This window comes from Rhinolophus sinicus, chromosome 8 (assembly GCF_057876585.1).
Source record: "Rhinolophus sinicus isolate RSI-liver-muscle chromosome 8, RSI-T2T, whole genome shotgun sequence".
Taxonomy (NCBI): domain Eukaryota; kingdom Metazoa; phylum Chordata; class Mammalia; order Chiroptera; family Rhinolophidae; genus Rhinolophus; species Rhinolophus sinicus.
The window spans coordinates 32,442,218-32,513,915 of NC_142508.1; the positions used below are offsets into that span (position 1 = coordinate 32,442,218).

General features: G+C 43.0%; 2 protein-coding genes and 1 pseudogene across 8 annotated transcripts; 2 read left to right on the plus strand and 1 right to left on the minus strand.

Moving 5' to 3' along the window:
* Window positions 1-10,581: 10,581 nt before the first annotated feature.
* LOC109437563 (developmental pluripotency-associated protein 2 pseudogene) lies at window positions 10,582-15,547 on the minus strand (annotated as a pseudogene). The gene has a single exon (XR_016022164.1). The product of XR_016022164.1 is annotated as a developmental pluripotency-associated protein 2 pseudogene (transcript).
* Window positions 15,548-17,260: 1,713 nt separating this feature from the next.
* LOC148757474 (zinc finger protein interacting with ribonucleoprotein K-like) lies at window positions 17,261-33,139 on the plus strand. Of its 2 annotated transcripts, none has more exons than XM_019716914.3 (4): window positions 17,261-17,534; window positions 18,069-18,107; window positions 20,134-20,260; window positions 24,175-28,295. In XM_019716914.3, the coding sequence occupies exons 1-4, from the start codon at window positions 17,502-17,504 to the stop codon at window positions 25,746-25,748; spliced, it is 1,773 nt and encodes a 590-aa protein (XP_019572473.3). In that variant the 5' UTR covers window positions 17,261-17,501; the 3' UTR covers window positions 25,749-28,295. The 2 variants fall into 2 exon arrangements, with proteins under 2 accessions (XP_019572473.3, XP_088656584.1); XM_088800458.1 differs by lacking the exon at window positions 24,175-28,295 and adding an exon at window positions 33,004-33,139 and having other exon boundaries at window positions 17,271-17,534.
* LOC109437583 (uncharacterized) lies at window positions 31,737-45,050 on the plus strand. 5 transcript variants are annotated; one of them, XM_088800460.1, is made up of 6 exons: window positions 31,737-33,174; window positions 33,259-33,484; window positions 34,016-34,472; window positions 36,833-36,959; window positions 39,160-39,402; window positions 43,318-45,050. In XM_088800460.1, the coding sequence occupies exons 3-6, from the start codon at window positions 34,248-34,250 to the stop codon at window positions 44,400-44,402; spliced, it is 1,680 nt and encodes a 559-aa protein (XP_088656586.1). In that variant the 5' UTR covers window positions 31,737-33,174; window positions 33,259-33,484; window positions 34,016-34,247; the 3' UTR covers window positions 44,403-45,050. The 5 variants fall into 5 exon arrangements, with proteins under 5 accessions (XP_088656586.1, XP_088656587.1, XP_074171483.2 ...); XM_088800461.1 differs by having other exon boundaries at window positions 34,116-34,472; XM_074315382.2 differs by having other exon boundaries at window positions 33,259-34,472.
* The last annotated feature ends 26,648 nt before the right edge of the window (window positions 45,051-71,698 follow it).

Here is a 71,698-nt window from a genome sequence, read left to right on the forward strand (position 1 = left end):
TCAATGTGTATGTGTCACTGCAGTGTCTATTGATCATAAACTCTTCCAGGACCAAACAAGAAATAATTTCATTCTTGCTGTGTTTCTCTGGCTGCAGCCATGAGTGAAATGACTTTGCAGTTCCTGTGTTGGACACAGTTATTGCAGTTTGGAAATTAGTTGTGCTGAATGTTCTGGAACCCAGAAATCCCTTTTGCCTTTTGCAGAGTGGGTCTTTGGTGGGGTTTATGGTCTATATTTTCTGACCCACAGTCATCCCTGTCTGGTCCACATAGAAATGAGGTTCTGAGATCTAAATCCATTCTTAACAATATTTCTCAGGATTCATTTCTTGGAGTCCTGTGTTGATAGTGGTGGATGCTTAAAGACTGTAAGCTAGGAAAAGAACAGATATTTAATTCTGTCACTGGCATACTTAAAAAAATAAAACATAAATTTCAGAACCAGATTACTTCATATGTAAATTTTATAAGACATTTACAACAGAAATAACTCGAATCTTACCAAAATTCTCCCAGAGTACAGAAAGAGGAGATGCTCCTCTGTTAATTAATGAGGTTAATAAATTAATTAATCTTCCTGATAACAAAACCTTAAGTCCATTAAGGAAAGGAACACTTCTGGCCAGTACTCATGACCATAGATTTGGAAATTCAAAACTAAATATTTGCAAATCAAACCCAGTGATATGTAAGGAAAATAATACCACATGAGTAGTGGATTTTATCTTCTATATGCAAGTTGGGTTAAATTTCAAAAGGCAGTGTGATTTACCACACAGATTTGAAAGAACATGCTATCATTTTAGTAGATACATTGAACATGCTCAATAAAGTCAGTACTCAATCGTGAGAAAGACATTTAGTAAACTAGAAACAGAATAACTACAGAAAAAATCATTCTTAAAAGTTTTGTCCTTGAGACTCAGAGATGGAAGCCCATTGTCAACTCTACACAACATTAAACTGGAACCTAACCAGCGAAATAAGATCAGAAAATATGTCAACTATTATTTATAAATGGCCTGATTTTGTTTGAAGAAAAATTCAAAATATTTTACGAATATTAGACTAGATGCCTGATACAGGTCAATATTCCAAAATCAATTTCTATAATAAGACAAGCAGATAAATTAAAGTAAAAAAGTTATCACTTCTATTACTAACACCAAATGTCTAGGAACAAATCTAATGAAAGATATGCAAGATGTCAACTCATACACAACACAAAATATTGACATGGAAAGAAATGCCATGTTTATGGATTGATTGAAAGACTCAATATTGTAGAAAGTATCAGTTCTCTGCAAAGTGATTTATATATTCAATGTAATTTCAAGGAAAATCCAGTAAATTTGTATGTATGTGTAAAAATTGACAAAGTGATTCCAAAATGACATGGATATCTAAAGGCCAAAAAATAGACAAGATATTTCTGAAGAAAAAAATTGGAGGATTTACACAGCCAGATAATAAAATTTTATTATTCAACTACTGCTAACAATTAAGATAGTGTCATGGTGGCTTAAAGATAGACAAACAGAGCAACAGAATGATGTCCCAATACAGAGCGATATATACAGAATCACTTGATTTATGAAAAATAGGACACTAAGGATGCAATTAAATGAAGGCAATAATCTCATCTAATGTATGTTATTTTAATTATTGTAGGAAAGTCAAGTATTATAAAAAGTACAGAAAAGTGAGTATAATAGAAAAGATAGCCCAGAATCCACACAAATGAGTCCTCTATGCTGAAAAGTCCTACTCGGGCACAGACATCTGTCTGGCCACTCTAGCTATACCATCTGGTCAGTCCAGCGACGTATTTCTTAGGAGACTTCCCCTCATCACTTTTTGCATTTTTTTCTCCATAAAGTTACTCTTCCTTGTGAGCAACATTGGTTTCTGCTTCAAGCAAATCACATTACATGGGCAACTGCACACATAACACTTGGAAGATCAAATTGATAAAAAATGATTAAATCCATTTTCTATATAACTTACTATTTTTATGTACTTTTCCATTTTATGTATGGTTAGTAACTCAAGGATTTGCATTTTTAAAAGAATTTTATACCAGAAAACAAAGGATTAGGGATTGGTGGGAGTACAGGAGCCCAGAAAACTGATTTCACATTTTGTGTTAATCTCATCTAGCTGTCTGATCAGATTAACCACCTTTATCTGATCAATAACAGGCAAAGGTGAATCCAAAACTCCAGGAGAAAACTGAATACATTCTTCCCTTTTTCTAATCCATTTGTTACAAGCTACCAGATACCTTAATATAATGATAATTTTCTCAGGTTACATACATGTCACTCTCCCTTGTTCTGAGGAAAAAGCCTAATACTAAGTGTGGGGGCGGAGCCCCAGAGAGTAGTTTCCAGGCTCTCGGCCTCACATAGACAGGTGCTGGCTCAGGTAGTAAATGGCCAACTGTGATTGCATGGCCATCAGCTGTGGCTAGTTGGCCGTCAGCTGTAACCAGTGAGCCATTGGCCACAATATAACTGCTGTGGCTACGCTAGCAGAGAGAGGGAGAGAGGAGGAAGAATGGGGGCTAGCAAGAAGATGGCGGCTGGGCTGGCAAGCGTGGATGGCGGTTTGCGGACAGTGTGTATCCAGCCTCCAGTGAGAGTATAGTGCCGCCAGAGAGAATAAAGTGGTATGACTCCCCTACCTATGGCTCCGTGGGTGTTCCTTTTTGGCCTCACCATATCCTGCGTTCTTGTATGGGGAGCGGGAGCAGAGACCCCGCAGGCCGCCCTGCACGACAAATGGTGCAGCGAGCAGGGTCTCCCGCATGACAAATGGCGCAGCGAGCAGGGTCTCCAGCACGACAAATGGCGCAGCGAGCAGGGTATGGTGCCGGCCAAAGTTCTCCGAAGAGTGGTGGAGCAGTTTGTGCGTGTGAACACTCAGTCTGAGGAAGACCAGGAGGAGCAGCTGCCGGAGAGCTGGACCCCCGTGGAGGGGTGGGAGGACGTGGACGGTTCTCCCACCAGCACAGGAAAAGCCATGCAGCTGCTGGAGAGATGGAGCCCCGTGGAGAGGTGGAAAGATGTGGACGGTTCCCCAACCAGCACAGGCCGGAGAAAGCGAAGGTCATTGCGGCCCTGTGGGCCGGGAGGTTCCTGCTCGGGCAGCCGGGATGCAGGACTTATAGTCCCAGGAGGTAACGCTTGCTGAGTCCTCCATGGGAGATGAGGGTGAGGTCAAGGTCGTCCCTCACCCCCAGGACAGCCCTGGTGAATGACTATGGACTATGGGGAATTGCCTTCCATCCCTAATTTAATGGACCGCTTGACTGTTTGTTTGGGAACTGTTGTTAGTGGAACTGGGGGATATTTGCTTTTGTCTCTTGACTGGCCGCCATTGAGAATATGTAAGCACCTTGATTGTGAGTCGCTGTTGTTCCAGCAGGGTACCCTGAGAGGCACAGAGAGAGTGGCAGTGCCCTGAGAGCCCTGGCTGAGTCCAGGAAGTCTGGCTGAGCCCTGAAGGTACCCTGGCTGTGCCCAGGAAGTCGGGCTGTTCCCAGAGAGAGTGGCAGTGCCCTGAGAGCCCTGGCTGTGTCCAGGAAGTGTGGCTGTGCCCACAGAGAGTGGCAGTGCCCTGAAAGCCCTGGCTGTGTCCAGGAAGTGTGGCTGTTCCCAGAGAAAGTGGCAGTGCCCTGAGAAATCCTAGCTGTGCCCGGGGAAACTAGTGGTACCCTAAGAAGTCCAGGAAGTCTGGCCGTGCCCAGGAGTACTGGTGGTGCCTTGAGAAACCCTGGCTGTGTCCGGGAAGACAGGTGGTACCCTAAGAAGTCCAGGAAGTCTGGCCGTGCCCAGGAGTACTGGTGGTGCCCTGAGAAACCCTGGCTGTGTCCGGGAAGACAGGTGGTACCCTAAGAAGTCCAGGAAGTCTGGCCGTGCCCAGAAGCACTGGTGGTGCCCTGAGAAACCCTGGCTGTGCCCAGAGAGCCTGGCTGTGTCCAGGATATTGCATTCACCCCCCAGGCTCCTCGCACAGGTCCCCTCGCGGAAGACGCTTGTCGCGTAGATTGTGAGGCGAGAGCCTGTAGGGGTGGAGTGTGGGGGCGGAGCCCCAGAGAGTAGTTTCCAGGCTCTCGGCCTCACATAGACAGGTGCTGGCTCAGGTAGTAAATGGCCAACTGTGATTGCATGGCCATCAGCTGTGGCTAGTTGGCCGTCAGCTGTAACCAGTGAGCCATTGGCCACAATATAACTGCTGTGGCTACGCTAGCAGAGAGAGGGAGAGAGGAGGAAGAATGGGGGCTAGCAAGAAGATGGCGGCTGGGCTGGCAAGCGTGGATGGCGGTTTGCGGACAGTGTGTATCCAGCCTCCAGTGAGAGTATAGTGCCGCCAGAGAGAATAAAGTGGTATGACTCCCCTACCTATGGCTCCGTGGGTGTTCCTTTTTGGCCTCACCATATCCTGCGTTCTTGTATGGGGAGCGGGAGCAGAGACCCCGCAGGCCGCCCTGCACGACAAATGGTGCAGCGAGCAGGGTCTCCCGCATGACACTAAGTCTTTTCTATTACTAGGGGGCCTTGCCAGGGCCTGCTCTCACACCTCCACACCCATCTTAGGTGTTGTGGCTGGTTCCCTATATCCAGGGACACTGTAGATCCCAGGCCCTCTACTTCTTCTGGGTCTCCCCACAAATTCTTTTCTTCAGGACTAACTCAGACACACATGGTCACCCTTGCAGACATGCACTTCATCTCACAGGGACCCAGCTGTGGAACATTGTGGTTAAGAGCTTGGAATTCAAAAACAGACTGCCAGGGTCCAATGTGGAACCAGCTGCTTGACTCAGGCAAGGTACCCATGAGGTCCCCATCTGTGTCACAGGACTCTAAAAGCACCTAGCTTTCAGAGTTGTCACTGAAGCTCAATGAGTAAGGCTCTAAATATCTGATATTTACAATTTAAATTTTAGCCTCCACTCTCACCCCAAAGACCAACTGTGGGGGCAGAGCCAGGAGTGCAGTTTCCAGACTCTTGGCCTCACGTGGAAAGCTGCTGGCTCAGGTAGTAAATGGCCATCAACTGTGATTGGATGGCCATCAGCTGTGGGTAGTTGGCCGTCAGCTGTAACCAGTGAGCCATTGGCCACTAATATAACTTCTGTGGCTATGCTAGCAGAAAATGGGGGCTAGCAAGAAGATGATGGCTGAACTAGCAAGAGCGGATTACAGAGAGGTGGATGCCGCCAACGAGAATATAGTGGTATGACTCCCCTACCTATGGCTCTGTGGGTGTTCCTTTTTGGCTTCACCATATCCTGCATTCTTATGTGGGGAGTGGGCCCAGAGACCCTGCATGACTCCCTGCATGACAAATGGCGCAGCGAGCAGGGTATGGTGCCGGCCAAAGCTCTCCAAAGGGCGGTGGAGCAGTTTGTGCGTATGAACACTCAGTCCCAGGAAGACCAGGAGGAGCAGCTGCCAGAGAGCTGGACCCCCGTGGAGGGGTGGAAAGACATGGATGGTTCCCCAACCAGCACAGGCCAGAGAAAGCGAAGGTCGTTGTGGCTCTGTGGGCTGGTAAGTGCTTGCTGAAGCAGCCTGGATGCAGGACTTGTAGTCCGAGGAGGAAACGCTTGCTGAGTCCTCCGTGGGAGCTGAGGGTGAGGTCAAGGTCTTCCCTCACTCCCAGGACAGCCCTGGTGAATGACTATGGACTATGGTGAATTGCCTTCTATCCCTAATTTAATGGACAGCTTGACTTTTTGCTTGAGAACGTACCACCATGTGGTGGAACTGGCAGATGTTTGCTTTTGTGTCTCGACCAGCCGCCGTGGAGAATATGTGAGAAAGACTAGCGGGGCACTGAGAACCCTGGCTGTGCCCAGAGAGAGTGGCAGTGCCCTGAGAGCCCTGGCTGAGTCCAGGAAGTCTGGCTGAGCCCAGAGAGAGTGGCAGTGCCCTGAGAGCCCTGGCTGAATCCAGGAAGTCTGGCAGTGCCCAGAGAGAGTGGCAGTGCTCTGAGACCCCTGGCTGAGTTCAGGAAGTCTGGCTATGCCCAGAAGGACTGGTGGTGCCCTGAGAAAACCTGGCTGTGTCCAGGATATTGCATTCACCTTGAGGCTCCTCGCACAGAGCCCCTCGCGGAAGATGCTTGTCACGTAGATTGTGAGGCGAGACCCTGTAGGGGTGGAGTGTGGGGACAGAGCCAGGAGTGCAGTTTCCAGGCTCTCGGCCTCATGTGGAAAGTTGCTGGCTCAGGTAGTAAATGGCCATCAACTGTGATTGGATGGCCATCAGCTGTGGCTAGTTGACCGTCAGCTTAACCAGTGAGCCATTGGCCACTAATATAACGGCTGTGGCTATGCTAGCAGAAAATGGGGGCTAGCAAGAAGATGATGGCTGAGCTAGCAAGAGCGGATTGCAGAGAGGCGGACGCTGCCAGCGAGAATATAGTGGTATGACTCCTCCATCTATGGCTCCGTGCGTGTTCCTTTTTGGCCTCACTATATCCTGATTTCTTATGTGGGGAGCGGGACCAGAGACTCCGTATGCTGCCCTGCATGACACCAACTGTGGGGACAGAGCCAGGAGAGTAGTTTCCAGGCTCTCGACCTCATGTGGAAAGGTGCTGGCTCGGGTAGTAGGTGGCCATCATCTGTGACTGATTGGCCATCAGCTGTAACCAGTTAGCCATTAGCCACTACTATAACTGCCATTACGCTAGGGTGTTGGTTAGTTGGTAGAGAAGCAGATGGCAGATTGCAGATCGTGTGGATCCTGCTTCCTGTTTCTCCAACCCAGCCACCAGCTAGAACAGTGGTATGAACCCCCTATCCATGGCTCCATTGGTGTTCCTTTTTGGCCTCACCATATCCTGTGTTCTTGTGCAGGGAGTGGGACCCGGGTCCCTGCATGACACCAACACTTTCAAAAGATGCCATAAAAATGAATTACTAGAAATATAAAATTAACAAGGCAACAGAGTCATACAAAGATTTGCAGGAAAACTCTTTCAATCAGGCCAGGCTTTACAGAATCTACAACAGCAAGTTTTTAAGGTCACAGCAGCTATCAAAAAAACTTATATCCACTTCCTGAAAAAGCCCCATATCTTTTTACCTAGGAATCCCCCCAAAAAAGAAAATTACATCCACATGCACATGCACAAAACATGAACACACAATTAGAAAGTTTTCTTTCATTCAAGAAACTCATCTCCTGGAGAACACACAACTTCAAACTGGGTAATCCTGAACCCAAGGCTGAGCTGCTGTGTGACTGCCTTTCTGCAGTGGGTTCATCTGAAGTGACTTCCCAAGGCTCCTCCCTTTTATGGGGCATGGGTCAGTGATGCAATTACTTGTAAAGATGTGGTTGGATAAAATCTGCCTGTTGATGAATCCCTGATGTCATTTTCATCCTGCTCCAACTCCAGCTCTAATACCTAGTATATAACCCCCTGGGCCTGGGGCAAGAGGCCATCATCAAACACACTCCCATTTCTGCAGTGAGATGTACCAACATTCACACTAATTGGGAATGCAGAGATGAGCATCAGTCTCACATAAATTCCGGTCAAGTGAGTCGTCTACAAACTTGCTAACCCTTTTAATTTTCTGAGACTGGTGATTGCAAGTGTAGCAGAGAACGAGGTGCATGTTCTCTCCTCCTCTGCCAATCCCAGGCTGGTGAGTCAGAGGGGCCCCAGGAACACAGACGAGGGGTTCCTAGTCAAGCAAAGAGACCACAGGGGATGGAACTAAGATTGTTTCAGTGGGAAGGGAGAGATCAGTGCTTATTTATGTTGAGAAACACATGATGTTTGACAGACTTGTAAGGACTGAGGGTGAAGATAAAGTTACAATGGTGACAGCCTCCTGGTTTGAAAAGGTGGCTGGGAGGGGCATCCTTTACTGAGTAGGAAAAAAGGCAACAGAAAGAGATTCTATGAAACTCAGCACTTCTACTTCCTGACTCATGTGGGTGAGAGACCACCCCGCAGAAGCTGCGGGAGTTTGGGGAGCAAAGGAATTGTATTGGACAAGGAAGGGACCTGTACAGCAACCTAATCTGTCTGTCTTCTATTTTCAAGTTATATCCAGAGTCAAACCACTTTTCACCCCTCCACAGCCAGGACCCTCAGCAGAGTAACCTCTCTCTCCCCTAGATTATTGAGGTCAGCTAGGGACTGGCCTCCTCACCTCCTGCCAGTCTTCAGTCTATTCTCAAAGATACCACAAGAGGGACCTTGTTACAACCAAGTCTGACCATGTCCCCCATCATTGTGGAAGTCCTAGGTGATTTTACAGTCACTCAGGGCAGAACTTCCCAACTGCTTCTGGTGAAGCACTTGCCCATCCCCACACCACCCACTCCTTCCCATCTATCATGGACACACTCTCACAAGATGCAATGCCAATGACTTATTAGAAATAGAAAACTAACCAGAAAAGAAAGCCATACATAATGGAAGTCCTTTGATATCATTAGATTTAACAGACTCTCAACTTGTTGTGGTTTCTAAATGATTGTGAAACCAGAGGCAAACTGAATCCAGGGCTTGTGCTGCCTGTGCCCCTCAGCCAGTAGACCAACACAGGAGTTGGGCAATAGGATAAGTATTTATTGTCTGAGCACCATTGATCTGAGAAGGCAGCAGGTTAACACCTTCAAAAACTGCCTTAACATTCTCAGACCTGCAGAGGGTATTTAAGGGAAAATCTGGGCGTCACTCCAGAGGTCACATGAGGCTTCCAGGGATCTACCTGGAGCCTTCCCTCTGGCAACATGGTTGTCTGGTGGCATCAGCAACCCAGGAACAATGATGGATAAGCCTAATGGTATTGCTCATAAATTTCAGGGTAATTTTCTAAAACAGGGAACTGAGTGTGATGGGACATTGCAAGCTCAAGCTGCAGAGGGATGGATGATCTATTGTTAAGCTATAGGTAGGTCAAGAAAAGGTGAGGCTAGGGTAGATGTGATGAGGCATCTACTATAGGGGTCCCAACCAGGCTCTGCTTCAATTGTTCTCAGTTTCCACTCTAACCTCACAGAGGGGAGAGTGAGGATGGGCATGTTCTACTGACCACACTCTAAGCAGCACTGACTTGGGGTAGAAGCCAGATGCCTAACAGTGGCCTAGAGACCCTGTTTGCCTGGCCTCCATGTCCTGTCCACCTCAGCTCCTCCTCTCCCCACTTTTGTTTGCTCTGTTCCAGCCTCACAGACCACCCAGAGTGTCTGGAACTCAGCAGCTTCACTGCCATCCCTTTATCATCTCCTCCCTTTGCATGGTACACCATCCCCAGTTACCCACACAGCTCCCCCTATATTCCCTTCAGGTCTTTGTTCAAACATCTCCTTTGTGACAACTACACTGGACATGCTTCCGAAAGTTTCAAACCGTACCCCAAAGTCCCTATGCAACCTATCTGCTAATTTTTCTCCTTATTCCTATCACCATAAGGCAATCTTAACATTCTGCCTACATATCTTTGTTTTCTGTTGATTGCTCCTCTTCCCCACACCATGGAATTTAGCCAAATGGAGGGCAGGGATTTTCATCTGTTATGCTGCCCACCATATTATTCATCAGTGGCCTACACAGAACCCAGCACTTGGAAGGTCTCATTCAGTATGTGTCCAATTGAAATGATATTCCAGCAAGAAAAGGTAAAGCCCCCAAAATGGTGTGGCAGCAATGGGGTGGGGATCAGATTAGAGGGAATTACGGAGAGTCTAATTCAACACAGCCTCGAGGAACAGACAGATGGGCAGCTAGCTATGTCCCCAAATCACCAGAGAAAAATCAGAAGTTAGAAAGGGAAACTCAGATGTCAGAAACTAGCAAAGTCCTGTGAGAAAACCCTGGGGAAATCGAGGCTTCCTTCAGGCTTTCTGGATGAGAGCCAAAGGCTACACGGAAGAGAGGAGTTGAGAAAGCACTTTAATTTGTCACCTATGTCATGTTGGGGCAGTTGCTGCTTTCCTTCACTGCTCCAGTCTTCAATGGCAAGAGGATATGAGAAAGTCAAACTGATCAGTGACCCTGTGGCCCCTGGGCTATCAAATCGTCTCCTTATCCTACAGAACTGGGGGACTACGACTTGGGATGGACACACCTCTGCCCAGTGCCGCTTCTCCCTGGCCATGTAAAGTTGAAAACTGACCAGCAGGGCCACCTAGTGTGGAGGCAGCTAGGATGTCCACCCTGACCCCTCATTACTATACACTCACCAGATCTAACAGCACATGGCTGAACTACATCTCTCCTCTATACATGGGAGACAGGATTTTGTACATTCAGGATAAAGTAACTAGAGAGGGAAGAAATGCATAATCCCTACCTCCCCCCAATCATATTAAATAGCCCATGCAATCTAGAACAAAGAGAGGAAAAAAATAATGAAGATATTTCAATAAGCATATAAAAATAATTAGGGAGTTAAGGAAAGAAAAAAAGCCACGGGAAACAAGGTATGCTAAAAGCAAAACAAAAAAAAATAAACCTGATAAAATGTTAGTCAGGGAAGATAAGTCTAAAGACAATAAAAAGAATGAAAATATTTTTTAAATTAGTAGCAAGATAGATAAGCATGTTGAGGAGAGCACCTAAAAATCAAAGGACACAGGGGCGGCCGGTTAGCTCAGTTGGTTAGAGCATGAGCTCTTAACAACAAGGTTGCTGGTTCAATTCCCACATGGGATCGTGGGCCTGCGCCCCCTGCAACTAGATTGAAAATGGCAACTGGACTTGAAGCTGAGCTGTGCCCTCCACAACTAGGTTGAAGGACAACGACTTGACTTGGAGCTGATGGGTCCTGGGGAAAAAAACACTGTTAACCCAATAAAAATAAAAAAAAAAAAAATTGAAGGAAACAAACAAAAAAAGGAATAGAAAGCACAAAATAGCTAAAAAAAAAAAAATGATCTGCCATAGGAAGATGTATTTTTAATCTTCAGCACTTCCACTGTAATTGGTATTGAATAATAATTGTGTAATAAAGATAATAGAAATAGAGGGAGCACAATATGGTTACAAGGAGTCCCAAAAAGAAAGAAGAAAAAAATTGGGATGACCTAGTGAGAGGTGCATGAGTGGAGGGAGCCAGCAAGCAGCCTGTGATAGGAAAGGCCATGAAGTTCTCAGGCTGCACAGCCCTCAAGCATATGGTAGGAGATAGTTGAAGAAGTTCAGGGGGTTAGGCAGAAAGACACATGGTGGATGAGGTGGGGGACAGACAGGGTGTCTGGTAGGCTCACATTGGGGAAACCTAACGTTTGCATGTCTGAACACTGAACTCTGAAAATGCCTACATTTCATCCCAAATATTGTCTTGGCTCTACTGGAATTAGGATTCTCTCTCTCTCTCAATTCTGTCTTTCTCTGTCTCTTTATCTATATTCTGTCTTTTTTCCTCCCATGCCTCTATCCCAGGGTGTCAATTAAGACACATTTTACAGTCTTCACAATTTTACTCTTCAATTATTATTTGCTTACATTTGAGATGTTATGTGCTGAATATATACATTTTTTGAAATTCATTTTTACATTTTTTACAGTTGTATTGGAGTATAATTGGCATAGATGAAATTGTTTGTCCTTAAAGTGTTCAATTTGATATATCTTGTTACATGTACACAACTGAGAAAATACTTAAAATTAACGAATGTATTTATAACTCCTAAAACCTCTCCATCACCTTATGTCCAGGCAACAAATGATCCACTTTGTCACTCTGGATGTTTTCATTTTCTAGAATTTATATAAATGGAATAAAACCATATATGTACTCCTTTTTGTCTGGCTTCTTCACCTTGAGATTCATCCATATTGCATTTCATATCAATAGCTCATTCTATTTTATTGCTGAATGGTATTCCATTGTACAGATATACCACATTTTGTTTATCCATTCAGTTTTACAGACATTTGGATTATTTTCACTTTTGGTTAGTATGCTTAACGCTGCTATGAACAGTCACATGTAAGTCTTTATGGGGACATGCATTTTTCACTCTTCATCTGTAGACTCCTAGGAGTAGAATTGTTTATATAAATTTATGTTTAACATTCTAGAGTTGCTTTGCACATCGGTGGCACCATTTTCCATTCCCAGCAGTAATGCATAAATGTTCCAGCTTTGGGAACTCTATTGGTCACTTAGCATTGTCTAATTATAGCCATGCTAGTGGATGTGAAGTGGTATCTTGCTGTGGGCTTTAATATGCAATTCCCTAATGAATAATGATATGGAGCATCTTTACATGTGCTCATTTGATAGCCATATATTTTCCTTGATGAAATGTCTTTCAAATATTTTCCTCATTTTTCTTATTGAGTCATTTCTTTTCTTTTTTTTAAATTAAAGTTTATTGGGGTGACAATGGTTAGTAAAATTACAATTTTAATTTCTTTTTTCTTTTATGAATCATGCTTTTGGTGGTGTATCTACAAAATCTCTGACTAACACAAAAGCACAAAGATTTTATCCAATGTTTCCTTGAGTTGTTTTATAGCTTTTAGGTTATATGTTTACGTCTATAATCCATTTTGTGTTAGTCTTTTTAATATATATATATATATATATATATATATATATATGTATATATGTATATATGTATATATATATACATATATATATGTAATTTAAATTCTGTTAATGAGTATTCATTCTATTAATGGGCACCACATAAAACACTCCATTAAACCCAGAGAAGGGAAAGAAAAAGGGGAAGACAAAAAAAAGAAAGGAAATAAAAAAAATGAGAGCAATTAAAAATATCTCAATCTATTTCTACCAATCACTTTAAACATCAATGATCTAAATATACCAATGAATCAAGAGAATGAGAAGACAAGCCACAGACTGGGAAAAATGTTTGCAAAAGACTTATCTGATAAAGGACTGTTATCCAAAATACAAAAAAACTCTTAAAACTTAACAAAATGAACAGCCAGGTTTTAAAAAATGGGCAAAAGACCTGAATGTACACCTCACTTAAGATTTACAGATTACAAATAAGCATATTAAAAGATTGTCCACATCATGTTATTATGGAATTGCAAATTAAAACAATGAGATATCACTATACATATTTTAGAATGGTCAATATCCAAAGCATTGAGAACACCATATGCTGGTGAGGATACGGAGCTACATGAACTCTCATTCATTGCTGCTGGGAATGCAAAATAGCACAGCCACTCTGGAAGACAGTTTGGCAGTTCCTTACAAAACTAAACACACTCTTAACATAAGATCACAAAAATCATGCTGCTTGACATTTACCCAAATTCAAAATGTATGTTCATAAAAACCTGAACACAAATGTTTATAGCAGTTTTATTCCTAATTGCCAAAACTTGGAAGATGGCATTCAATATGTGAATGGATAAACAAATTATGGTACACACACTTCTTCACTGCTAAAGGGAAGTGGGCTATCAAACTGTGAAAAGACATGGAGGAATCCTAAATTTATACTGCTATGAAAGAAGTCAATATGAAAAGGCAACTGTATGATTCTTACTGTAAGACATTCTGGAAACAGCAAAGCTATGGATACAGAAAAAATATCCTTGGTCAGGGGTTGTGGGTAGGGAGTGTTGAATAGGTGGAGTATGTAATTTTTAGGGCAGTGAAGCTATTTTGCATGACACTATACTGGTGGATATGTCATTATAAATTTGTCAAAATCCATAGAATGTAAAACACAAAGAGTAGACCCTAATGGAAACTATGGACTTTCCATGGTAATGACATGTCAATCAATGTAGGTTCAACAAATGTACCACTCTGGTGTGGGATGCTGATAGTAGAGAAAATGGGAGAGTGCAGTATTTGGGAAGTCTAGTGTCTGCTCTATTTTTTCTAAAAGTCTAAAACTGCTTTAAAAATCTATTAATTAAAACAAAACCAAATTATATTCTATATAGCTAAATACCTGAAGCAGTAGTGGCAGTAACTTTTTGGCAAACCTCAAGTACAGAATCCGGACATTCACATCTGTACCCAAGGCATCAGGCAACACTGAGGATGGCCAGGACAGAGCACAGCAATCACTGGGATACAAGTCCATTTATCTGTGAGCCGTCCACCATTTATTCTTTATCAAGACATGGCCTATCCAAGAGGAATGATATGGGTGTATTCAAACCAGGCTGTTTCTCTTTCCCTATTGTAATTAATCTTTCCAGCATCCTCTTAACACATTCAGGGCATAACATATTCTCTTTCAGGTCTGGGTATGGGAAAGTATCCGTTACCCAGGCCTGACCTGCACAGAACTGCAGATGAACCCAACCCTTTGTGTCTGCTATAGACCACATACCACCTAATACTAGAGGTTCACAGCAGGAAGTTTACAGCAGAAGTAGGAATGGAGCATGAATTCACAGCATTATGTCAAACAGCTCTTGCAGCAATTCTTGCCCTTGCTGCCAAAATGGCTTCCTGAGCTGAAATTATCACTTCAACTCTATTGGTCACTTTCTCTCTCACTCATCTTACAACTTTTCTAACTCGTTGCTCTCTTGGCCACCATCTTGCATTTCCTTGAACTTGACTGCAATGTGGCCTTCTGTGGTGTTTCAGGAATATTCTTAATAGTCTCCATACTCCTTAGTCACTCATTTTTCTTCAGAGTAAGCATGTTCCTTGATCTCAGATGAACCTCTATTTTCTTGCCATCACTCCTCAAATTAAATTGTTGGTACCAGTTCCACAAAAGTGTCCCAACGTATTTTATTAATTGCAGGCAAAATGGTTGGTGGTGTGGGGGAAGACTGGTTTTGGGCAAGCTTTGAACTATTCATTCATTTGTGGAAGATAAACTTTATCATTTGTCCTAGGAGTCTTCAGGTTGGCTTCCGAGGTTGAAGAAACACTTAGTTCTATTTGATGTTCTTCACTAGGTTCCTCATTAACTGGAACCAATGTAAGAATCACACTTTCCTCACCTAATTCATCCTCAAAGAAATTCTTTTCGCTGCTATCACAAGTTGAGCTTGCCATTCCGAGAAACACTCAGAGGACAGCAAAGCCAGTGCAGTTAAGGATACCTGCAGTTTACTCCTTTTCACCTCTTGAGTTAATTCTTTATTATATAAGAATCTAAATTCATGTTTTTGCATGTGGATATCTTTTCCCCCATGGAACTATCTTGACTCCTTTGTTGAAAATCAATCGACTATAAATGAAAAAGTTGGTTTCTGGATTCTCAGTTCTGTTCCATTGATTTATATGTCTATTTTTATGATCTTGACTTTGAGGTAACTCTCCATCTGAATATATGGGTTATTTGTGAGATTACACTGGAGAATGTTTTTCACATTGCAGCATTTTACATTCCCATATTAAATGTACAAAAGTTCCAATTTCTTCACAGTCTCAGCAATACTTATTTTTCCTTTTTTAAGTCACCCTGGTAGGTGTACACTAATATCTCACTGTGGTTTTGATTTGAATTTCCCTAATGACCAATGATGCTGACATCTTAAGGAATTTGCTTCTGCTGTTTTCTATCTTTTCATAATCTATTTTCCCCTCTTTTCTGACCTCCCATCAGTGTATAAACATGAACTGACACCTACTCCATTGAAAGGAAACTGTTTCTCTGCCTCCACTAGCTCCTTAAAGCTCTATTCTATTTCCTGAGGCTCCCTGACTCTTTTTCTCCACTGCCCACCCCAATCAGGCTTGCAGCCCACATGTTAAATTTCTTCACCCATAGTCTGTCTTCTATTCCCCCAAATGAAGTCGGGAGAAACCCATTTTGTTTCCATTGAGTACACTCCACATAGCAGAATAGATCTCCAACAGGAAGTGGATATAACGTACTAGCGAATAGTGGTAATATATGACTGGAGTTTGTCATTTTGGGATTTTCCTCTTCTTATTCAGCTCACAAAATAATTTCCCTAACTCAAGTAAATCTCTTTTTAGAAGGGGCTCCTCCTGCTTCAAATAAGGTTTCATGCTGTACTCTGGATTACCGTGTACTCAGATCTCAGAGCTCAGGAGGCTGGGATTTCTGGGTGGACCCGACAGAAAGTAGGATATGGGCGTTGAAGGTATATGTGGTCACCAAGGTGTTTGGCAGAAACCTAAACTGTGCATGTGCAGGGTGACTTCACAAGGCTAGGTAGAGAATAGCTGCAGGGGCTCAGAACTGGCATCCGCAGATGCACAGGCAGCACAGTGCTGGTAATAGAATCCTGAACGGTCAGTGGAGACCCTAGAAAGCGCTCACCTTAGGAGTAACAGGATGTCCAACATTTATTTCATTTTTTCATATCAGATAATCCCTTAATCTGAAGAAAGCGTTGTGCTCTCCCTGTTCTCGTTTTCCTGAGGGAAGCTGGTAAATTCTTTTCCTCCCGAACCAGAACAGACATGCTTGTGAGTAGACCTACGTGTGATCTGAGGTCGCATCCGGGAGGGGGCAGTGCGGTCTGGGCACATTGTGGGTGGCAGGAGGAACGTGTTGTAAGTCCAGACCCCACGGAGCCCGGTGCCTCAGCTGGAAGGCAGGGAATCGCGAGCCTGAGGAGACATCCAAGCCTTTAAGGGCACTCCGTCGAAGCTGGGTTTCCATCTGTCCCCAGAGTCTTTGTTCCCCCTTTTCGGCCGAATGCCGGTTTTCACACACGGCCTCAGGGGGCGCCCTTCCCGGCCCGGAGAGGCGCGGCCGCGAGCTGTCCTGAGGATTTCCCGGTAGCAGCGCGGAGAGCTGCGGGACGCGCGAAGGGGACTCCAGACCCCGCGGGGGTTCCCGTGTCCCTCAGGACCCTCCAGGCTCCGGGTGCGACTTCCCCTCCGCTAGTCCGAGAACGAAGGCAGCACTCCTGCCCCAGGTCGGGCGCAGACCCGGCCGCTGGCGACTCGGCCGCAATCCTCCCGGCGGAGGCCGAGTCCCCACCGGTCCCTCAGAGGCAGAAACTCAACTTGTCGAGAGCCTCCGAAGCCAAATCCCGACCTTTCTAAGTGACCCCCAGGGGGCGCACATGAAACCGGCTCCTCTTCCACACACCTCCGGGAAATCTCGGTACCCGCCTACAGGGTGGAACGCTGCGGGACCACACGGCCCTACCGCGTCCTCCGCAACTCCGCGATCCTCTAGCCGAGTGCCTTTCGTGGGGGCCTGTGGCGCTGTGGAAACGATGTTACCCATAATACTTTGTGCCGATAGCCCCCCCCCCCGTCCCCCCCGCAGGCGTGCAGCCAACGAACACCCAGAAGCAGGGCGTTTCCACGTTTGGACCAGAGGATCTGGGCGGAACTTCCGGCACCGCTCTGGTGACTGTCACTTTGACTGCTCTGCCGTGCAGCCGCAGTATTAGGAACGAGGAATCGGGCTGGAGGTGACTAGAGCGAGAAGGCGCTCGCGGAGGGGTTGTGTCCACTGCACAACGGCTAGTCTGAGGGTCGTCGGCGGTGGGTGATGGCTTACCACTGTCCTGCCTCTTAGGGGGCCCTCCCTCCCCGCCCGGCTCCACTCACGGAGTCGGATGGCGGCGACCGCGCTGAGGAGCCCAGTTCAGGTGAGTGCGCGTTCCCCGGCCATCAAGGCCCTTACCCCACCTGAACACTAAAGCCCCGGGGGCAGGGTACCTGCTCGTGTCTATTCAGTATAGATACCAGCATCCAGGACAGTGGGGAGCTCATGGATAGGGTCCCCATATCTGAAATCCAGTTGTGGAGGGGCGATTGAGCCAGAAGCATTAGCGCCTGGAATGGCAAAGTGAGTTTTACCTCCAATCTCAGAAAACCATGGGCTGGTAGCTATGGAAAGTTGTGAACAGAAGAGGCACATGATCTGAATAAATTTTCAAAGTCGCTCAAAGTTGGAACAGACTGGGAGACTGGGAATGGGATGATAACACTGAGGCATGGGGAGGTTGAGTACTTGTCCAAGGTCACATAGCTGTAAGAGTCAGCATTGAGGACTGAGGCTCAGAGACAATGCAGTCATCCCAGGTCACCTGACTCCGGGGCTACACAGGGGTAAGGAGAGGCCTGAGCCTATGGAGAACTGCCATGATTATATCCCTCTAATGATGTCCCTCTTTCTCCAGATTCCCAAGACTACAGAAGCACTTATGGACTGTACCCAGGTGAGTGGAGGATATTCCAGCCCCTCGGTGGTCCTGATCCTACTTTTTGTCTCTAGGATTGTGTCCTGGGACTCTGCCGGCCACTCTTCCAATCCTTTGGCCTGGGGACCCTGAAGAAACCCTAAGCCCAGGTTCGTAAATCTAGGCTGGAGGTTATATAGAATGGTTCATATTGCTGGTAAGCAATATGAGGAGGTATAAAAGATTATTCCAGATACAAGAACCAGAATGTGCTAATGCTGGGAGGTGAGGCTGAGCTTGTTCAGGGACTTACAGTTATCCTTTCTCATGAGACAGAAAGGAGAGCTGAGAGCAGGTGGGAAGGTGTCAGGCCTGGATTGGCTCCATAAGAAGTTGGCTGTCTCTCTAGAGGTGATGGAAGAAATACTGTAGGAGGTTGGGAGCAGAGGACAGGGATGATCTCACCCAGATCAGGCTCCTTGTGGCTGCAGCATGGAGAACAGACTATAGGTGTGGGGATGAGAGAGGAATAATAGAGAAGAGGTGTCAGCAATACTTCAGGTGAGTGTGGGTAGTTGTACCAGTGAGGTGGCCCTAGAGGTGGAAGAACTGGTTGGATTCTGGATCAGCTTTTTAATGAGGGCCACCCAATTTTTCAGATTTTAAGGATGAGAGAGAGAAAGGTAGGAGTCAGAGTTTTAGAGGTTAGCAGATGGAAGGATGAAAACTCCATTAACCAGAATAGTAAGGTTACTTTTCATTGAGGATGTCAGTTTTGCTATCTTAAGAGTCTGAGATGTTCCAAAGAACAATTGTGGAGAGCGATTAGTTCACGGCCACAAAGGTATAGAACTCTGAGGAGTTCAGTATGGAGACAACCAAAAGGTGGTGGCCATTGTCTGCACTGGGGTGTAGCTGAGGGTCACAATTAGGAGGAGGATCCTGGTCATCGTGGTAATGGTATTAGCAGCTGAGCAAGGGGGAAAACAGGGGGGGGGGGAGCTGGGGAGGGGGGTTGTAACTGGGTCTGATGCTTGGGTACCTGATGGGCATCACAAACACAGACAAAGGAGAGAAGTGGCCATGGGAAGGTTATGGGAGAGTGAATGATCTGTCCAAGGCTTTCATGGGAAGTGTAGATATAAGGGGAATGTTAAAGGACAGGAATAATTGAGACAAGATGACAGTGAGGTTCCGATTATTGCTTATTCACACTTTGGACTTAGCAGGTTTTTGTTGTGATGCATGGTGTGGCCTGGGGTGTTCCACCCAGATTGATGGATTAGTACTGGGGCATAAATGACCATTTATGGAAGTCACTGGGCCTGGGTTGGAGGACCTCTGCAACAGGACTTTAAATGATGTTTAGATGGAGAGAAGAAGGCAGTGGCTGGAAAGGGGCATAAAATGCTGCACAAGTGGAGGAAGGCCATGGGTCTCTGAGATCTGATGTTGTTCTGAGTAGGTGAGGTTGAAGCAAGGAGCAGAACTGGCCAGGGAGGCCTTCAGAAGAGGTTTCATCCTATCTGACAGTGGGGACCATTGGCCTTCTGGGGTAGTACTGGACCTGTTTCAATTGACCAAGCACCATCTGGATGCCATGTAACATGTGGGAAGGCCAGGGAGAGGCCTGTGGTGTGGGCAGGAAGGTATAAGTGGTTGCTGGAGCAAGACTGAGAGAAAGGTGTGGTAGAAAGGGTGATGTAGAGAGTGAATGACGTCAGCCCATGACATTGAGGACATAAGGGTGAAGGGTGAGGTCACATTTGGTTGTGTCTGGGAGGCACGATCTGAGGGACTCCAGGGGAATTGCCTGACAAGAGGGCATATGCCCTAAAGCCAGGCTCAGTTTAGATAGCTTCTCTCTGCCCATGTGCCTGTCATTGCTGTGGGCAGACACAATGATCATGAAACCGTGAGAAGAGAGTGGGTATCTGTGGCCTGATATCTCCTCTAAGACAGGGACATTGGGAGGAGCATGAGCAGGGGGTGGATGTTTGGGTGGATGAACTTGGGATCCTAGAAAAAAAGTTGATCATAGAATGATCTGTCCCCATTATGGCAGGACTGTGTGACCTTTGACGATGTGGCTGTGTTCTTCTCGCAAGAGGAGTGGGGCCTCCTTGATGAAGCTCAGAGACACCTGTACCTCAATGTGATGCTGGAGAACTTGGCACTTATATCCTCGCTGGGTAAGACTCTCATACCCGCCCCAGTATCCTGGTGCCTCTCTGTCCTCTTCCCCCCCAGAGGCAGCTTGACCCTTTCCACAGCCAGACCATGGGCTCTATTAACTTTCCCACTTTCTCAGCATATGTGCTGTGGGTGCCAGTGTTGAGCTTTGTGTACGATGCCAAGTAGCCCCAAGCATTAAGGAAGGGATTCAGGAGTCTGGCAATCAGCTTAATGAATCCTTCCTTATTTGCCTTCTCTCTGTCAGGATAAATGTGTCCAGATCCCTGGCACCTTGTATTTCAAGTTTGGATTGAGTCAATAATTTTAATAATATTGATACAAGGTATAAAAAAATATGGTGAATGTTTAAATATATTTAAAAAATTATTACCATAAAAGGCACATTGCCATTAAGTCCCCGCAATACTCCCCCTCGCTTCAAACACACTTATCCCATTGTTCTTGCCACTTTCTGAAGCAGTTCTGGAAGTCCTCTTTCATGTCTTTAGTTGCGCCATTGTGGTTGCCTTGATGTCCCATATCGATTCACAACGTTTACCTTTCATGGTCATTTTGATGTTGGGGAAGAGCCAGAAGTCACACAGAGCCAGATCCGGTGAATAAGGTGGATGAGGACACACCATAATGTTTTTATTTGACAGAAATTGCCATATACCAGAAGTGATGTGTGAAACAGAGCCTTTCATTGTGATCACAAAATACAGTGAATGCTGCTGCCGAGTGCTATCCAATGGAAAGGCGGGGATCTGCAAAATGGGAAGTGGTGTGTTGAACCTTAGTAACAGTGTGTGACAAGTTTCAACTTGTTTGGTGCAGTAGGGAGTGAGCTATGGCCAAGAGAAGGTGTATTTTAAACTGTGCCTTAAATCATCCTACATCATGACAATGCTCCGTGTCATACATAACTTCTGTTATGACAATTTCTGTCAAATAAAAACATTACGGTGTGTCCTCAGACACCTTATTGGCACAGTGTGACACCTGGCTCTTCCCCAAAGTCACAATGATTCAGGACATGGAGGCAACCACAACAGCACAACTAAAGACACTCATGAAAGAGGACTTCCAGTACTGCTTCAGAAAGTGGCAAGAACAATGGGATGTGTTCCAAGCGAGGGGTTTAATGGCAATGTGTCTTTTACTATAATATATATATTTTTAATTTAAACATTCACAGTATTGTTTGATCATACCTTATATTGTGTATAGGGTACTAATGATGAGGCCAAAGCATTAGGGCTGTAGTAATCCACCAGAGGTACCCTCTAATTTTTCTAGATTTAAGAACAGGCACAGTTGGGCTGTAGAAAGGAGAAGCAGTGAGGATACTCACTCCTTTATATGTTAGATTTTATATAATGTTTTAATCCTTAAAGGCCCTGTTTTAACTTACATTAGGGTATATTAACTATTTCAACTGGGTGGACTATGGGGTACCATTTTATTAAGCCATTTTGTTTCAAATACTTACGTTAATGTAAACTTATTATTCATCATGTTAGAGCATCTGTACCCAATATGGGATATTTTCCAGTAATGGGTGCTATGACTTTGGGAAATTTAGGAAAGACTACAGTTCAGGTGAGGCATATCTATTTTTCTGTTTTATATTTAGTTACTTTCTTAAGATTATAAGGGTACAGTGTGTAAAAGTGATGGGATCCCTAGGTATAAATTGAACCCCAGTAATGATTACATTTTTAAAGTTCAGCCATTGGTGCCTTTTAGTAAATATTATGTGTTATTTATTTATTTATAAACCACATTATTAAACCACATTATTGAGGAATGATTGACATGTAAAAAGCTACATATTTCATGGATACAACTTGATGGGTTTGGGGATAAGTATATATCCATGAAAATCATCACCACCATCAAGGACATAAACATCCATTACCTCCCAAAGTTTCTTCCCACCCCTTCTTTATTATTATAAAAATTATATTGTGTGTGTGTGTGTGTGTGTGTGTGTGTGTATGGTAGGAATATTTAACATAAGACTTACCCTCCTAGCAAACTTTAAGCATCTGAGTACATTACAGTGTTGTTAGCTATAGACACTACTGTATAGATCTCCAGAACTTATTCATCTTGCTAACTCTGTACCCTTCAGCCATCACTTCCCCATTTGCCCATTCTCCCAGCCCCCAGCAAACATCATTCTACTCTTTGCTACTCTAAGTTTCACTACTTTAGATTCCACATATAAGCGAGATCATACAGTATTTGTCTTTCTGTGTCTGGCTCACCTCACTTAGCATAATGCCTTGAGGTCCATCCGTGTTGTTGCAAATGGCAGGATTTCCTTCTTTCTCGTGTCTGAATAATATTCCATTGTATGTATATATTGCATCTTCTTTATCCATTCTTCCCTTTATGGACATTAAGGTTTTTCCATGTCTTGGGTATTGTGATGATGCTGCAGTGATCATGAGAGTCCTGGTAACTCTTGGAGAATCTGATTTAAATTCCTTTAGGAAAATACCCAGAAATGGAATTGCTGAATCATATGGTAGTTCTAGTTATAATTTTTTGAGGAAACTCTATACTGTTTTCCATAATGCTGTACCAATTTACATTCCTACCAAAAGTGTACCAGGGTTACCTTTTCTCCACATCCTTACCTAATTTGTTATCCCAGAGATAAATCCCAGTTGGACATGGTTTATGACCCTTTTAATGTGCTGTTAATTTGGTTTACTAGAATTTTGTTTAGAATCTTTTCATCTGTGCTTATCAGAAATACTGCCCTGTAATTTTCTTGTGTTGTAGAGTTTTTATCTGGCTTTGGTATCGGGGTAATGCTGGCCTCGTAAAATGACTTTGGATGTGTTTCCTCTGCTTCAGTTTTTTGAGAAGGGTTGGTATTAAGTGTTTCTGGAATACACTAGTGAAGCCATCAAGTCCTGGGATTTTCTTTTTTGGAGATTTTTGATTACTGATTCAATGTCATTACTCATTATTGGTCTGTTCAGATTTTTTGTCTTCACGATTAAGTCTTGTTAGGTTGTATGTTCCTAGGAATTTATTCATTTTTTTATAGGTTTTGTTGGTGTATAGTTTTTTGTAGTAGTCTCTTATGATCCTTGTATTTCTGTGGTGTCAATTGTCATGTCCTATATTTCATTTATAATTTTATTTGTGTCTTCTCTATTTTTTGTAGCCTAGCTGAAGACTTGTCAATTTTATCTTTTTCAAGAAAATCTCTTAGTTTTGACTTTTTTCTATTGTTTTCCTATTCTCTATTTTCTCTTTAATCTTCATTTCCTTCCTTTTGCTAACATTGGGCTTAGTTTGTTCTTCTTTTTCAGTTCCTTGAGGTGTGAAGGTAGGATGTTTACTTAAGATCTTTCTTTTTTTCTTAATGTACTCGTAGATATGTATCTGCTATAATCTTCCCTCAGAAATTCTTTTACTAGGTCCCATAACTTTTGGTATATTGTGTTTTTCATTTTCATTTGTCTCAAGATATTTTTTTATTTCATCTTTGCTTCATTTTTTTTTTTTTTTGTCCATGAGTGTGTTGTTTAATTTCCACATATTTGTGAATTTTCCAGTTCGCCTCCTATTATTAATTTCCCCTTTATCGCGTTTTGTTCAGAAAAGATACTTGACATGATTTCAGTTTTCTTAACTTTGTTAAGACTTGTTTTGTAGCCTATCACATGATCTATCCTGGAGAATTTTGCTGTGTTCTTGAGTAGAGTGTATATTCTGCTGCCATTCAGTGGAATGATCTGTATTTGTCTATTAGGTGCATTTGGTCTATACTATTGCTCAAGTGCACTGTCTACCCAACCATCAAGGTTTTTTAAGATGTCAAATCATATTATACAGAGTTAAAAGGACATGATTGATACTCTCCCATCATAGTCAGCATGATTCATCAGCATTTCTCTTCTTTCAGTTTGTTGGCATGCAGTGGAGAATGAAGAGACACTGTCTGAGCAGAGTGTTTCTGTACAAGCTTTGTCACAGGTCAGGACTCCAAAGGCAGGTCCATCCACCCAGAAGATTCACCCCTGTGAGGAGTGTGTCCCAATCCTGAAAGACATTTTGCACCTGGCTGATCTACCTGGGCAGACACCATACTTGCTTGGTGCACATGCAAACATACACCAGCTTCATTTCAGTGCAGAGAAGAGGGACGTGGACAGGGCATCATTTATAAAGAGCTGCATATTTCATGTGTCCAGGAATCCATTCACCTGTAGGAAAGTTGTAAAGGAGTTCCCTGCCACTTTGGGCCTCCTCCAGTACAAAGTCATTCACAACAGTGAAAAGTCAAACAAAATCTCCAAGTGTGGGGATCCTTTTCATGTTGGAAAACATCCTTTAAAGTTGCATGAATGTGGGAAAGCCTCCAGCCACAAACACAGTCTTGTTTACCACCCAAGAGTCTCCACTAGAGAAAGGGTTTATGAGTCTGGCAAATATGGGAAAGCCTTCTGCTGTAAGTACTCAGTTGTTCAGCTCCAGAGAGTCCACACTGGAGAAAGGCCTTATGAGTGCAGTGAATGTCAAAAATCTTTTAGGCAAAGAGCCACCCTCATTATACACCAGAGAATTCACACTGGAGAAAGGCCTTATAAGTGTGGCGAATGTGGGAAATCCTTTAGTCAATGCTCCAACCTTATTGAACACTGCAGAATTCATAGTGGAGAAAGACCTTATGAGTGTGAGGTGTGTGGGAAAGCTTTTGGGTGCAAATCCAATCTTGTTCGGCACCAGAGAACTCATACTGGAGAAAAGCCTTATGAGTGCAACAAATGTGGGAAATTCTTTAGACAAAGCTTCACCCTCATTCAACATCAGAGAATTCACACCACAGCACAGCCTTATGGGTGTGTCCAGTGTGGGAAAGCCTTTAACCAAAGAGCCACTCTCATTAGACACCAGAGAGTTCACACTAATGAAAGGCTTTATGAGTGCAAGGAATGTGGGAAAGCCTTTGGATCCAAATCTAAACTTGATCGGCATAACAGAAGTCACACTGGAGAAAGGCCTTATGAGTGCACTGAATGTGGGAAATCTTTCAGACAAAGCTACAGCCTCGTTGAGCACCAGCGAATTCACAGTAGAGCAAGGCCTTATGAGTGTGACCAGTGTGGGAAGTCCTTTAGCAGAAGAGCCGTCTTTACTAAACATCAGAGAATTCACACTGGAGAAAGGCCGTATAAGTGTGTTGAATGTGGGAAATCCTTTAGTCGCAGCACTAGCCTCATTCAGCACTACAGTATTCACACTGGAGCAAGGCCTTATGCGTGTGGCCAGTGTGGGAAATCCTTTAGGCAAAAGTCTGTCCTCATTCAACACCAGGTAGTTCACACGGGAGAAAGGCCATATGAATGCAGCAAATGTAACAAATCCTTTAGCCAACGCTCAAGCCTCAATCTCCACCAAAAATTTCATACCACAGAGAGGCCCCATGAATGCAAGAAATATGGGAAACCCTTCACTCCAACATCTAATGTTGTTTAACTCCAGAGAGTCCACAATTGAGAAAGACCTTAGACCTGAAGGAAAGGTACTGTCTCCTTGTTCACTATAATGACACTAGACAGCTTTTGTGAGGGAGCTATCTAACTGAAGTTTAACCTCATACTTCCAAATATCCAGAGGGGGAAATTTCCCATGAGTTCCATGTATGTGTGAGACTTACTGCAGCTGTATTGCATATTCTAAACTCACCAGGGCCCTTGCCAGAGTTACATCATGCCAGTTTCTCTGGTAGAAGCCCTCTCACCTCTACTGCCTTGCACAGCATTTCATCAGTTACCCTGATGTACCTAAGGCAAGGCATATGAGGTGTGATTAAAAATATGGTGAATGTTTAAATAAATAAAAAATTATTACAGTAAAAGACACATTGCCATTAATCACCCTCAAAATACCACCCCCCTCGTTTTGAACACACTTATCCCATCGTTCTTGCCACCTTCCGAAGCAGTTCTGGAAATCCTCCTTTGTGTTATTGTGGCTGTCTTGATGTCCTGAATCGATTCAAAACATTTACTTTTCATGGTCATTTTGACTTTGGGGAAGAGCCGTAAGTCACACAGTGCCAGATCTGGTGAATAAAGTGGATGAGGACAAACTGTAAAGTTTTTATTTGACAGAAAAAACTGTAACAGAAGCAATGTGTGACATGGAGCATTGTCATGATGGAGGATGAAACCATTTGCCCATTTCTTGGGCTGTTTTTTATGCACATTGTTTCTTAAATGCTCTAATAAGCCCTTATAATATTCAGAGTTCACCATAGTGTTCCTGGGTACAAACTCAGCTCACACAATTCCATCAAGGTAAAAAAAAACACAACATCAACTTTCCATTGGATAGCACTCAGCAGCAGCATTCACCATATCTCTTGATCACACCTCGTATGTCTGTGCTGTCTCCCATTTGCTGGAGGAAATCTTGAGTAGTCTGTACCCTTCCAATAATTTCCCTTTTCTGATTGAGTATGAATCTGACCCAGTTTGGGCCAAGAGTGGGTTCTGTTGTAGGCTTGCAGGGAAGGATACCTTCTTCGTGGAAACTGTTGGTTTCTCATGGCAATTGTAGTTGATTTTCCACACTCCAATTCAACAACTGGTAACTGTCTGCTTCCCATTGTTCTGGTTTGTGCAATAAAAGTCTTATTATTGAAGCTACCTTTAATCTTGGGGGTTGTATTGACTGTGCAGGGTGGATAGAAAACAGAATTGGGCTTGGTTTGTATGAAGGGATGGACTGCTTTGGTGGGCCCTCAACACATGTGCCTCAGCAGGGACAACATGATAGAGAGTAGTTCTCATTCCAGTTTCAGCCTAATTTGCATTTCTGCCCAAGACCACCTAGGAGCCAATGCAATGCTTTGTAGTCCTAATTTGTGGCCTCCATTTATTTTGAGATCATAGGTCACCCTGAGGCTGGGTCACCTGTTTGGCATGCTCCAGTGCCTTTATAACAGCATGATTTTGCCTCTTGTTCCCAGAGGGTGTCACATAATGCCCAGCACTGTTGAGGGGAAGCTTTCCCCAGGTTCTACAAAGGAGCCAAGTGTCCTGATGTTCATAATTCTGTAGACTGCTGTCATTTCTCAGACTATGGGAACCAGGTTTCAACCATAATTGGTACTGAAATCCTGGGTGTGATTAATAGTTAGTGGAGGAGCCTGCAGGAAACTAGATGGAATATGCCTCTTCTAAATGTGCTTCCACAAATCTGATGACTATGACTGTGAGGAACCACAGGATCTCCTGAGCTGTGTATCTCCTGTAGCTGAAGTCACTGTCAGAGCAAAGAGTCTAAATTTGTATGAATTCCTGTTGTCCTTCTGGACTGTTCACCTCAAGTGCATTGCAGTAAAGGCAGGGAAATGAGGGTAGAGAATGGAGATCCCATTGTCCAGGGATCCAGCCAGTGTTGTCCCAGATCATTACTTGCCAGGATTTCCTGTGCTGATTCAGGGTTGCCCTCCCCTAGGAATAAGGAAAAAGAGTGGATTCAATATTGGCTTGTTAAACCTTCTGGTTTCCAAAACGAGTGGGAGATCCAGATTTGTTTTTTTTGAACTATTTTTTAGAAAATTAACTAAGGCATAATTGGCATGCAATAACCTATAAATAGTCAAAGTGTACAATTTGAAAAATTTTGTCAGTCATGTAAGCTCATAAAACCATCATAATCACATTGAACATATTCATGATTTACCTTGTGCCCTTTTATAATCTCTCCTTGCCCTTCCCAAAGCTATAGGATTCCAGTGATTTACTTTCTTCAACAAAAAATTAGTTGGCATTGTCAAGAATTTTATATAAATTGAATTAGGAAGTGTTTACCCTTTTTTCTGATATTTTTCACATGGCATAACTATTTGAGATTCATCAGTGTTGCTTATGTGGATAGTTCATTCTTTTTATTGTTAAGTAGTATTCTTTTCTCTCTAGCTATTCCATTATTTGTTTGTCCATTCACCTATTAATGAGCTGTTCGGTTGTTTCCAGTTTGGTGCTGTTAGAAATAAAGCTGCAATGAACATAGGCATAGAGTGTGTTTTTTTAATTCAAGTTTATTGGGTTGACAATTGTTAGTAAAGTTACATAGATTTCAGGTGTACAATTCTGTATTACATCATCTATAAATCCCACTGTGTGTTCACCACCCAGAGTCAGTTCTCCTTCCATCACCATATATCACCACCACTCTCCTCCCTTACCCTCTGGGAACCACTAAACTATTGTCTGTGTCTGTGAGTTTTTGTTTCTCATTTGTTTGTCTTGTTCTTTTGTTGTTTTTCATTTATATATCACATATCAGTGAAATCATATGGTTCTCTGCTTTTTCTGTCTGATTTATTTCGCTTAGCATTATATTTTCAAGATCCATCCATGTTGTCACAAATGGTCCTATTTCCATTGTGTATTTATACCACAACTTCTTTATCCATCTATCAAAGGACATTTTGGTTGTTTCCATGTCTTGGCCAACGTAAATAAAGCTGCAATGAACATTGGAGCACACATGTCTTTATGGATAAATGTTTTCAGATTTTTTGGGTAGGTACCCAGGAGAGGGATTGCTGGGTCATACGGTAATTCTATTTGTAATTTTTTGAGGACCCTCCACACTGCCATTCCATAGCGGCTGCACCAGTCTGCATTCCCAACAACAGTGTATTACCCAAAGCAATATACAGATTTAATGCAATCCCCATCAAAATCCCAATGGCATTTTTAAAAGAAATAGAACAAAAAATCATCAGGTTTGTTTGGACCACAAAGGATCCCGAATAGCCAAAGTAATCTTAAGAAAAAAGAACAATGCTGGAGGTATCACACTCCCTGACTTTAGCTTGTACTACAGGGCAACAATAATCAAAACAGCATGGTATTGGCAGGAAAACAGACACATAGACCAATGGAATAGAATTGAGAACCCAGAAATAAAACCACATAAATATAGACAGACAATTTTCTGACAAAAAAGCAAAAAACATACAATGGAGAAAAGACAGCCTCTTCAATAAATGGTGCTGGGAGAATTGGATAGCAATGTGCAAAAAAATGAAACTGGACTGCTATCTGTCACCATGTACCAAAATTAATTCAAAATGGATCAAAGACTTAAGCCTAAGACCTGAAACAATAAACTGCATAGAAGAATTCTTTATATAAATATGTGTTTTATTTCTCTTGTGCCAATACTTCAAAGTACGTGCATGTTTCAGTACTTAAAAAGCTGCCAAACTGTGATCTAAACTGGGTGTACCCATCTATTCTCCCACATATCCATGTAATAATATTAATCATAATGGATAGTAGTAATATACAGTGTGTGATCAAAATATATGGTGAATGATGCTGCCGAGTGCCATCCAATGGAAAGGCAGGGATATTCAATTTGGCAAGTGGCACATCGAACCTTAGTAACAGTAACAGTGGGTGACAAGTTTCAACTTGTTTGGTGCAGTCAGTTGGATGTGAGCTATGGTTAAGAGGTGTGTGTGTGTGTGTGTGTGTGTGTGTGTGTGTGTGTGTGTGTGTGTTTTAAGATTTTATTGGGGAAGGGGAACAGGTCTTTATTGGGGAACAGTGTGTATTGCCAAGACTTTATTGGGGAACAGTGTGTTTTTTCCCAGGACCCATCAGCTCCAAGTCCAGTTGTTGTCCTTTCAATCTTAGTTGTGGAGGGTGCAGCTCAGCTCCAAGTCCAGTTGCCATTTTCAATCTAGTTGCTGGGGGCACAGCCCACCATCCCATGTGGGAGTAGAACCAACAACCTTGTTGTTGAGAGCACGCGCTGTAACCAACTGAGCCATCCGGCCACCCCTTGGCAGCACAGCTGCAGCTCAATTCAAGGTGCCATGTTCAAACTTAGTTGCAGGGGGCGCCCACCATCCCTTGTGGGAGTAGAACTGGCAACCTTGTTGTTGAGAGCATGCACTCTTAACCAACTGAGCCATCCAGCCACCCAGGAGCTCAGCAGCAGCTCAGTGGCAGCTCGTTGGCAGCTCGTTGTCTTCACTCTAGTTGTGGAGGGCACAGCTCACTGGTCCCATGTGGGAATTGAACCAGCAACCCTGTTGCTCAGAAGCTCATGCTCTAACCAACTGAACTATCCAGCCACCTGAGAAGGTGTGTTTTAAAGTGTGTCATAACTCATGGATCGCAAACAACATATTAACATGAATTTTTGTTTCAAACTGTAAAAAAGTGCTAAAGAAACAGACAAAATGTTAAAATTAGTTTATGGTGATGCTGTAGTGACCATGGAGATAGTTTACAACTGGTTTGAGTGATTTTGTAATGGTTGTGAATCGATTGAAGATGAGGAGAGATCGGGACATCCTTCAACATCAAAAACCCAAGAGAATGTTGAAAGAGTAAGCGAAATGATTTGATCAAACAGGTGATTGACTATTAGGGAAATTTCTGAGGATCTGAACATCTCTTATGGCTTTGTTTGAAGCATTTTAACAACAGATTTGAACATGAGGTGAATGAGTGCGAAATTTGTTCCATATATTTTGACTGTCAAAAAAGCAACAGTGTTTGTCATTTTCGTTGGAGCTGCATGATCATGCCACTTCAGATTCCAGCTTTTTAAGACATGTTATCACAGGAGATGGAACTTGGGTCTATAGTTATGATGCTGAGACCAAGGTTCAAAGTTCTTAATGGAAGTCTCCCAGTTATCGTGGTAAAAAAGTGCATCAATCAAGATCTAACATCAAGGTGATGTTAATTGTGTTTTTTGACCTTGATGGAATTGTGTGAGCTGAGTTTGTACCCAGGAACACTACAGTGAACTCTGAATATTATAAGGCTTTATTAGAGCATTTAAGAGATTATGTGGGGCAGCTGGATGGCTCGGTTAGAGTGCGAGCTCTTAATAACAGGGTTGCTGGTAGGATTCCCACATGGGCCAGTGAGCTGCGCCCTCCACAACTAGACTGAAGCCAACGAAATGCCACTGAGCTGCTGGAGGGGGCGGCAGGATGGCTCAGTTGGTTAGAGTGCGAGCTCTTAACAAGGTTGCCGGTTCAATTCCTGCATGGGATGGTGGGCTGCGCCCCCTGCAACTAAAGATTGAAAACGGCGATGACTTGGAGCTAAGCTACGTCCTCCAGAACTAGATTAAAGGACAACCACTTGGAGCTGATGGGCCCTGGAGAAACACACTGTTCCCCAACATTCCCCAATAAAAAATTTAAAAAATAAAAAATGAAAAAATAATATAAAATATATTTTTTTAAAAAGGAAATGATGTGCATAGAAACGGCCTGAGAAATGGGCAAATGGTTTCATCTTCCAGCATGACAATACTCCATGTCACACATCGCTTCTGGTATGGCAGTTTCTGTCAAAAACATTACAGTGTGTCCTCATCCACCTTATTCACTGGATCTGGCACCGTGCAACTTCTGGCTCTTCCCCAAAGTCAAAATGACCATGAAAGGTAAATGTTTTGAATCAATTCAGGACATCAAGGCAGCCACGATAGTACAACACAAAAGAGGACTTCCAGAACTGCTTTAGCAGGTGGCAGGAATGATGGGATAAGTGTGTTTGAAGTGAGGGGGAGTATTTGAGGGGGATTAATGGCAATGTGTCTTTTATTGTAATATATTTTTTAAATTTAAACATTCACTGTATTTTTTGGTCACACCTCATACATTTTTCTTGTAGACTGCATTCCCAACTCTGGAAAAAGGATATTTCTTCACCTTGAAACGACTATCTACTATACTGTGCATCCCACTGTTTCTCACATTCTCCATTCATTTATTTGTCATCCTCTTCGTCCATCAGACTCAAAGGCATTCCTTTGCATGATGTCTCCCTGGCCTGTGTGTCCTTAAAAAGACCATTATGATATTTGATCTTGTCTATTCCACATCTGACTAAAGCCATCAAAAGATGGGATTGGCTTCACTGCCATGTTGTAGCCTTTCCTCTCTAGTTGTCCTTCAGGCTCCTCAGCCAGTCGGTGTCTGTGTTCAGCTGCAACTCAGATCCTGAATCTGTTCCAAATGCTCCCCCATCTCAATCCAATGTCTCCACTTGAATGTCTCAAACACACCTTGAGCTCATCGTGAGTAACAGAATTGCACCATCTTGCCTACAACATCCCCTATTTCAGTGAATAGTCTTGCCATCCAAATAAGTTTGAAATCCAGATTCAGCCTTTGGCCATAATACTCTACACACATACACAGTGCTGAGAAATTTTGACTGCATCACATAAGCCCACTCTGATGTCTGTCTGCGTGTTTGTTTTTAATGATTAGGTCCTAATGTTAGTGTTTTCTTATCCAATACCAATTTGCCATGCATCTTTTATCTGTGTCTGCATGCAGTGATGATCATTGGGTGGTTGATTATTTTATGAGCTGTTGAAACATTTGTATCCTATTGCTATTTTGCCTGTATTGGCTAGAAATCCTCTATGAAGAAGAATTTTCCATAATCTATTCAGTTACCTCAAAATACAGTCTGTACAGAAAAGAGAGGAAAGAGCTTGATACCTTCACTCTATTTAGAAATTTCTAGAATAGTTATTTGTATCACTGACATCATCTTCAAACAATAACCAAATGTTTATCTTGGGGATAAGATACCCCCTTTGCACACAGGCTCCGTCATAGTAGGAAGAAAGCATTTGGTCTCACACTTCTGGAAGCTGGAAGTCCAAGATCAAGGTGTCAGCAGATTTTGTGTCTGGTGAGAGCCCTCTTTCTGGTTCACAGACAGCCTTCTTGCTGTGTCTTCACATGGAGGAAGGAGCAAGAGAACTTTCTGGGGCGTCTTTTATAAGAACACCCCACCCCACTGTAGGGGCCAAATGGGATGAGTGCCCAGAGATGGGGCTCAACCAAACAGGAGGAGAGCCCAGAGAGAGAGAGAATGAGGACTCTTAGGTAAGTGTCATTATTGGGAGTTGGGAGTGAGTACACAGGCAAATGACATGAGGGGATTTCATTGATGTGTTGGAATGTCTCTAGGTCAAGGTTTCGCCTTGATCAAGAGAGGACTCAACCCGGAGCAGGGCTGTCCAAGAGAGGACTCAACCCAGAGCAGCGGTGACTGGATTCTTGTCTCTGTACAAGAAAGAATTCAAGAGACAGATCCAAGACAGTGAAAGTGATTTATTTAAAATTAAAATACACACTTCAGAGGAAAATGTGGGTGAACTCAGAGAGGAGTCGCTCTGAGGAGGTCAAGATCGGGGTAATTATCTATCCCAGGGCAGGGGTATTGGAGACGTCCCATTGATATAGTTCATTTATCTGCTGCCCTGGGAGGGACCTTCCATTTCTGCTTTTTCTTATTTGGTTCTTCTGGTACGGATATGACAGATATATGATGGGAGTTGTAGTAACCACAATGCAAATGAGATTATAATGACACTATAATTAGCTAAAGGGCAGGTCCCAGTTATAGGGATCAGCCTAGCTGGAAGAAAATGGTGCTTACTTTTCTCCAGCGGCAGGCACTGGATACATTCACTTTGTTACTGTTGTAACGAGTGAAACACTTCACTTTGTACCTTGGAGGGGGCTGTCAATTTCCTAGGCTACATGGCCTGTCTCAAAGGGGAGGACAAAAAAGGGAACTTATGTCAGGGCCAGCCTGATCCCACTGGTGCACCTGGTCACCTGGGTGGGGTGCTAACAGCATATTTATGGGGATGTTGAGGCAGAAGGAAATACGAAGTTTTAAAAACTTACAATATAGTGTGTCTACTCGCTCCATTAAAAGTATATGAAATAACAAGAAGCAGAAAATACAACCGGTCTACTTGAGGAATATCCGAAGGTTCCCCCCTCCTTCTTTGGAACTTCTGCATGCCCCCTCCCAGCGTTCCTTCTAGGCCTCTCGGCCCTTGTCTCCTAGAAGAGGCGGAGCATCGCTCGTGTTCCTGGATGCAAGGGGAAAAAAACTACATTACCCAGAAGGCTGTGCTCCGCGAAGGGCGGTGTGCGCCAGACCGATGACGCCAGCGAAAGGGGACGTTGTTGGCTCGCGTTGGGGACTTCCGACGTTGCCTGAGTGGATGTCCGTTGGTGTCGTGGCGGGTCTTTGGGGACTAAGCGGGGTTAGGACAGAGGGACGGCTCCGCCCGCGCCTTCGTGGGACACGGGGAAGGTCGGCTGAGCCCGCGGGACGCCCAGCTCCACCACGCAGTCCAATGGCAACTCCGATGGAGACGGCGCAGGTGAGTGGACGGTGCCCCAGGCCCCTCGCACTCTTGGGACGGCAGTGTCTGGAGACTTCTTGCCCTGTCCCGGCCGTGGTGTCTCGGAGCCCCGGGATGAGGTCACATTCGGCTGAAAGTCAGGGGCTCTAGGGGTCGGGTCCTGCTTCTGCCATGCTGTGTGGAAGGGAGAGACGTAGGTTTTGTAATTCCCCTGACTCCTAACCCCACGTTGCATGAGTGGGACAGCTCTTCCGAGGCTGTGACCTTGAGCAAGCCCCCTGAGCTGCTGCCCTGAGCTTCTGTTTTCCTGGGTATGAAATAGGAATACTAACAATTTCTCGTTCTGGGTTGAGGGAACTAAAAAGGGTACGTGGGTGATATGTGCCCAGTGTCCAGCACGGGCCAGGGAGCATCGCTCCGGGAGCTGCTTCCACGGAGAGATGCCTCCCCGGCCTGTGTCGGTCTTAGAGGCTCCCCATAGCGGGAGGCTGACCCTTGGGCCTCCCTGGCCTCTAACCACTTCCCCACAGACCCTGCTGTTTTTTGGTCCCTTCTCCTCCTGCCTGGTCTCCTTATGTCTGCATCAGGGATCATTCGGGTAGAAACAATATCCTTTGAACGGGTAGGGGAGAGGCAAGAGTAACGTTTTTGGAATTGCTCCTACACTAGGAAAGAAAAGGTGACAGGCAGGCTGGGAGCCGAAAAGGCCAAGGAATTTATCTTTTATTTCACAGCAAGTGGAACTGGCGTCCCAAGACAGTAGTGAATCCATCTTCCTGTTTAAGATGTTCAATTTTATTTGAAAAGTGAGTCCATGCAAATAGTAATGATAGGAGGGTAGTGTCATTTTGGACATAAATGCACAAGAGACGCCCAGGTAATTCTCTCGCAGTCACCCTGAGTGCCCCTCATTATAGCTCTCATCACTGTCAGTACTTGTCTTACTCGTTAATTTCCCGTCCAGGTGTTTCCCTCCCTCACTTTCAGACTCACTCCAGTGTGCCTTCCTGAAAGGCCTTCCCTGTCACCCCATCTAAAGCGAACTGTAATCTCTTCAGTCTCCTTGCTCTATTTTCTTGTCTTTGGAATTTTTAGGGCCTTCTGACATTGTCTTGCTCATTTACTTAGTTGCTTGTTTAGGATTTGTTTCCAGCCCTGGACCATGAGTGCCTATTGCTGCTCTATGTCAAGACCTAGAAAGGTCTGGGCTTGTAGAAGGTACTTAGTAAATGGTTGAATGAATGAATGGGTCTCGCCCTCAGGAGCTCCCATTACTCTTACCATAAGTACAAACTCCCGCTGTGGCCGGAAGGGCTCTTCTGGATCTGCCCCGTGACACCTCCATGCTCCTCCTCTTCAGATCTTCCTTTGTTCATGGCACCCAGCCAGGTGGTCCTGAACTTGCCAAACTCCTGCCCATTTTGCAGCCTTTGCCCTTGCACTTCCCTTTGTCTGAGTCCCTGTCCCTAGGTCTCTGCAGGGCTGTCTCTCCGAATCCTTTCTGTGTATCAGTGTAAGCTCTTAGGATAGTCTTTTCTTAGCTGCTTTAGTTGTAGCTAAGATACCCCTGACCCCTACCTGCCCATCTTTTGGCAATTCTGGGCCTTCTTTTGATGGATGTTCAAATCCTGCCTCTCCTCCTTAATTGTGAGATTCTGGGTGACTTTCTAGAGCTGCCTGAGCCCTGGGCTGCTGACTGTGACATGGCGGTGATGATGACATTTACCTCATGGGTTGCTGGAGGATTAGTAAAAGTCCCAAAATACGTTGGAGTGCCAGGCACTGCAGTATTTGCTGTGTGAACATTTCTTCTTTAGTTCTCAGACTTGCCTGGTGAAATGGAAATGATTACTGTGCCGATGTGGAAATCGAGGCCTAGAGAAATGATATGATGTCCTCCCCACATTCACATAGCAGCTGGCAAGTGTCAGAGTCAGGGATTTTGATTCAAAAACCCGGGAGTCTGGCCCCAGAGCTGGAGACAATCCCTCTGCCACGGCGTGTGAGGCCCTCAGCCGGGGGCAGGCAGATGGCGAGCACCAGGGAGGCTCAGCTGCTGCTGCTGCTGCTGTTTTCACTGTTGGAATTATTTTCATGATTATTTCCCTGTTCCTCTGATATCCCAGAGTACTTACTGTCTGCTACACAGTCCTCCTGGGAATGTCATTGTCTATGTCAATTCCAGTGGCTTTTCCAGGGAGGTTTTTCTCTGTCCACAGGCCATGTCCTCCTATTCCTTAGAGCCCTGTGTGGAGCTCAGCCCTCAGAAGACCTCGGTGGTTCAGGCCTGGGCCTCTGCACCTTCACCAGCGACTAAGTGGCAGGTTCTGATCCCGTCAAAGTACACAAAGCCAACACCACTACCTTTGACTTTCCAGATGTTGGTGACCTACAAGGATGTGGCTGTGACCTTTACTCAGGAAGAGTGGGGACAGCTTGACCTGGACCAGAGGTCCCTGTATTGGGAGGTGATGCTGGAGACCTGCAGCTTCCTGGTCTCACTGGGTAAGTGCTCACATCTCACCCCTGTGGGTGACCCCAACCTTCTTGATTTCTGGCTAGTCAAGAATGTCACAGAAGCTACCTTCCCTCTTCCCCACAGCCCCTGCTGTTTTTTGGTCCCTTCTCCTCCTGCCTGGTCTCCTTATGTCTGCATCAGGGATCATTGGGGTAGAAACAATATCCTTTGAAACACAAACCCTCATCCCAGTGCCCAGCACACTCAGGCCTCAGTCTGAGGTCTGTATTCTAGATTCCACAGGAGGGGAGCTGACTGGCCCAGCCTGGTTGGGTTAACATGTCCCTACGACCCAGTTAGCAGGGCTGTGGGTGATCTGGCTGTTCTCTTAAGAGAGGGTGAGTCAGGCAGGTCCCCACATGGCAATTGTCATCAGTGCCACCTAGGGCTCTTCCTAAACAACACAATCTTGGTAAAAAGGCCCCTGGTGTCACATGATCATCATGTTTCCTGAGGCCTGGACCATAGTCCTCCATTGGGGTAGGAAATGACATAGAAAGTACATAGAGATGTCATGAAGTGCCATGGGTGGACACCCTGAGAAAGCTAGTCCTTTCTCCTTCTCTGTCTGGCATGCTGTCATTGTCAACAGAAAGTCTCGGATCAGTGTTGAGTCTTCTGTGTCCCCTAATTGGGGCTAATTTCTCTTTTCAACCAGGAAACAGCCTCCAGCTCACAGTCCTTAACCATTTACATGAGCTCGCTGGGACTTACTGGCATTATTTTCATTTTATTTGTTGTGTTTTGATGGTGACTTTTTGATGGTGGGAAATGAAATTGACTTTTTTCATTTACCAGAGCAAAACAGTTCCCTTTTAGAATAAAATATTTAGGAATAATAAAAAGTGTGTTGGTTTAAAGAGAAACCATCAGTAATGATGGCATGCTGTGTGCTTTGCAGACCCATCACTCTGAGTTCAGCTGGGAAGATAGACATCAGTTCTTAGATGAATTAGATGAATTATGATGAGTTGTAGAAGGAAAAGTAAGAGGAGTTTAGGAGTGTATAACCATGGGGTCATAACCTATCACAGATGCTTCAAAAAAGGCATCTGAGGAAGTGACATTGGAGCTAAGACTCAAAGGCTAAGAGCTAGCTAGAAGGGGAGGTGAAGGCTGATTCCTCCAGGTAGAGGAATCAGCATGAGAAAAGGCCCTAAGGTGAGAGCTAGCTCGGCTCCTGGCAGAGCCAAAGGACCATGTGATTCACCTTTTCTCCTCCTCCCTGAGCCCCTCAGCTCAGTGCCAGGCATCAGTGACTTTTACTGAGACTTGTGTGAATGGATCCTGGGCTATGGATCAAAACCTGCCAGTTGCAACTTCATTGGGTCCTGGTACCTCAGTCACTGGACTTGTTCAAAGAACCCTCCCATCTCTATTGACATGTATTTGGCTGCACGTTACAGAAAGACTGGCTCACACTGCCTTCCCCCTGAAGGATGTTTACACGGCACCTAAGGAGAAGCCCCAGGTGGGACTGGCACATGGGTTTGGGCAAGCAGCAGTCTGCTTATGTCCTCAGTGGCATGAGGCTGTCTGCTCTTCTCCCGGAACTGGGCACTGGTGCCCTTTTGGGGATGTAGGAGGTGGCAGTGACTGAGATTCCGTTGTGCAGCCCTCTCTTCCCACGTGGGGATAAGGGCTTTCTCTTCAGAATGAGTATCCAGCTCAGCTTCCCTGCCTACCTTTCATTACTGATGATCTGGGATGCTATCTGCCCATTTGTTTGCACCAGTAGTTTTCAGTTCTCTCTGGGCACGGGAATTCCCTGGGGACATTTCACAGATACTGATCCTAGGCCTCACCCCAGGAGAGTTTGTTTCTATTGGTCTGAAGTTGTAATCAGGCATCCATAGGGGGTTCTGAATCAGGGAGTGTCGGAGAACCTTCTGGAAGGATGGGCTCACCTCCTGGTGCCCGTGGCTATGTGTGAAAGTAGAGTGGTAGTTCTGACTGGTGAAGTTCAAGGGGGAGTGGTGTTGTGTAGACAGACAACACCATCCTCCACAGCAGTTGTACCCCAAGAGTAGGACTTGTGCCCTTGGTGTCCAGGTCTCACCTCAGCATTTTCTTTACTTTGGGAGCAGCTTCATTCATGGTCTTGTCTTTGTCATGAAGTCCCAAACAGGACGGAGAGGTTTCATTCTTAGCAAAACACCTGTCTCTGATTTCTTTCTCCATCAACAGGGCATCCGGTTCCCAAGACAGAGTTGACCCACCTGCTAGAGCATGGGCAAAAGCTGTGGACTGTGGAGAGAGGCATCTCACGTAGCACCTGTCCAACAGGTGGGCGCCAACAGGTGGTCAGGTGGAGTCATGGCAGTCTTCAGAATACAAGGGCACCACCGCCTCTGGACTTGTGTGTGAAACTCTGTGACCTCTTGGGAGTTCTGGTTTCTCTGTCTCATCAAGATATATGTACGTCAACAGGTCAGCTCTGAGCCACACCATTATGTAGAGACCCAGGAACCTTCTAATGTCTGGATGCAGCTTTGCGGTGACTTGAGCAAAACCCAGCTGATGGAGGGGAAACAATGGGGGGAGGGAGAAATCACACTCTTTTGCACGTATCCTTCCCTTCTATGTGTTCTTTTGGCAGGATCCGGGCATTTGGCTACACCTGGGTGCTCAGGACTGGGGATATGGTTCAGCTGTGTAACCAGGAACAGAGCCAGTAGGCTGGGCTTATGTCATCTCAGCCTGCTCTTGGAATATTAGTGACGATAGTTCCTATGTGATTGGGTGGTTTGAAGTTGTAATGAGGTATTAGCCCAGTGCCTGGTCTGTAGAAAGGGTCGACAAAAGTCAGTTTTTATTGTAGCCATGTAATTAAGTTAACCATGAGTGATAGTGACACCACACCTTTCCTTCTGGACTCAGAGGAGAAGAGGCCTTTCTTCTCCCTGAAAATACTACTACACCATGTGCCCTCTGTAGCCCACTCAGTCCCGCCTTCATCCATCCATCCATCCTCCTGTTTGCCCATCAGACACCCAGAAGCAACCCCTTGCACTGTTTCTCCTTGCCCTACTTGTCCTGAGAAACACCACGGTGATGTGTGACCTTCTTGGCCCCACATCTGTGCTTCTGCGTGTAACTGGAGTCCTCCACAGTGATGCACGGTCTTTCCTCTCTGGTGGTCCTTCAGGCAGTGAGTGTCTGGCCAACCCCGCCACCAGCCCTAGGTTCCGAACCTAATCTCTACTTAAGTGTCTCAGAGGGCTCACCATGCTTAGAAGACACTCGTGATCATGCCCACTCCTCCCCACCCCCAGGTCAGAGAATGTCCTGCCGTCCAAGCAGGTGAGAAGACTGAGCACCTCAACATCTCTGCCTCCATCAGACCAAGCAGCCATCCACCCGCAGTTCTGCCCATTTGACACTATCTGTGTCTCCTGAATTCATCACCTCCACCTTCATCCTTCGTCTCCTGCCTGGATGATGCCAGACATTCTTATCAGGTCTCCCCCCGTCTACTCTGTGCCTCTGGTCACTCTTTGTGGCACAAGCTTCTGCAGCCACTCAGACATGTTCCAAATTGTCACCACTTCCTCGATCACTGACATCCTAGCACATAATCAACATCATGTTAAAGGCTACGTGCTTTTACTTTCTGCCCCTGACTCTTTAGAGGCTCATCTATGACTATCTCACTCCTGTGCTTTCCCTTCTTGTCCTCTGTGGACAACGTCTTACTTCTGTTCATGGCTAGTCTCTCCAGCAGAGCCCACATCACTCCTTTACCTTCTCAGGGAACTTGCTTCTTGTTTTCTGCCTTGTCTGTGCTTCATCCTCTGTCTACTCAACATATAAATATGCTCAAGGTACTTACACTTGGGGAAAAATCAAACAAACAAATGTTTTTCGATCTGTAAAAGCCCACAACTAATGTGCACTCTACTTACAAAGACAAGTTCCTTGAAGGAGTTGTCTCATTTCTGGAAAAGATATATACACTTGACTTGTATATGTATTGTTTAAAATCTCCTTGATTTTTTTTTTTTTTTTTTTTTTTTTTTTTTTTTTATAGGAGCTGTACAGTAATGTGCACAAATCTTAAGGGTTCAGCTTAAAATTTTTACATGTATTTTAACTGAAGTGTCTGCTACTCTGGTCAAGATTGTGAATATTTCCAGGACCGTGGCAGGTTACTGGTGCCCCATCCTTGTTAATAGCTCCTTCTACAGTGGTAACCACTGTTTCTACTTTATCACTGTGGATTGGTTTTAGTGTTCTTTTTTTTTTTTTTCATTAACTTTTTTTTTTTTTTTAAGATTTTACTGGGGAAGGGGAACAGGACTTTACTGGGGAACAGTGTGCACTTCCAGGACTTCTTTTTCCAAGTCAGGTTGTTGTCCCTCCAATCCTAGTTGTGGAGGGTGCCGCCCATCCTCAAGTTGTTGTTCCCTCATTCCCAGTTGTGGAGGGCGCAGCCCAGCCCCAGGTCCAGCCGCAGCCGCCAGCCGCAGGGGGCACAGCCCACCATCCCTTGCGGGAGTCGAACCGGCAACCTTGTGGTTGAGAGGACGCACTCCAACCAACTGAGCCATCTGGGAGCTCAGCAGCAGCTCAGCTCAAGGTGCCGTGTTCAATCTTAGTTGCAGGGGGCGCTGCCCACCATCCCTTGCGGGACTCGAGGAATCAAACTGGCAACCTTGTGGTTGAGAGCCCGCGCTCCAACCAACAACTGAGCCATCCAGGAGGCAGCTCAGCTCAAGGTGCCCTGTTCAAGCTTAGTTGCAGGGGACAGAGCCCACCATCCCTTGCGGGACTCGAGGAACCGAACTGGCAACCCCATGGCTGAGAGCCCACTGGCCCATGCGGGAATCGAACCGGCAGCCCTCGGAGCCAGGTGCACGGAGCTCCAACTGCCTGAGCCACCGGGCTGGCCCTCTTTTTTTTTTTTTTTTTCGGTGTGTGTGCGTGTGCACGCGTGTGCATGTTCACACTCCTTGAACGACAGAAATTTATTTTCTCACATTTGGAGGCTGGAAGTCCGAGATCAAAGTGTCAGCAGAGTTGGTTTTTACTGAGATCCCTCTCCTTGGCTTGTTCTTGCTGATGTCACTGCTGTCATCCTAATTGCCCAGTGCAACAATGAGAAGAACCAATAGGATGTATATGTACATAGAGATTTATCTTTAAGAGTTGGCTGTTGCGATTGTGATGGCTCAGTGATTTCAAAATCTGTGAGGCAGACCAGTGAGCTGGAAGAGCTGATGTTGCAGACTTGAGTGTGGGGGTCTCATCCTAACACCATGAGTTGGTTGGCTGAGGCCCACCCACATAATGAAGGGTAGTTTGCTTTTCTCAAAGTCTGCTGATTTAAGTGTTAATCACATTTAAAAAGTACCTCACAGTAACATCTACAGTGGTGTTTGACCAGACAGCTCAGCATGATAGCCTGGCAAAGTTTACATATAAAATTAAGTATCACAAAGAATAAGGATAATGACACATAATTTAGTAAACACTCCTGTCAAGAAGTGTGCCAAGTGCTTTTACAGACATTTTCTCATCTACTCTTCATGGCAGTCTGGGAAACGGGGTGTCTCATAGTCAGTCTCTCAGATGAGGAAATTACGACTTAAAGAAGAAAGAAGTCCATCCAAGATTAGCTCACTGGATGGTGGCAGGGCTAGAACCCAGGTATTCTGACCCCTGAGCCCTCACTCTTAACCATCACACGGATGCCTCAGAGCAGAAACTTGTCTCTTGTGCCATTTGGCCCTGTGTGTCCGTCTGTCCCCCTCTTCTGAGGTCTTTATTGCCTTCCTCCTGAAACCATCCCTTCTATGTCAGCTTCACCAGGCATCTGGTGGCCTTTTCTTCTTTAATTCTTCAGCAGTCTTCAAGCGTGGATCTACCCATGCTAACTCCTTCCATTTCAACCAGTGCCCCTCCCTCTTCCTGGCAACTCTGACTCCTCCATCAGGACCCATCTCATGGGGCGCTTCCTCTGGGAAGATGACTTTGTCTTCCCAGTCTTGTTAGGCCGCTTCCCAATACTCTCGAAGTACCAAGAGATACCAATTCTTGGGGCACATGTCCCCCAGTGTTATCAAAATTGCCCTCCCTGCCTTACTCTGGGCTGTAAGGTGGAGTCTCCACTCCAGGTCCTCTGTGCCCTGGTCCAGCCTGCCATCCAGATTTTCCCTTTAATGGTGTCAAGGGTACAAGGACCATAAAAGGTCATGAGAAACCTATGTCCCTAGGTTATAGGGACATAAAAACACAGCAGTTGTCAGTGCTGTTTTCATCCTTATTTGCCCACTGAAGTGTTGTTTTTGTTTCTTCCAAGTTGTATCGTTAAAAGTCCCCCTTTATGTCCTGGATTCTCTTCAGGTGACAGAACAAAACTTCAGACCAGTGAGCAAAGCACTTCTCAGCCAGCTTTGTGTGAGGGAGCCTTGTTCAAGGGAAGCCTGACTCCAGGATCCTCAAGAGACTCCAGGTTGGGGCAAGCCAGTGATCGGGAAGGATGTATGGAAATGAGGCCAGAGACAGACTCCCACAAGGAGACCCATCTTGGGAAAATGAGCCTTGAAGATGATGGATTAGGGACAGACAATGGTCTGCACTCCGTGGTGTTACAGGAGAGAGTCTCTAGGGGAGATGTTCTCCAGGAATGTGACCCACAAGAACCAGCAAAAGGCCCCACAATTCACACAGGGAGTAACCTCTACAAATGCAAGCAGTGTGGAAAAGGTTTCAGCAGGAAGTGGTACCTCATTCGCCATCAGCAGGTTCATGTGGGAATGAAGCCTTATGAATGCAACGCATGTGGGAAAGCCTTCAGCAGGAAGTGGTACCTCGTTCGCCATCAGCGAGTTCACACGGGAATGAAGCCCTACAAATGCGACGCGTGTGGGAAAGCCTTCAGTCAGAGCTCCACCCTTATCCGGCACTACCTCATCCACAGCGGGGAGAAACCCTACACGTGCACAGAGTGCGGGAAGGCCTTCAGGCGCAGGTCCTACCTCGTGCAGCACCGCCCCATCCACACAGGAGAGAAGCCCTATGAGTGCGGCCAATGTCGGAAGGCCTTCAGCCACCGCTCGACCTTCATTCGCCACAACAGGACACACACTGGAGAAAGACCCTTCGAGTGCAAAGAATGTGCAAAGTCTTTCAGCAACAGAGCGCACCTCATCCAGCACTACGTCATCCACACGGGGAAGAAGCCATATGAGTGCACAGCCTGTGGGAAGGCCTTCCGGTGCAGTGCTGAGCTCCTGCAGCACCAGCGGGTCCACACAGGCGAGAAGCCATACGAGTGTGCAGTATGTGGGAAGGCCTTCCACCGGAGCACGTACCTCCTGCAGCACTCTGTCATCCACACTGGGGAGACGCCGTACAGGTGCCTCACGTGTGGGAAGGCCTTCAAACGCAGGTCCTACCTCCTGCAGCACCAGCGGGTCCACACCTGAGAAGCCCCGGCAGTGCTGGGACTATAGAAAGGCCTTTCATAAGGGGATCCACAATGGAGGAAAAACCCCTTTAAGTGCAAAGAATGTTGGAAAGGTTTTTTTGGTCAACTCTTCAAACGCATGAGTAGTCACTTTGGAGAGAAGCCCTGTAAATGCAGTGCATGTAAGGAAGCCTTTAGCCACTGCTCGTGGAAGTGATAGGGTAGGTAGGAAGGTAGAAATGAGCAGAAGGAGGGAACTAGCCCTGGTTAGGAGGCCTCTTGCAGCTGCTCTCACTTGGGACATTAATGGCAATGTGTCTTTTACTGTAATTTTAAAAAATTTAAACATTAACCATATTTCTTGATCACACCTTGTACATCCTGCTTCTCAGGACCATTTTAATGAGCTCCTCAAATAAATGATGGGAAATTAATGGGTTCATGCTTACATCTGGAGAAACAACCTTGGGAACCAGAAGGGAGGATGGGACACCTCAGCAGAGAGAGAGGCAGAAAACGGAGAGGTGGAGACAATTCTACCCATAGAAATAAAAATCCTCACACAATGTAAGGAGAGGCTGCTTTCCTCTCTTGGGCCAGCCCACTCCGTGTCTTGGAGTGTACTTGCTTTTACTAATAAACTTCTTGGTGTCCTATGCTGCACAAACTGTCTCTTGACTGAATTGTTTCCTTCAATAAAACAAGAATTGAGGTATAAACATTATTCCTGGTAACAGGAGGACTCCTACCTAAGAGAGAGGAGAGAAGGCATGTCACCACCAGTGGGCCCACCTCTGTCAACATCAGAGAACTTACTGGGGAAAGTCATTCTGAATATAACTACTAAGGATAGCCTTTAGCCAAAAGAAAAAATCTTACTTGCCATCTGAGAATTCATAGTGAAGAGGAGCCACATAATTGTTATTGCTGTGAGAAAACCTGTGACAGGTTACCACTTGTCATGGAGGGTTCTATTGGAATTTGACACAGCTTGGGCCTTGCTATACCTCTGAGAGAGTACATAGGATACAGAGCCACTGGTTACTGTGCACTTATAAGAACCTTCAGTCACTGGTCTTCCCCTAGGTTTACACTGAGAATGCCATCTCAGCATTATTTTTAAAAGAAAAATAAAAGGAGGAAACAGAGACATAGATTATAAATGAAAAAATATGTATATAAGTTTCACAAACTCAGGTTTCTGTGCCAGGCTATTGCAGCTTTTCATCACTTTTATTTTTTGGTGGAATAATGTTCAAAAGAAAACTCAGCTCTGTTTTTTATATGTGTTCACTGGTGTCCTGTTAGAAAAGTTGGACAGTGAGACTAGCTGTACAAACATTTGTTGAAAGCCTTTGTCCCATTTATGCATTATACTCCATTCGTAGCATAATTTGTGAGAACTATGAAGGCTCACGTCATGGGGTCCTTGAACTTACAAAAAGTCAGAATGCTCGGAGCTGAGGCCAATTCCACACCTGCCATGGCCGACAAAACGGACGTGTTTCTCGACGGCATCATTAAGCTGAACCGGACCCAGCCAGGAAGAAGCAGTGGGGGTGGCGGGTGGGGCGCACTGCCGGGCTGGATCTCAGGGAGGCCGAAGCGCCGCGACGAGCGGCGGTGGCAGCAACCTACCGGCACCCTACAGGAGGCTGAAACAACTTCCTGACAAATGGCAACATGACCTTTTCGACAGTGGCTTTAGGGGTGCTGCCGGCTTGGAGATGGGTGGGAAACTGCTGGAGAGGCGCCAGTGGAGGCAGCCGGACAGAGGCAGAGGCACCCGCAGGAGTTCAAAGCAGCAGCTTTCTGCAGAGGAGTTGAAGGCCCATCTGGATGCTTACAACGCGAGATCGGACACCAGGTAAACAGACAAGCAAGCCTGTGCATAGGACAGGATCCAGGCAGCCGGTCCATGCTCCCGCGCAGGAGGGCATGGCGAACTGGGGCTGTATAGCCAATTATGGAGTTTTCTCTCTTAAGTTTTAAAATAGGATTTAAAACTCATGTAAAGTGTTTTTTTTTCTTGTGTTTTTTTTTTAAATTCTGAAACAGACCTGTTTTATACAGAGTTATTTTGGGGATAAATTCTACTGGTTGCTGTTGTGGAGAAGGTGGCATTTTTGCCTTCGCCATAATAAAGTAGAAGTGTGTGTAGAACTGGGAAAAAAAATGAGAATGCTCAAAATCACATGACAATTTTTTATGTCTAAAGAGAAAGGGATCCACATATGGATTGCTGCATGTCGTGCGGGAGACCCTGCTCGCTGCGCCATTTGTCAGGCGGGGCAGCCTGCGGGGTCTCTGCTCCCGCTCCCCACACAAGAACGCAGGATATGGTGAGGCCAAAAAGGAACACCCATGGAGCCATAGGTAGGGGAGTCATACCACTATGGTCTCACTGGAGGCTGGGTTCACTGGATGTGCGTGCGACCTGCTGTCCGTTTCTCTGCCAGCCGACCGTCGACTCTCCTCTACTCCCCTCGGCTCTCCACTGTAGCCACAGCAGTTATATTAGCGGCCAATTGGCTAACTGGCCACAGCTGACGGCCAACCAGCCTCAGCCGACAGCCATCTACTACCCGAGCCAGCACCCTTCCACATGAGGCCGAGAGCCTGTAAACTACTTTCTGGGGCTCTGTCCCCACACCGCATTAAAATATGCAGCCCTTAAGACTGTCTAAGGCTTTTTAATAAGTAATCTCCTTTTTCATGTGGTGTTAAATGCCCAACACTCCCACTTTTTCTTGATTCCATGCTACTTGTTTGTTTTCTTTATTTTCCTCTGACAGTGTGGAGATCATCTGTGGGTGTGTGGCCTTCTCAGGTAGGTGCTAATTCTTTCCTTTTCCTGGTATTTCTCGGGTTCTTTAGTCCTGTGTAGAGCACTGGGCATTTCTAAGTTTCCCCTCCCTCAGTTTTCTAGGGGTTGAATTATAGGTAAAAGCAGTAAAATAAGACACACAGTTGAGGTAAATTCATTATAAGCTCAGAAAAACAAATACAGAGAAAGATTTTCATTCTCTGATCATATAAATATTTGAGTGATGTTTGGTTAACAAAATAAAATGCCAGGGATTTTAACAGGAGAATCCAGACGTGTATGTGCAGGTGGCAGGTTTGCGTGGGTTGCACAGTGGCCAGCATAAAATCATTTCTTTGGTTCTGGCATTGGATGTGGTCTTTTGAAATTCATCCAATGGGATTTTCTTTGAGACTAGTTTTCAAGCTACACAAGATAATCAATATTAACTTAGATTTAAAAATTTATTGTTCAGAAAAATATAAGATTATAATTTCCTGACATGGGACCTTCCTCAGAGCCTTTAAAAAGGCTACATACACACTTCAAATTTTTGTCATGGTCATGCACATTTTTGGGTTGCACGTAGTACAACTGTACTTCCTGATAAGTTAGTGAGAGCTCTATTTTTTGTTTGTTTTCAGGACAGTGTGCATAGTTTTCTGGCTTTGCTAGATTCTTAATCACCTTGAAGACTTTTGTCCCCCAAATATGACATTTTTTCCATATTTGAGGGCACTCAGTGCTGAATCTGAAGGGGGCAGTGAATCAGTAAAGTTAGCATGAGTAGCAGTGTGGTACAAATGGGTACAAAAGTTAAGGTGACATTATTTGGTGCTATAGCACTTTTCTAGGTATATGAGATGCATATGCATGAACCATTGAAATGTCCTCATAGAACCTACATTGTAGTTGAGGGAAATAGTCAATTAGTAATGTTCTTGGGTTACATACTATGTTAGAACATGATGGGTTCTATGGAAAAGGGAAGAGAGCAGGACATGGGTAAAGAAAAACATGGGGGTAAGGCACGTTACAACATTAATAGACTTCATATTTGGACTGATGTGGATTATACTATTATAGCACATATTTTAAAGAGATGAGAGAAGACAGTTTATTTTTTCCTTTCTAATGCATATGCATAGGTTTATTTCTTGCCATACAATTGAAGGACAGAGGAGATAGGAATTATTTTTCTTTTGTGCCTGCTCTTAGGGGAAAGACTTAGTAATATTGAGTGCATTGTACAAGTTTTTGGTAGATTACTTAGATGTTAAGGAAAATCCAATCAACTTTTTTAAAAAGCCAAAAGTTAAGTAATTCAATATTGTTAAGATACTATTATTGAACCCACAGTCTACATTCAAATGTCATCATTCATCCTAATATTGTCCCTTGGTATTTTTCCTGATCCACGACCAAATCCAGACACTCCTTTAATGAAACAGTTTATCAGTCTCTTGAGTTCCTTGGACTTGACAGTTTGATAAATACAGATCATTTATTTTGTAGACTTTCCCTCTGTTTTTCTGATGTTTCCTATTGATTGCATTTCACTTTTGCATTGCTTTATGTTGAAATCACAAAAGTGATAGTGTGTCTTTTTCCAAGTCACTTTTATCAGGAGGCACATGATGTTCATGTTTATCAATATTGATATTAATTTTAGTCAATTCTGTAAGTTTGTGTTCTTGACTTTAAAAATGCTCTTTCACAAAACTAAACCCAACCATGTGCTGTCTCCAAGAGACACATCTCAGCTACAAGGACAAGCATAGACTCAAAGTGAAAGGGTGGAAATTGACACTCCAAGCAAATGGTACCCCGAGAAAATCAGGTGTAGCCATAATGATATTAGATTAAACAGACTTCAGGGTAAAAAAGATAACAAGAGACAAAGATGGACATTTCATAATGGTAAAAGGGACTATAAAACAAGAAGACATAACAGTCATCAATATTTATGCCCCCAATCAGGGAGCACCGAAATATACCAAGCAACTACTAACAGAACTAAAGGGAGAAATTGACCAAAACACAATTATACTAGGGGACTTAAATACATCATTGACAGCTATAGATAGATCATCCAAACAGAAAATCAATAAAGAAGTAGCAGCCCTAAATGACACATTAGATGAAATGGACATAATTGACCTATATAGAGCACTTCATCCTAAAACATCAGACTACACATTCTTTTCTAGTGTACATGGAACATTCTCAAGGATAGACCATATATTGGGACATAAAACTCACCTCAGCAAATTTAACAAGATTGAAATCATACCAACCATATTCTCTGATCACAAGACTTTGAAATTGGATATCAACTGCAAAAAGAAAGCAGGAAAAAACACAAATACATGGAGATTAAACATCATACTTTTAAAGAACGACTGGGTCAAAGAAGAAATTAGAGGAGAGATCAAAAGATACATAGAAACAAACGACAATGAAAATACATCTTACCAAAATTTTTGGGATGCAGCGAAAGCAGTTTTAAGAGGGAAATTTATATCATTACAGGCCTATCTCAAGAAACAAGAAAAATCCCCAAAAAATAACCTCACATTACACCTTAAAGGACTAGAAAAAGAAGAATAAGTAAAACCCAAGGTCAGCAGAAAAAACGAAATAACAAAAATTAGAGCAGAACTAAATGAAATAGAGAACAAAAAGATAATAGAAAAAAATTAATGTGACAAAGAGCTGGTTCTTTGAACAGATTAACAAAATTGACAAACCATTGGCTAGACTCACTAAGATAAAAAGAGAAAATATACTCATTAACAAAATCAGAAATGAAAAGGGGGAAGTTATCACAGACACCACAGAAATACAAAGGATCATCCAAGAATACTATGAAGGACTATATTGCCACCAAATTCAATAACCTAGAAGAAATGACAAGTTCTTAGAAACATATAGCCTTCCAAGGCTGAACCATGAAGAACTGGAAAACCTAAACAGACCAATCACCAGTAAGGAAATTGAATCAGTCATCCAAAACCTTCCCAAAAGCGAAAGTCCGGGACCAGATGGCTTCACTAGTGAATTCTACCAAACCTTCAAAGAGGATCTAATACCAATCCTGCTCAAACTCTTCCAAAAAATTAAAGAAGAGACAGTACTCCCTAACTCATTTTATGAGGCCAATATTACCATGATACCAAAACCTGGTAAGGACAACACAAAAAAAGAACACTACAGACCAATATCTCTGATGAATATAGATGCAAAAATCCTAAACAAAATTCTAGCAAATCGAATACAACAATGCATTAAAAAGATTATTCATCACGACCAAGTGGGGTTCATCCCCGGGGCACAAGGATGGTTCAACATCTGCAAATCCATCAATGTGATACTTCACATAAACAAAATAAAGGACAAAAATCATGATTATATCAATTGATGCAGAAAAAGCATTTGACAAGATATAACATCCATTTATGATTAAAACACTTAATAAAATAGGTATAGAAGGAAAATACCTTAACATAATAAAGGCCATATATGACAAGCCCTCGGCTAATCTCATAATTAATGGTGAAACACTGAAGCCCTTTGCTCTACGTTCAGGAACACGACAGGGCTGTCCCTTATCACCTCTTCTTTTGAGTATAGTGTTGGAAGTCCTTGCCAGAGCAATCAGACAAGACAAAGAAATAAAAGGCATCCAAATTGGGAATGAAGAAGTTAAATTATCAGTCTTTGCAGATGACATGATGCTGTATATAGAAAACCCTAAAATCTCCACCAAAAAGCTATTAGAAACAATCAATGAATACAGTAAAGTTGCCGGCTACAAAATCAACGTACAAAAGTCCATTGCATTCCTATATACTAACAATGAAATCTCAGAAAAAGAAATACAAAAAACAATTCCTTTTGCAATTGCAGCAAAAAGAATAAAATATCTAGGAATAAACTTAACCAAGGATGTGAAGGACCTATATGCTGAAAACTATAAGACATTTTTGAAAGAAATTGAAGACACAAAGAAATGGAAAGACATTCTGTGCTCATGGATTGGAAGCATCAACATAGTTAAAATGGCCATATTACCTAAAGCAAAATACAGATTTAATGCAATCCCCATCAAAATCCCAATGGCATTCTTTAAAGAAATAGAATAAAAAAACATCAGATTTGTTTGGAACCACAAAAGACCTCGATTAGCCAAAGCAATCTTAAGAAAAAAGAACAATACTGGAGGTATCACACTTCCTGACTTTAGCTTGTACTGCTGGGCTACAATAATCAAAACAGCATGGTATTGGCAGAAAAACAGACACATAGACCAATGGAATAGAATTGAGATCACAGAAATAAAACCACATAAATATGGACAGATAATTTTTGACAAAGAAGCTAAAAACATACAATGGAGAAAAGACAGCCTCTTCAATAAATGGTGCTGGGAGAATTGGATAGCCACATGCAAAAGAATGAAACTGGACTGCTATCTGTCACCATGTACCAAAATTAATTCAAAATGAATCAAAGACTTAAGCATAAGACCTGACAATATAAACTGCATAGAAGAAAACATAGGTACTAAACTTATGGACCTTGGGTTCAAAGAGCATTTTATGAACTTGACTCCAAAGGCAATGGAAGTAAAAGCTAAAATAAACAAATGGGACTATATGAAACTTTAAAGCTTCTGCACAGCAAAAGAAACCATCGACAAAATAAAGCAGCAACCAACTGAATGGGAGAAGATTTTTTCAAACTGTGCTTCCGGTAAGGGACTAATATCCAAAATATACAAGGAACTCATGAAACTCAACAACAACAAAATAAACAACCCAATTGAAAAATGGGCAGAGGACCTGAAAAGACATTTCTCCAAAGAGGACATACAAATAGCAAATAGACATATGAAAAAATGCTCAACATCACTAATCATCAGAGAAATGCAAATAAAAACCACAATGAGATATCACCTCCCACCAGTCAGAATGGCTATCATCAACAAGACAAATAGTAACAAGTGTTGGAGAGGCTGTGGAGAAAAAGGAACCCTCATACACTGTTGGTGGGAATGCAGTCTGGTGCAGCCGCTATGGAAGGCAGTGTGGAGGTTCCTCAAAAAATATCAAATAGAATTATTGTATGACCCAGCAATCCCTCTCCTGGGTATCCACCGAAAAAATCTGAAAACATTTATTCATAAAGACACGTGTGCTCCAATGTTCATTGCAGCTTTATTTACGGTGGCCAAGACATGGAAACAATGAAAATGGCCTTCGATAGATGAATGGATAAAGAAGTTGTCGTATATATACACAATGGAATACTATTCGGCGGTAAGAAAAGATGAAATAGGACCATTTGTGACAACATGGATGGATCTTGAGAATATAATGCTAAGCAAAATAAGTCAGACAGAAAAAGCAGAGAACCATATGATTTCACTGATATGTGGTATGTAAACCAAAAACAACAAAAGAACAAGACAAACAAATGAGAAACAAAAACTCATAGACACAGAGTGGTTACCAGAGGGTAACGGGGGTGGGGCATGGGAGATGAGGGTAAAGGGGATCAAATATATGGTAATGGAAGGAGAACTGACTCTGGGTGGTGAACAGACAATGGGATTTATAGATGATGTAATACAGAATTGTACAACTGAAATCTATGTAATTTTACTAACAATTGTCACCCCAATAAATTAGAAAAAAATTCTCTTTCCTTTTATTTTTAATAAACAATTATTCAGAATATATTTTGAAACTATGTAAATATACTGATCCACATCAATATTTCACCCCCTAGTTTATCACCACTGATGACTTTCAGATTCCATCAATCTTCCACATTTATTAGTTGGCATTCTGCTTTGAAAGTAAGCTTTTCCAATGAATTGTCTATTGATTCATTCCTTATTAATTTAAGTCAGTGTGGCCCAATGGATCCTTAAATATTTAAGTGGGTTGCAATCCAGCCCTGTCATTTATATTGATGCTCAGATTTTCCCAGATTGAGTCCACGAGAGTTCCTTCAGGCTGGTTCTTTGTCCTCTTTTCATGTTACCATCACATTTTGGGCAGTTCTTTCTGGTACAAAAGCTGTTACAGTTTCATCTTGTAACTTTCCTTGCCCTGCCAGGAATCAGTCTTTTCTCCAAGGAGTTTTTCTTCTTTTTGGCAGTGAAAGGTATTGAGAAATCAAGAACTGGGTATTGGGTGTTCATAAGGACGCAGATGAAACATTGCGTCTAGGCCTTCTTTGACAACACAATTTATATTCGGGGTATACATAAATGCTAACTGCACAATTTGATGACCAACAAATGCATTTTCCATGAAACAACTTCCCAATCAAGGTATAGAACAATTTCATGTTGCCAGAGAATGCCCACTTGCCTGAGTCAGTAAATTTCAGTCAATCACTACTCTGATTTTTTTCAATGTAGTTTGCCTTTTCTTTCATTGGTATTAAAATTTTGCCTGTCTAAGTTTTATGGAATGAAACTATTTAGGGCAGGCCTGGTGGCTCAGGCGGTTGGAGCTCTGTGCTTCTAACTCCGAAGGCTGCCGGTTTGATTCCCACATGGGCCAGTGGGCTCTCAACCTCGAGGTTGCCAGTTTAACACCTTGAGTCCCGCAAGGGATGGTGGGCTCCGCCCCCTACAACTAGCAATGGCAACTGGACCTGGAGCTGAGCTGCAGCCTTCACAACTAACATTGAAAGGACAACTTGAAGCTGAACGACACCCTCCACAACTAAGATTGAAAGGACAACAATTTGACTTGGAAAAAAAGTCCTGGAAGTAGACACTGTTCCCCAATAAAGTCCTGTTCTTCTTCCCCAATAAAAATCTTTAAAAAAAAAAAGTGTCCCTTTGGGGGGAAAAAAAAAAGTACAATAGCATTATGTCTGAAAAAACAATGCACATATCTTAATTAAAAAATACTTTATGGCCAAAAACTGCTAACCATCAAAAAAACCTATTTACTTGGAAATATTTATCATTTTTATTAAGATTTTTATGTTTCCTGGATTTTTAAATTATCCAGGCATAACAAAATTATGCTCCTAGCATTTTTAAAAATTAGTTTTAATTTTACATTTATTCTTAGAGCATCTGAGTCTGTCAGCATACAAGGTATTATATACGAATCCACTGTTACTTCTTATATAAAATGGGCTGTTTTTGCAAATGACAAAATTAATTTATTAAACATATTTATTTGTCACCTACTCTTTGTAACTGTTCTGTGCAGCAGTGAAAGATAGTCATAAGCACTTCCCCTTTACAAGAATAAATCCAGAGTATAAACAGTATTTTTAAAGAGAGTATTTAAAATGGTAAACCTGACTATTAAAAAAAAAGCCTGGGAATGGAGCGGGAACTTTCATGTGCTTCCACTTATGTATTGATTTGCCCAGAGAAGGCATCAGTGGGAACATGAGTTTGAGTAATGATGTTAAGAGACTGGGCAAACAACCCACTGGACAGTGGGAATAGCCAGTGCAGATTCTCTCTTCTGTTTGACTTTGTAATGGTCTTGTAATTACTCTTAGGACAAAGGTTAGAATTCTTTTTTTTCTTTAATTTTTTTAATTCAAGTTTATTGGGGTGACAATTATTAGTAAAGTTACATAGATTTCAGGTATACAATTCTGTATTACATCATCCATAAATTCCATTGTGTATTCACCACCCAGAGTCAATTCTCCTTCCATCACCATATATTTGATCCCCTTTACCCTCATCTACCACCCTCTTCCCCCCTTTCCCTCTGGTAACCACTTGTGGGGACAGAACCCCAGAGAGCAGTTTCCAGGCTCTCAGTCTCACATAGAAAGGTGCTGGCTCAGGTAGTAAATGGCCATCAACTGTGATTGGATGGCCATCAGCTGTGGTTAGTTGGCCATCAGCTGTAACCTGTGAGCCCTTGGCCACTAATATAACTGCTGTGGCTACGCTAGCAGCAAAAATGGGGGCTAGCAAGAAGATGATGGCTGAGCTAGCAAGAGCAGATTGCAGTTAGCATGGCGAATTGCAGCTAGCAAGTGAGAGTTGGTTGGTTGGCAGAAAAGCGGACAGCAGGTCTCACGTCAGGTGACTCCAGCCTCCAGTGAGACTATATTGGTATGACTCCCCTACCTATGGCTCCGTGGGTGTTCCTTTTTGACCTAACCACATCCTGCATTCTTATGTGGGGAGCGGGAGCTGAGACCCCGCAGGCCGCCCCACACGACACCACTAAACTATTGTCTATGTCTATGAGTTTTTGTTTCTCATTTGTTTGTCTTGTTCTTTTGTTGTTTTTGGTTTACATACCACATATCAGTGAAATCATATGGTTCTCTGCTTTTTCTGTCTGACTTATTTCGCTTAGCATTATATTCTCAAGATCCATCCATGTTGTCACAAATGGTCCTATTTCATCTTTTCTTACCGCCGAATAGTATTCCATTGTGTATATATACGACAACTTCTTTATCCATTCATCTATCGAAGGCCATTTTCATTGTTTCCATGTCTTGGCCACCGTAAATAAAGCTGCAATGAACATTGGAGCACACGTGTCTTTATGAATAAATGTTTTCAGATTTTTTGGGTGGATACCCAGGAGAGGGATTGCTGGGTCATACAGTAATTCTATTTGATATTTTTTGAGGTACCTCCACACTGCCTTCCATAATGGCTGCACCAGTCTGCATTCCTACCAACAGTGTATGAGGGTTCCTTTTTCTCCACAGCCTCTCCAACACTTGTTACTATTTGTCTTGTTGATGATAGCCATTCTGACTGGTGGGAGGTGATATCTCATTGTGGTTTTTATTTGCATTTCTCTGATGATTAGTGATGTTGAGCATTTTTTCATATGTCTATTTGCTATTTGTATGTCCTCTTTGGAGAAATGTCTTTTCAGGTCCTCTGCCCATTTTTCAATTGGGTTGTTTATTTTGTTGTTGTTGAGTTTCATGAGTTCCTTGTATATTTTGGATATTAGCCCCTTACCGGAGGCACAGTTTGAAAAAATCTTCTCCCATTCAGTTGGTTGCTGCTTTATTTTGTCGATGGTTTCTTTTGCTGTGCAGAAGCTTTTAAGTTACATATAATCCCATTCATTTATTTTAGCTTTAAGTTCCCTTGCCTTTGGAGTCAAATTCATAAAATGCTCTTTGAACCCAAGGTCCATAAGTTTAGTACCTATGTTTTCTCCTATGTAGTTTATTGTTTCAGGTCTTAGGCTTAAGTCTTTGATCCATTTTGAATTAATTTTGGTACATGGTGACAGATAGCAGTCCAGTTTCATTCTTTTGCACGTGGCTTTCCAATTCTCCCAGCACCATTTATTGAAGAGATTGTCTTTTCTCCATTGCATGTTTTTTGCTTCTTTGTCAAAAATTATCTGTCCATATTTATGGGGGCTTATTTCTGAGTTCTCAATTCTATTCCATTGGTCTATGTGTCTGTTTTTCTGCCAATACCATGCTGTTTTGATTATTGTAGCCCTGTAGTACAAGCTAAAGTCAGGATTTGTGATACATCCAGCATTGTTCTTTTTTCTTAAGATTGCTTTGTTATTCAGGGTCTTTTGTGGTTCCAAACAAATTTGATGACTTTTTGTTCTATTTCTATAAAAATACCATTGGGATTTTGATGGGGATTGCATTAAATCTGTATTTTGCTTTAGGTAATATGGCCATTTTAACTATGTTGATTCTTCCGATCCATGAGCACAGAATGTTTTTCCATTTCTTTGTGTCTTCTTCAATTTCTTTCAAAAATGTCTTCTAGTTTTCAGCATATAGGTCTTTCACATCCTTGGTTAAGTTTATTCCTAGGTATTTTATTCTTTTTGCTGCAATTGCAAAAGGAATTCTTTTTATTACTTTTTCTGAGATTTCATTGTTAGTACATAGGAATGCAATGGACTTTTGTACATTGATTTTGTAGCCAGCCACATTACTGTATTTGTTGATTGTTTCTAATAGCTTTTTGGTGGCGATTTTAGGGTTTTCTATATACAGCATCATGTCATCTGCAAAGAGTGACAATTTAACTTCTTCATTCCCAATTTGGATGCCTTTTATTTCTTTGTCTTGCCTGATTGCTCTGGCAAGGACCTCCAACACTATGTTGAAAAGCAGAGGTGATAAGGGACAACCCTGTCGTGTTCCTGAACGTAGAGCAAAGGGCTTCAGTTTTTCACTGCTCATTATGAGATTAGCTGAGTGTTTGTCATATATGGCCTTTATTATGTTGAGGTATTTTCCTTCTATACCTATTTTATTAAGTGTTTTAATCATAAATGGATGTTATATCTTGTCAAATGCTTTTTCTGCATCAATTGATATAATCATATGATTTTTGTCCTTTATTTTTTCTCTATGTGATGCATCACATTGATGGATTTGCGTATGTTGAACCATCCTTGTGCCCCGGGGATGAACCCCACTTGGTCGTGATGAATAATCTTTTTAATACATTGTTGCATTTGATTTGCTAGAATTTTGTTTAGGATTTTTGCATCGGTATTCATCAGAGATATTGGTCTGCAGTTTTCTTTTTTTGTGTTATCCTTACCAGGTTTTGCTATCAGGGTAGTGATGGCCTCAAAAAATGAGTTAGGGAGTATTGTCTCTTCTTCAGTTTTTTTGAAGAGTTTGAGCAGGATTGGTATTAGATCCTCTTTGAAAGTTTCATAGAATTCACTAGTGAAGCCATCTTGTTCCAGACTTTTGCTTTTGGGAAGGCTTTGGATGACTGATTCAATTTCGTTACTGGTGATCGGTCTGTTTAGATTTTCCAGTTCTTCATGGTTCAGCCTTGGAAGGCTATATGTTTCTAAGAACTTGTCCATTTCTTCTAGGTTATTGAATTTGGTGGCATATAGTTCTTCATAGTATTCTTGGATGTACCTTTATATTTCTGTGGCATCTGGGATAACTTCCCCTCTTTCATTTCTGATTTTGTTTATTAGTGTCTTTTCTCTTTTTATCTTAGTTAGTCTAGCCAAGGGTTTGCCAATTTTGTTCATCTTTTCAAAGAACCAGCTCTTTGCCACATTAATTTTTTCTATTGTCTTTTTGTTCTCTATTTCATTTAATTTTGCTCTGATTTTTATTATCCCTTTCTTCTGCTGATCTTGGGTTTCATTTGTTCTTCTTTTTCTAGTTCTTTAAGGTGTAATGTGAAGTTATTTATTTGGGATTTTTCTTGTTTCTTGAGATAGGCCTGTAATGATATAAATTTCCCTCTTAAAACTGCTTTCACTGCATCCCCAAAATTTTGGTAGGATGTGTTTTCATTCCCATTTGTTACTATGTATCTCTTGATCTTTCCTCTAATTTCTTCTTTGACCCAGTCGTTCTTTAGAAGTATGTTGTTTGAGCTCCATGTATTTGTGGTTTTTCCTGCTTTCCTTTTGCAGTTGATATCCAATTTAAAGTCTTGTGATCAGAGAATATGCTTGATATGATTTCAATCTTCTTAAATTTGCTGAGGCGAGTTTTATGTCCCAGTATATTGTCTATCCTTGAGAATGTTCCATGTACACTAGAAAAAAATATATAGTCTAATGTTTTAGGGTGAAGTGCTCTATAAATGTCAATTATGTCCATTTCATCTAATGTGTCATTTGGGGCTGCTATTTCTTTATTGATTTTCTGTTTGGATGATCTATCCATAGCTCTCAATGATGTATTTAGGTCCCCTACAATAATTGTGTTTTGGTGAATTTCTCCCTTTAGTTCTGTTAGTAGTTTCTTGGTATATTTCAGTGCTCCCTGATTGGGGGCATAAATGTTGATGACTGTTATGTCTTCTTGCTGTATAGTCCCCTTTACCATTATAAAATGTCCATCTTTGTCTCTTGTTACCTTTTTTACCCTGAAGTCTGTTTCGTCTGATATCAGTATGGCTACACCTGATTTTCTCTGGATACTATTTGCTTGGAGTGTTGATTTCCACCATTTCACTTTGAATCTATGTGTGTCCTTGTAGCTGTGATGTGTCTTTTTTAGACAGCATATGGTTGAGTTTAGTTTTTTGATCCAATATACTTCTCTGCCTTTTTATTGGTGAGTTCAGTATATTTACATTTAGAGTGATTATTGATATATGAGAATTTCCTATCATTCTATCTTTAGTTTTCTGGTAAGACTGTGTCCATTGTTTCTTTGCCTTTTTGTTGTCTATTATTTCTGTGTGGTGTTATTCTATGATTTTCCCCTGTTTCTTCTTTTATTACAGTATATATTTCAGTTCTGGATTTTTTTTTTAGTAGTAACCATTAATTTTATGTAAAAGAAAGTTTGATATTTAGAGTCTTCCATCTTCTTCAGCATGCTTACTTTCTCTATTCCTATATTCTGGTTCAGGCCTTTACTCTCCCCCCTTTTATGTTTTGGTTGCCACAAATTGTCCCTGTTGATGGTGGTCGTATAGCCTCTTTTAGTATTTCTTGTAGTGCAGGTTGTGTATTAGAAAATTCCCTCAACTTCTGTATGTTGGAAAGGTCTTTATTCCTCCTTCATATCTAAAGGATATCTTTGCTGGATATATTATTCTTGGCTCATAATTTCTCTCTTCCAATAGTTTGAATATTTGATTCCACTCCCTCCTGACTTGTAGAGTTTCTGCTGAAAAATTTTGATGATATTCTAGTGGGCTTTCCTTTGTAAGTTACCATCTTCCTTTCCCTGGCTGCCTTGAGGATTCTTTCTTTGTCATTGATTTTTGACAGTTTCAATACAATGTGCCTTGGAGAAGGCCTGTTGGGGTTGGAGTAATTAGGTGTTCTATTTGCTTCTTGGATTCGAGGACCCAGTTCTTTCCACAAGTTTGGGCAGTTCTCATCAACTATTTATTTGAATATACTCTCTGTTCCCTTCTCTCTTTCTTCTCCTGGTATGCCTATTATTCTTATATTGCTCTTTCTGATGGAGTCAAAAGTTCTTATAGAGTTCTTTCATTTCTTTTAAGTCGCAAGTCTCTTTCTTCTTCCATCCATGTCATTTCCAGATTTCTATCTTCAATGTCACCGATTCTTTCCTCCATCTGGTCAAGTCTACTACCTAAGCTGGCTATTTCATTCTTCATTTTTCTATTGTATTCTTAATCTCCAGTACTTCTGTTTGGTTCTTTTTTTTAAATTTCAATCTCTTTGGTAAAATGTTCAATTTGTTCTTTGATTGTGTTTCTGAGTTCATTAAAATGCCTCTCTGTGTTTTCTTGCATTTTGTTGAGTTTTTTAAGAACTGCAATCTTGAATTCTCTGTTATTTAAGTCACATATATCCATATCTTTAAGTTCATTTTCTGGAGAGTATTCATTTTCTTTCTGATCTGTCTTGTTGCCTTCGTTATTTATGGCCATTAATGATTTATTATTTCTTTTCCTAGACATAGACGGGAGTGGGTTCTGCAACAGGTTAATAGAAAGAGGTCTTTCTTTTGTTTTCCAGTAGGTGTTGGTGGAATGTTTTATTTTCTCTCAGAATGCAGCCTTTTATTATCTCTCACACTGCAGTGCTATGTTTTCTCTGCACTATTCTGGCTTCTCACACAATGGGGGGATTCCCTGGAAGGTGGGCTTCTCCTTTGTGAGCAGTTGGCCATGGTTATATGGCACCACCTCCGTGGGGGGATGTGGAGAGCTTCTGAGGTTCCAAAGCTTTTCCTGCCCCAGATTCAGAGCCTGTGTGCATCAGTAGCTCTGTTTACTCCTGCAGGGATCCACCCAGATAGTTGGGGACAAAGGTGGGATAGGTTGTGAGAGGTGGCCAGTGCAGTGGTGGTAACCTCCACCACATCCAGTCCTGCTTCCACAGCTCCTTCCCCTTTGCTGGAACTAGTTCAGCTGCGAGTCCATGTCTGTGGACCACAGTTCTAGGAACTGCAAATATTCTGTTCTTTTGATCTGACACTGCTACTGTTCCACTTCTAGCATTGGGCAGATGGGGCGGGGTGAGCTCTGGGAGGTTTAGGGTGGGGTGGCTAGTCTCAGTGCCTAAGACTTCCATTCTCTGCTTGGCAGCGAGGGCTTACACCTCTGTTTTCAGCCTTCTTCCCTCAGTTTTTGATCCGAGTTCTCTGCCATGAACGTTGAGGTCAGCCGTTTTATATGCTGTCCCCTCAGCCCTGTCGTCCATAAATGGAGCCCTAGCAGTCCAAGTTCTTCCCTCTTCCGCAGCTGCAGTAGTTCTGGGATGCAGTGAGCTCAGAGCACCGAGCTAGGTCTGCGTCCTGCGCCCATGTGGCCCCATCTCTGCACCTTTCCCTTCCCGCCTCCCCTGCTTGCACAATTTGCCCACCATTAGGTGATTTCAGAAGTGAGCTTCCCAGTCTTGCCTGCCTGCTGTGCAGAGAGTCTTTTATGGAGTCACGGTTGTTCAATTTGTTGTAAATTCCAGGGGAGATTTCCAGAGGCTCACCTCACACCGCCATTTTTATGATGTCACCTGGGATGCTAACTTCTAAAGAGAGGGGGAAAAGCACAGGAAGTTCACAGCATTTCAGTTCCATCCTAGTCCAGACTGAATGTCCTTCTCTATTGCCTAGGCCTTCTCCCTGGGAAAAACTGCAGCTTGTAGCTCTGCCCATTGACCTATTGTTATGACCCACTAGGAAAGGATCATGCTTGGATCCGTGTAGGGCCAGACAATTTTGGTGCCTAGAGACCTCTTTCCAATTTCTAATGTCTTGTCTCTTTCAATTCAAATTGAACGATATGTGGTAAAATTCTTGTCATATGTTGGGCCATTCTATAACAACTACAATCGATTCCATTAGGCAAATCCACCACCAGGTTTATTTATGAAATGTCCCTATCTACTTTTTTGGCTTAATCATGAGGCGCAGGGTTTAATGCCTTGAAAACAGAAAAACTTTCTCAGGTATTTGAAATGTTGTAGGAGCCTATCTTGAGAATATTAGAGGACTTATTGTGTATCAAAGAGGTTCTACTAAGAACAATTTTAATGATTTCTGGGAAAATGTACATGAAAAATTATGCCACTTGTACAATGATAAAGTATAATTCAGTGGCACTTAGTAAACCCACAGAGGTGCACAGTCATCAAACACCTCTATATACTAACATCTATCTAATTCGAAATCATCAAATGGAAACCTATACCACAGAGCAATTCTTTCCCATTCTCCCCTTCCTGTTGATTCTGTCAAACACTAACCTGCATTCTTTCTATAAGGATTACCTATTCTGGATGTGTCATGTAAATGCAGTCACACAATATGTGACCATTTTTGCTAGGTTCTCTCTTACCATGATTGCAAGATTCATTCAGATGGTGGGCAGTATCTGTACTTCATTCATTTTTATGAGTGAATAATGTTTCATTTCTGGTTTATACCATATTTCTTTATTCATTCATCAGTTGATGGGAATTTTGGTTTCCACGTTTTGGCGATTGTGAATTGTGCTGCTATGAACATTTGCTTCCATGTTTTTGAATATCTGTTTTCAGTTCTTTTGGGTATATATCTCTGGTCACATGGAATTTCTATCTTCAACTTACTGTAGTATGACAAATCTTTTCCCACAGTAGCTATGCCATCTTACAATTACAACTGCAATGTATGAACGTTCCACCTCTACAATGTCACATCCTCATCAACATTTGCTATTTTCTGTTTTTGTTAATAATAGCCAGGCTTGTGTGTGTGACATAGTATCTCTTTGAGGTTTACATTCATGTTTGCCTGACTACTAATGTGTTAATCTATTCATAACAAAAAGTCATAACTGCGTGGCTGAAATAATAGAAATGTATTTCTCCACATTTTTGGAAATCCAAGATGAAGTTGCCATTAGAGTTGACTTTTAATGAGGGTCAGGCTAGAGAGACCCGGTCAGTGAGGTCTGCCACTGAAGGCGTCACTAGGAAGGCCCAGGCTGAGCAGAAGCATAGAATCCCCTCTCCACCCAGCCTCACCAACCTATGTCAGCATGACACTGAGGCTGTTGTCCTCTTCAGCACCCACATGGCCAATCCCAGCTGAGCCACCTCGTGAGTCACAATGGGATATAGCAGACATTTTCAGTCTCCTCTCCCAGTCATGTCACCCACAGAAAAGTCTCATGCTACTTTGTGTGTGCCCCAGAGTCATATGCCACTACCACCATTCCTCTGGTGCTCTGTTCTCCATCTGTGCCATTCTCCGTACTCTGTAGAACCACAAACCCCCATGTACAGAAACACACTAGGGGCCCAGAAGCCATCAGGTGCCTAGGGTCACATTGCCAGTTGGAAGACTAGAAATATCACAAATACAATGTCTGTTGGAGGTGCTGTATCTCAGAGGTGCTGTAACCAAGACGCTGTAACCAAGACGGGCAGGAATGAATATGAGCACTGGAAACCGTATAGAAGGTGGCATTGAGTTGTTGGTGTTCATTAAAAACAAAGTCCCCTTATTATTGCACAGAAATTTGGGGGTCAAATATTGGGTCAATTAATACACATGATTTGACTAAGATTAGGAGGTATCGGTAGACAGAGAGGCAGGCAGCTCATATATCTCGCATCTACCAGGTCTGATGCTCCAGTGGCCTCGGCAGGACGGAAGACCAGAAAATTCTATGGCTGTGTTTTCTGCAAGGTGATTTCAGAGTGTTGGACTTTCTACAATGTATCTTGGCGATTCCAGCCTGTACCAAGGGTTGAGAAAGGAAGTGTCACTTTCTTGAGGTCTTGGCTCAGATTCTGGAAAAGCTTATTCATGGGTTGACTTCTTCTGCAGGTCAAAGCAAACTACCCATTGCAGAAGGGAAGGTACTCATACCACCTTGTATGGGAGCTAGACCAGACAATTTGCAGCTGAAATACATTCTGTGGCTACAAATTATATTCCCACATGCAAAATATACAGACCTTCTGCCAAATAGTGATAATTGGGAATGGTTCTTGAAATCAGACAATCTGAGAATTGAAGGAACACATCCCCACTTGCTCAATATGTAACAGAGGAAACAGATAGGTTTGCTGAAGGTAATACTAAGTTCTAAAGGGTAGAGAGTCGGAGAATCACAGGAGGCCCACAGCACCTCGGATCCAGCCTAGTCCAGACTGATGGTTTTCAGTATTGCCCAGGCCTTTTCCCTAGTAAGTACCGCAGGTCATATCTCTGCCGACTGAAAAATCACTACGACCTACACAGAAATGATCATGCTTGTCTCTGTGTAGCCCTAGACATGTTTGGTGTCTAGAGACTACTTTCCAATTTCTAATGTCTCTGTCTCTTTCATTTCAAATGGAATGAAATCTGGTTTTCACATATTTTGACCTCTCTATAAGTGTACAATCTAATCCATTGGACAATCTAATCCATATGCACCGCCAGGTTTATTTCGGAAATGGCTGCATTTCCTGTATAGGCCAAACCATGTGGTGCAGTGGTTAAAGGTTTAACTGAAAAAGCTTTCTCTTGTGTTTGAAAAGGTTTAGGAGACTGGGATTTGAGAATATTAGAGAACTTGTTATCTATCAAAGAGGTTCTACTAGGAGCAATTCTAATATTCTTTGGGAAATGGTCATGAACAAATATTCCATTTGTACAATGATAAAATATAATTCAATGACGTTTAGTATACCCACAGCAGTGTGCAATCATCAATCATGCTATCTATTATCCTCTATCTAATTCAAAAACACATAATGGAAATCCCATAACATTGACCAAATACTTCCCATTCTCCCCTTCCTGGCGGTACTGGCAAACACTAGCATACATTCTGTCTATATTGATTTGCCTATTCTGGATGTGTCATGTAAATGCAGTTAAATGTTATGTGGCCTTTTGTCACTAGTTTCTGTCACTTACCATGGTTTCAAGACACATCCATTTTGGTGCACAGTATCAGTACTTCACTCATTTTTATGAGAGAATAATATTTCATTTAAAGGATATACCATATTTTTTTATTCATGCCTCAGTTAATTGGAATTTTGGTTTCTACATTTTGGCTATTGTGAATAACGCTGCTAATTTGAACACCTGTTTTCAGTTCTTATGGGTATACATCGCTGGCCACATGGATAATTCTACGTCCATCTTACTACAGAAATACCAAAAGTTTTCCACAGTAGCTCTGCCATCTTACATTTCCACTTCCTATGTATAAACTTTCCACTTCATCCACGTCACATCCTCATCAACACTTGATATTTTCTTTTTGTTTGTTTACCAAAGCCATGCTTCTGAGTAGGATATTTTATCTCTTTGAGATTTTGATTCACATTTCCCTGACTACTAATGTGTTAGTCTATTCATAACAAAATGTCATGGACTGTGTGGCTTAAAAAAACCAAAATTATTTCTCCACATCTGGAGAAAATGAAGATGAAATTGCCATCAGAGTTTATTTCTAATGAAGGTCAGGTGAGAGAGAACATGTCAGTGAGGTCAGCCCCTGAGGGCCTCAGTAGGAAGGCCCAGGCTGAGCAGAACCACAAAGATGCCTCACAGTTCAGACTCACCATATGTGTCTCCACAACACTAGGGCTGTTATACCCCCCAGCACCACCTGGCCAATCTCAATTGAGCCACTGCGGGTATAACAATAGGATATCTGTGATATTGTCAGTCTCCTCTTCCAGTGGCTTCATCCACAGGAGTGCCTCTTCTCACTTTCTTCCCCGTTACCGTACTTCCCCTTCTTCTCTGACCTCCATCTGTGCCATTCTCAGTACTCTGTAGAAGCAGATACCCCAATGTACAGAGACAAACTTGGGGAACAAAAACGTTGAGTTCCTTAGGGCCACCATGCCAGTTGGAAGGCAAGAAATATCCCAAACACACTCTCTGATGGAGATGCTATATCTCAGAGGTACTATAATCAAGAGGGTGCAAGAATGAAGGTGAACACTGGAAACTATGTAGAAGGGGGCAGCGTGTTTTTGGTGGTGATTAAAACAAAATACTCTTATTATAGTTCAGAGATTTAAAAGACAGGAATTGGGTCAGTTAATCCACATGAATTGAGTGACATCACGGGGTTACTCGCGGACAGAGAGGAATTGTGGCTCATATAACTGGCCCTCTGCCAGTTCTGATGGGCAGGCTGGGCTCAGTGGGACTGACAAGAAGAAAACCCTATGCTTGTATTTCCTACATGGTGATTTCAGATTGTTGGACTTTTTACAGTGTATGTCAGGGATTCCAGCCTGTACCAAGAATTCAGAAAGTGAAGAGTCACTTTCTTTAGGTCTTGGCTCAGAAGTTAGCACAGTTTATTCCATGGGTCAGCTTTTTCTACAGGTCAAAGCAGACCACCCATTGCAGAGGGGAAGGCACTCATGTCACCTTCTATGGAAGATACACTAAACAATTTGTCACCGCAATACATTCTTTGGTAACAAAATATAATCCTGCATGCAAAATATACAGACACTCTAAAAACATAGTGAGATTTGGAAATGGTTCTTGAAATCAGTGTATTTCTCCAATCTGAGTATTGAAGAAACAGAGACATGCATCTCCAAATGTAACAGAGGAAACAGATTGGTTTCCTGAAGGTGATGCTAACATCTAAATGGTAGAGAGTAGGAGACGCACAAGTGGCCCAAACACTTCGGTTCCAGCCTACTCCAGACTGAAGTTTCTTCAGTATTGCCCAGGACTTCTGACTGGTCAGGACTGCAGCTGGCACCTCTTCCCACTGACCCATCCCTAAGACCTACAAAAAAGGATCAGGCATGAATCTGTGTAGGCCCAGACAAGTTTGGTGTCTAGAGACCTCTTTCCAGTTTTTATTATCTGTCTCTTTCAATTCAAATTGAATGAAATCTGATGAAAATTTTTCCAAATATTGTGGACTATCTATAACACTATAATCTACTCCATTACACAAATCCACCAATAGGTTTATTTCTGAAATGACCCCATCTCCTCTTTAGGCCAAACCATGAGTTACAGTGGATAATGCCTTTAAAACTGAAACAGGTTTCTCATGTATTTTAAGGGGTCCAGGATCCTGGGATTTGAGAATATTAGAGGACTTATTTTCTCTCAGAGAGGGTCTACTAGGAACAATTCTAATACTCTATGGTAAAATTTACATAAGCAAATATGCCATTTTTACCGTGATAAAGTACAATTCAGTGACATTTAGTAAAACCAGAGCAGTGTATAATCATCAATCACTCTATCTAGCAACCTCTATCTAATTGGAAACCACCAAATGGAAACCCCATACCATTGACCATTACTTCCCATTTTCCCCTCCTGAAGGTACTTGCAAACACTAGCCTTCATACTGTATAAATCGATTTGCCTCTTCTGGATGCCATGTAAATGCAGTCTCTCGATATGTGCCCATTTGTCACTAGCTTCTCTCACTTACCATGGTTTTTCAGACTCATCCATGTTGTGGGCAGTATCAGTAATTCATTCATTTTTCTGAGTGAATATATTTCTTTTTAAAGATATACCATATTTGTTTATTCATTCATCTGTTGATGGGAATTTTGGTTTCTATATTTTGGCAATTGTGAATAGTGCTGCTATAAACATTTGCTTACAAGTTTTGGAACATTTGTTTTCATTTCTTTTGGGTATATATCTCTGCCACATGGAATGTCTATGCTCAACTTACTGGAGAAATGCCAAATCATTTTTCACAGTAGCTATGCCATCTTACATTTCCACCAATGATATATGAGCATTCCACTTCCTCCATGTCACATACTCATCAACACTTGCTATTTTCTGATTATGTTGATCATAACCATGCTTGTGTGTGTGACATAATATCTCTTAGAAGTTTTCACTCACGTTTCCCTGACAACTAATATGTTAGTCATTTCATAACAAAATGTCATAGACTGTGTGACTTAAATAACAGAAATGTATTTCTCCTCCTTTCTGGAAATCCAAGATGAAGATGCCATTAGAGCTCATTTCTAATGAGGGTCATGTGAGAGGGACCTAGTCAGTGAGGTTGGCACTCGAGGGTGTCAGTAGGAAGGCCCAGCCTGAGCAGAACCACGGAATCCACTCTCGGTCCAGACTCAAAATCTCGTGTCTACACTGTACTGGGTCTGTTATCCTCCCCAGCACCCACCTTGCAAATCCCAGCTGAGCCACAGCGTGTCACAATGGGATATCTGTGACATCGTCAGTCTCCTCTCCCAGTGGTTTCATCCAGAGAAGGGTATTGTCCCACTTTCTGCCCCAGAGCCATATGCCACCACCATCTTTCCCCTTCTGCTCTACCTCCATCTCTGTCATTCTTGATACTCTGTAGAACCAGATACCCCAATGTACAGAGACACACTTGGGGCCCAGAAGCAATGAGTTGCCTAGGGTCACCTTGCCAGTTGGAAGAAATGTCACAAACACACTGTCTACTGGAGATGCTCTATCTCAGAAGTGCTGTAACCAAGAGGGCACAGGGATGAATGTGAGCACTGGAAACCATGTAGAAGGTGGCATGGAGTTTTTGGTGATGTTTAAAACAAAATTTCCTTATTGTACCTCAGATTAATGGGGGTCAAAAATCAGGTCAGTTAATCCACATGAGTGAGGTCACGGGATTATTGGTGGACAAAGAGGCAGGTCGCTCATATATCTTGCCCTCTGCCAGTTCTGATGGGCAGGCTGAGCTCAGTGGGACTGACAAGCAGAATACCCTATGCTTATGTTTTCTGCAGTGATTTTAGGTGTTGGACTTTCTACAGTGTATGTCAGGGATTCCAGCATGTACCAACAGTTTAGAAAAGGAAGAGTCACTTTCTTCATGTCTTGGCTCAGAAGCCCACACAGTTTGTTCCATGGGTCAAACAGGTCTAAGCAGACTGCCCAGTGCAGAGGGGAAGGCACCCATGCCACCTTCTATGGGAGATATACCAAAAAAATTGCAGATGTCATAACAATGGTGGCAGCAAGGTGGGCTTTTTGAGTTCTTCTCTGGAACTTACCACAAATTGAACATCTATAACCCATCCAAAGCCTCTCTACTCATCACACAGAACAGCTAAGAGACTCACGGTGGGCAAACTGGGTGAGCAGGGGAAAAGCAAACAGTGTGGTATGGAGAAGCAGCCACATTGGAGGTTGTGGAGACACAGGGGCTCCAGGACACAGAACAGAGATCACAAGAGCCAGGCGATGCCCTCTTTCCCTGTGTCCCAAAGCTGATCTCTCCTGCCGAGAGAGCAGTGTATCCAGCACTTGAGGCAGTAATCTCAGATGAGATCTCCACCGTGGCCCTAGGTAGGCCAAAAAAGCATATGCCATGCCTGAGTTCCTTCCCCAACTCTTCCACAGCAATATAATCCCTGCCTTTCCAGAGTTGTGAGCTGGTCCCTGAACAGAGGAGTAGTGCCAGATTACAGAGGAGTTGTAGTGGTTAGGACCTGGAAAATGCCGGTTGCAGTCGTGGCCCAGGGAAACCTGGACCAGGAGATTGAAGGTACCTCTCTTCCCAACCTTCACCTTTTCTGGCCTGCATGCGGCAGGGCAATTTCTGATGAGGAGACACACCCTGGGGTCAGCAGTAGATGGCAGAGGCAAACTGGGGCTTTCAGCACCTCAGAAATCTCGTGCCTTCCAGACCCCCCTACAGAATAAGTGCCATAAGACTTAGAAGACCTGGGTACAGGGAATAAGCCCACCACCCAGTGGCTGGCTGTGGTGCTCTAAGTGCACATTTTTTTCAGCCGAGTGCAAAAACTGCACTGACTTTGTGAAAACTACAAACCATTCCACATAGACCCACTCATCTAGGACTGCAATGCCAGGGTCACTCTGGACACCAGGTAGTGGGCTGTGCACCCACAAGAAGCAGCGAAGTCTTTGTACCACAGATGACAACCTAGAAATAGCTTAGTGGTTTCAAACAAGACTAGCGCTGCTTTTCTTTCTTTCTTTCTTTCTTTTTTGGTATTACTATCATTTTTAGCGTGTATATATATCCTTTATCTCTTTCTTCTTTTTTATCTTCCCTGCCCTACATTTCCTCCTTCCTTCCATTTTTCTGTATTAATTTTTTCCTCCTATTTTTGTTGTATTTTTTATATTTTTGCCTGTGTTGAGTGTTGGTTATCAGTTGTTTTTATATGTGAGTGTATTTTATTTTTTCTTTGTTGTTGTTGTTGTTGTACTTGTTGATCTGTTTTGTTCTGAAAAGGCCCTATACCAGAGACCAGCCAAAAGAGGCACAAGATTCAACACACCCAGAGGCCAACTCTGGACCAAACCAGAGTATTACTGGGTTTGACCTGCAAGTGACACACCCAGAGGGAATTCTCTACAATCAGCAACTCATCCACAGTGGGCATAGCTGATTCTCACAACTAGTCAGCCAAGGATTCAGTCCCATCTACTGACAAGTCAAAAACAATTAAAGCTCGACTTTAACAGGAGAATACACACAAGGGTCACATTTGGAGCACATGCACAAGAAAATATGGAAGTGGTGCAAGTCAAATATAAGGTCAGGTGAGAGTGAACCTGTCAGTGAGGTTTACCACTGAGGGCCTCAGCAGGAAGGCCTAGGCTGAGCAGAACCACAAACATGCCTCACAGTCCAGACAATCTGAGGATTGAAGGAATACAGACCCACATGCCCTAAATGTAACAGAGGAAACAGATAGGTTTGATGAAGACGATGCTAATTTCCAAAGGGTAGAGAATAGGAATAGCCGAGGAGGCCCACAGCACCTCGGTTCCAGCCTATTTCAGACTGAAGTTCATTCAGTATTGCCTAGGCCATCTCCCTGGTAAGGAAAGCAGCTCATAGCTCTGCCCATTGACCTATCGCTATGACCCACAAGAAAAGGATCATGCTTGCATCTGTGTAGGCCCAGACAGGTTTGGTGTCTAGAGATTTCTTTTCAATTTCTAATGTCTCTGTCTCTTTCAATTCAAATTGAATGAAACTGGTAAAATTATTTCCACATGTTGTGGTGTCTCTATAACACTACAATCTACTCCATTAGACAAATCCATCACCAGGTTTATTTCTGAAATGACCCCATCTCCACTTCAGGTCAAACCATGGAGAGTAGTGGTTAATGCCTTTAAAACCAAAAAACCTGTCTCATGTATTTCAAAGGGTCTAAGAGCCTGGGAAGTGAGAATATTGGAAGTCTTATTGTCTATCAGAGAATTCCTACTAGGAAAAATTCTAATATTCTTTGGGAAAACGGACATAAGAAAATATGCCATTTGTACCCTTATAAAGTGCAATTCAGTGACATTTATATACCCACAGGTGTACGCAATCATCAATCACCTCTATCTACTAATCTCTAATTCAAAATCATCCAATGGAAACCCCGTATCATGGAGATATTCCTTCCCATTCTCCCCTTTTTATAGGTTCTGGCAAACACTATATGCATTCACACAGAATGCAAACACAAAACTGCATTCTGTCTATATGGATTTGCCTCTTCTGGATGTGTCATCTAAATGCAGTCACACGATATGTGGCCATTTGTCGCTAGATTCTCTCACCATGGTTTCAAGACTCATCCATGTGGTGGGCAGTAGCAGTATTTCAT

Coding starts and splice junctions, on each gene's coding strand:
- LOC148757474 (XM_019716914.3), top strand. CDS start 17,502: ATGGCGGCGACCGCGCTGAGGAGCCCAGTTCAG. Junction 17,535..18,068: donor CGCTGAGGAGCCCAGTTCAG/GTGAGTGCGCGT, acceptor CTCTTTCTCCAG/ATTCCCAAGACTACAGAAGC. Junction 20,261..24,174: donor GGCACTTATATCCTCGCTGG/GTAAGACTCTCA, acceptor CTCTTCTTTCAG/TTTGTTGGCATGCAGTGGAG.
- LOC109437583 (XM_074315382.2), top strand. CDS start 34,248: ATGACGCCAGCGAAAGGGGACGTTGTTGGCTCGCGTTGGGGACTTCCG. Junction 34,473..36,832: donor CTCCGATGGAGACGGCGCAG/GTGAGTGGACGG, acceptor TTGACTTTCCAG/ATGTTGGTGACCTACAAGGA. Junction 39,403..43,317: donor AGATATATGTACGTCAACAG/GTCAGCTCTGAG, acceptor GATTCTCTTCAG/GTGACAGAACAAAACTTCAG.